At 36.9% G+C, this 72,089-nt stretch overlaps 2 protein-coding genes and 1 pseudogene across 5 annotated transcripts; 2 read left to right on the forward strand and 1 right to left on the reverse strand.

The window, feature by feature from the left end:
* Positions 1-11,711: 11,711 nt before the first annotated feature.
* LOC114419779 (SART-1 family protein DOT2-like) lies at positions 11,712-44,772 on the forward strand. Of its 4 annotated transcripts, XM_028385562.1 has the most exons (16): positions 11,712-11,939; positions 12,686-12,828; positions 12,971-13,048; positions 18,832-18,903; positions 25,537-26,307; positions 28,212-28,335; positions 28,428-28,479; positions 31,010-31,123; positions 31,214-31,310; positions 31,421-31,487; positions 31,580-31,639; positions 31,842-32,448; positions 32,812-33,188; positions 42,874-43,094; positions 44,195-44,279; positions 44,373-44,772. In XM_028385562.1, exons 5-16 carry the CDS (start codon positions 25,544-25,546, stop codon positions 44,445-44,447), a joined length of 2,643 nt encoding a protein of 880 aa, XP_028241363.1. In that variant the 5' UTR covers positions 11,712-11,939; positions 12,686-12,828; positions 12,971-13,048; positions 18,832-18,903; positions 25,537-25,543; the 3' UTR covers positions 44,448-44,772. The 4 variants fall into 4 exon arrangements, with proteins under 4 accessions (XP_028241363.1, XP_028241362.1, XP_028241361.1 ...); XM_028385561.1 differs by lacking the exon at positions 18,832-18,903; XM_028385560.1 differs by lacking the exons at positions 11,712-11,939; positions 12,686-12,828; positions 12,971-13,048 and adding an exon at positions 13,613-13,635 and having other exon boundaries at positions 44,373-44,465; positions 44,546-44,772.
* Positions 44,773-59,208: 14,436 nt separating this feature from the next.
* LOC114419780 (DNA-directed RNA polymerases II, IV and V subunit 3-like) lies at positions 59,209-62,221 on the forward strand. The gene is made up of 3 exons (XM_028385563.1): positions 59,209-59,753; positions 60,305-60,542; positions 61,770-62,221. The coding sequence occupies exons 1-3, from the start codon at positions 59,305-59,307 to the stop codon at positions 62,040-62,042; spliced, it is 960 nt and encodes a 319-aa protein (XP_028241364.1). The 5' UTR covers positions 59,209-59,304; the 3' UTR covers positions 62,043-62,221.
* A 1,032-nt stretch (positions 62,222-63,253) lies between these two features.
* LOC114420704 lies at positions 63,254-66,153 on the reverse strand (annotated as a pseudogene).
* Positions 66,154-72,089: the final 5,936 nt, after the last annotated feature.

The raw sequence follows: 72,089 nt of genomic DNA on the forward strand, positions 1-72,089 counted from the left end.
CTTTCTCGGGTTTCAAGTACACTTTCTTCCTCCCTCTGCACAAAGTTTCCAATGTCCTTGATGTACTGATCCGCCTTCATAGGAGCGAAATACCTTTGTAAGAAGGTACTTGTGAATAGGTTCCATGTAGTGATGTTGTTCTCAGGTAGTGACCAAAGCTAGTCACATGCCTTCCTATTGAGAGAGAAAGGAAAAGCATAGAGTATGATGTACTCTATTGGTACAGGATTTTGTCTCACCGTATTAGTCAACTTGATAAACTTCACTCTAACTAAAATTCTGTTCAATTACCTATTGCGTTTTAATCCTTTTTGTTTTGTTTGATAGTTTACGCTAACTTGATCTCAAAGGGCTGAAATTCCTGAGTACGACTCCGAGATGGAAAGAGCTTGTCGCAGGAACAATGCTGACATAAGGAAGAGAAAGATGGCTAAAGCAAATGCTGGAAATGGCAATAATGAAGGCAATGAAGGTAATAAGGTTGACCCTTAGGAGTGCATTTTGATGACTATCTTACCCCTGTGGTGGGAGTCATGTCTAGTATAGTGCTTCTAACTTGAGGGAGCAAAACTACGAGCTGAGGCATAGGCTGATCAACATGATTGAGAAAATGTAGTTCAATTGGTTGCTTTTTTTGTTCTCATTAGTAGGAAAGGTTGAAGATTGCCTCGGTGACTTGCGAGTTGGAGCATTACTACTTAGGATCAATGCTCACTAGCATTCTTGAAGAAATTCCTCCTTGTAGCAAAGTTTGAGTAACTTATAAGAGAAATTGGAAATTTTGGCTAGTTTGAACAAGAATATTTGTCTGAAGCTTGAGAGCAATTCAAAGGATTACATAGCCTACTCCATGGCTATCCCCCATAGAGGTTAGTCAACATCTTCTATGGAAGGTTATCACAACTCAACTGATTCTACCTGGATGTTGCAACAGGGGAAAACCTCATGCATAAATTGATTGATGCAGTAGTAAAGATCATTGAGGCTATGGCTTCTAATGTTTACAATGGTGTGGGAGACAGAAGGATTCTCAAGAGGCCCACTGAAGTTCATTTGGTAGAGGCTAATCCATCTAGTTCTTTTCTTGAACAAAAGATGTATGTGTTAACCAAGCAAATGGAGACTTTGATGAAGGCTTAGGTACAGATGATGGCACTCCTTCCTCCACCTCATGTTTGTGATGAGAGCGGGGAAACAAGACATGTGGTGGAAGACTGCCCATATACTCATGCCTTGGAAGAGGTGAAATATGTTGGTGGAAATGGTGCTAACTATGATCCGTACTCCAACACTTTCAACCAAGGTTGGAGAAATGACCCAAACTTCTCTTGGAAGGAGTAGAGGGACTACAAGCGAGGTCAGAATTAGAACAAGAATGTATTCAAGCCTCCTCGCATGCATAGTAAAAAATCAAAACACTTACAAAGGCCCTCAATATCAGAATCAAAGACCTAGGCAGGAGAAGAAGAGACCCACCTTGTAAGACATGATGATGGAGCACATGACTAATAGTGATGAGAGGTTCGAAACCTTGGAATCCATAATGTCAAACCTTGTCACTCTTATGTCCTAAAGAGCTCTGCCTTTTCAAACTGAGCCCAACCTTAAGGAGAAATTGAAGGTAGTGAGCACTAGGAGTGGGAAACCACATGCAAAGTACAAGAAGAAGGAGAAAGTAGCTTCTCCAAAGAAGGAAAATGAGGCTCACATTGAAGAAAGTCAAACAAAGCACATGGAAGCTCCTACTGAGAGGAGTTCAATGACAAGGAAAGAAAAGGAGGTACTGACACCTCCTTAGGTAAATGTTCATTTTCCACAAGGAGTGAAGAATGAACAATAGGATAAGCAATTTTCTAAATTTTTAGAAATGTTTAAAAAATTCCATATCAACATTCCCTTTCCTGAGGCTATTTCTCAAATTCCCAAATATGTAAAAAAAATTAAGGAAATTATTTCCAACAAAAATAAATTGATAGAATTTGAGACAATAGGCCTTACTAAGGAGTGTTCTGCTGTTATCTTGAGGAAGTTGCCAGGGTGACTTAGGGGAAACTATTAATTTAATGCCTTCCTATGTTTTTAAAATAATTGGCTTGAAGGAAACACAACCCACAAACATCACCTTGCAGCTTGTTGACAAGTTTATTGCCTATCCTAAAGGCGTAGTTGAGGATGTGCTAGTTAAGGTGAACACATTAATCTTTTCGGCTGATTTTGTGATGCTAGATATAGAGGAAGATAAGGATTTCTCAATTATATTGAGACTCCCATTCCTAAATACTTGTGACATGGCAATAGAGGATATGTGAGGCAGGCTCACCCTTAGGATGGGGGATAAGCAAGTTGTTTTTAATTTATCTAATACTATGAAAAAGCCTATCTCTTTTGTCGCATGTAATTTTATTTAGGCAAGAGATCCCACTTATGCTTTGGTAGAAGTCTCATTCACAAGTGTGGGGATAGAGGATTCCCTGGAAAGAGTTCTAATTGCTGAGGACTTGGACTGGGATTTAAGCAGTGATGAGGATGAAATATTGATGTTGCTCCAAGCTTAGAGTAATGCCAAACTGATGAGAAATAAGATGTTTAAAGAGTTGGAAAGCTCTTGTGTTGGAGTTGAATCCTTTTCCTTCCAACTTAAAATATGTTTTTCTTAACCCCCTGATGTGTCATTATTTTCTCCTATTTCTTAACCTTTTTTGTCACCATTTTAATTACTGATTACCCTTAATTGTCAAATTAATTATGTAGTTTTATCATTTGGGCCTACAGGACTAATTTTGTGTTTTTAATTTAATTTCAGGAGAATTATAAGCAATTGGGCTTGAATCTGGAATTGGGCTTGGACTTGAAGAGAGCTGACAATTTTATTTTATCAAATCTTATCTTATCCAGATTTTATCTCATGTAGACATTATTTCATCCAATCTTATCTTATCTTATCTAGATTTTATTTCATCTAGATTTTATTTTATCAAATCTTATCTTGTCCAGATTTTATTTTATTTATGGTCTAGGACTTAAAACAGATTTGTAAGCTTTGGGGCTGAGAACCTATATAACAGCACCAAAGTTTTAGTTTTGGGAGTTTTTCGTTTTGGAGAGGAGAATAATTTTAGGTTTTGCAATTCCAGTTTTTATTGTTCATGCGTACTATTCACGTAGCAATAAATTTCGTTTTCTGCTTCAATCTGCAATTTGGTTTTCTACTTCAATATGCAATTTCGTTTTCTACTGATTAATGGAAGACTAAGTCTCCAGCGTTGTTTTCTCTTGAGGATCAAGCACAGCTCTCTTTGAGGCTTTATTATTACTATTGAATTCTGATCAGTTTTTCCTCTTCACCAATTACTCTGTATTTGTTGTTATTAATCCATGCATGCTTAGTGCTTGATTAATTGTCTCTGCGCTTAATTTATGTTCATGCTTAATGATAAGTTTCGTTCATGATTAATTGGTGTATTTGTTGCTTAATCACATAATGATAGCCTTATGTTAAATTTCGCTTAGTAATTTAATTTAGGGTTGGATTAAGTGGTTGAATTGATAAAGGATAAATTCTCGTAGCCTAGGATAAGAGACTTACTTGTGAATCAATGGGAAACAACAAGTTTTAATTCTGTTTTTTTCTAATTAAAATTTGCTCTCTGTTTAAATTACAAAAACAAACAACCCCCCCCCAATTCGTTATTGTTTTATTACTATCTGTTATGAAAGTTTGGTTGACCATTGCTCATTGGGAGACAACCTAGGATCACTTCCTAGATACTGTATTTTTAATGTTTATTTGATTTGGGTACGGCCTCGATCACCCCCCTCCCTCTTTCTTTGTCAAGTATTATTGCTACAAGTTTGCAGGAAACAAAAGAAGAGAATTTTTTGAGGGCCTTATGAGACAAAAAGGAGGCTTTTGGGTGGACCATCGATGACATCAAAGGTATTGACCCTATAGTGTGCACTCATAGGATTCACATGAAGGAGGGCCAGGAACCCATGTGGTTGCCTCATAGGAGGCTAAACTCCAACATGATGGAGGTTATGAAGGGAAATATGCTTAAGTTATTGGATGCAAACATCATCTACCCTTTCTCTGACAATGAATGGGTAAGTCCAGTCCAATGTGTCCCTAAGAAGAGGGGCACCATAGTCATGGAAAATGAGCAAAAATAGCTCATAGTAGTAAGAAAGACTACTGGGTGGCAGATAGGTATTGATTATAGGAAATTGAATGAAGCCAACAAGAAGGACCATTTTCCTCTCCCCTTCCTTGATAAAATTTTTGAGAAACTTTTTGGTCATGCTTTTTATTGTTGCCTTAATGGGTATTCTGGTTATCTGCAAGTGCCTTTGGCTAAGAAGGATCAACATAAAACCACTTTGACATGCCCTTATGGGACATTTGTATATAGGCGAATGCCTTTTGGTTTATGTAATGCTCCTACAACTTTTCAAAGGTTTATGATGACAATTTTCTCTAACTTGATTGAAAACAGTATTAAAATCTTTATGGATGGCTTTTCTGTTTTTTATCAATCTTTTGATGCCCGTTTGAAAAATTTAAATGTCATTTTGAAAAGGTGCAAAGAGACAAGATTAGTGTTAAATTGGGAAAAGTGTCAGTTCATGGTGGATGAGTGCATTGTTCTTGGACATAAAGTGTCATCTACTAGCATTGAGGTTGACCCTGCCAATGTGGAGGTGATTGCAAAATTGCCTCTGCTCAACTGTGTTAATGTGGTGAGGAGTTTCCTAGGCCATGTTGGCTTCTATAAGAGGTTTGTGAGGGACTTTTCAAAAATTGCTAAACCAATGAACAACCTTATAGCCTAAGAGGCCATTTTTTTTTATTTTTCTATTGAGAGTTTGAGTGAATTTAATTAGCTGAAGGAGCACTTGATTAGTGCTCTTGTGGCTGTTGCCCCTGATTGGTCATTGTTGTTTGAGTTAATGTTTGATGCTAGTGGCACAATTATGCTAGTGGCACAACTATGCTAAACCAATGAACAACCTTATAGTCTAAGAGCACTTAATTAGCTGAAGGGAGAAGGTGTTTCATACCATCTGCTATGCTAATAGAATGCTAGATGAGGCCCAAAAAAATCACACCACTATTGAAAAAGAACTTTTAGCAGTTGTTTTTTCTTTTGATAAATTTAGGCATTATCTTGTTTTGTCTAAAGTCATTGTTTGTACTGATCACTTGGCTATTAAGTTTATGCTCAGTAGATAGGATGCCAAGCCTAGGCTCATCAAGGTGGATACTATTGCTTTAGGAGTTTGACTTAGAGATAAAGGAAAGGAAGGGGCCAAAAATATTTGCGGCAAACCACTTGTCTTGCCTTGACCCCTTTGTTAAGCAAGCTACTGATGAAGGAACAATACATGAGACATTCCTCGATGAGCACTTGCTAGTTATGGCTACTCTACCAAAAGCACCTTGGTATGCTAATATTGTAAATTATTTATCATGCAAGGTGTTCCCTCCAGAGTTTGAGTTCTAGGAAAGGAAAAGACTGGTGGCAGAGGCTAAACAACATTTTTGGTATGACCTTTACCTTTACAAGGTTTGTGGGGATGATACAATAAGACATTGTGGGCCTTATGAGGAGGTAAGTTCCATTTTCCAACATTGTCATTGTTTGGAGGCTGGGGGCCATCATGGTCCGACAAGGATAGCTTACAAGGTCCTCCAATGTGACTTCTTTTGGCCCACCCATTCAGCAGAATGCATATGATTATGTGAGGTCTTGTGATAGCTTTCAACGCACTAGTGCTTTGGTTAGGCAACTTGAAATGCCTTAAAATAATATGCTTGTGGTAGAATTAGTTGATGTGTGGGGAATTGACTTCATAGGTCCTTTCCCTAAATCTTTTGGTTGTGAATATATTCTGGTTGTTGTAGACTATATGTCTAAGTGGGTTAAGGTAGTAGCATTACCCACTAATGATGCTCGTAGTGTAACAAAATTCCTAAAAAAGAATATTTTTACATGCTTTTTGATAGCCTTTTGGCTAAATATAATGTTACTCATAAGGTTGCTACTCCATACCACCCTCAAACAAGTGGTTAAGTTGAGGTGTCTAACACGGAACTAAATAGGATTGGTCAATGAAATTTGATGACACACTTTGGGCTTATAGAATAGCCTTCAAGACTCCCATCGAGATGTTTCCTTTTAAGCTAGTATATGGAAAAATTGTCATTTGTCTATTGAACTTTAGCACATAGCCACATAGGCTTTGAAGTTTCTAAATTTTGATCCTAAGCTTGCAGGTAGTTTTAGGTTGTAGCAGTTGAATAAGCTAGATGAGTACAGACATAGTGTCTATGAGAATGCCAAGCTCTAGAAAGAGAAAACCATGAAGTGGCATGAGCAACGCATAAAGAGGCATAAGTTCCATGAAGGCAAAAAAGTATTAATTTACAACTCACACTTCCATCTTTTTCTAGGAAAATTACGCTCAAGGTGGTATGATCCCTTCATAGTGGTGAAAGTATTCTCATATGGAGTACTTTAGTTAAAAACAATAATGGGGACACCTTTTTGATCAATGACCACAAAGTTAAGCATTATATGGAGGCATTGCTTCAAAGGCAATATATTATGCATTTCCAGGGGTGAATTTTCCTGTTGTAACTCATCAGGCTCAGGATGTTAAACAAGCACTTCCAAGAGGCATGCTGTGAGAAATATCCTTTTTCATCCATATTTTATTTTCAATTCTAGGAGTTATTTAGTCTTTTTCAATTTCATGTTTTCTTGTTTTCATTTTCTTATTTCTTGCATGGGGACCAAGCTTCAGTTAAGTGTGGGGAGAGGGGTTTATCTAAACCATTGTACTATCAACTTGTTTTGAGTGATATATGTTGTGTGGTTCTCTGGCATTTATTTTGGCTTCTTTTTTTCTTTTAGCATATTCATGAATAAATGAGATTGCTCATCCAAAAGAGAGAGAGAGAAAGACTTAGTAACTATAACTAGGAGAGTTTGCCAATAAGAGTTGATAGTTAGAAGTGTGGTTTGGATTGAAAACTTCTTTGTTGAGGCTAAACTCTTAAATTGTGAGGATGACCAAAATGGGGTAGAAACATAGAAAACCCCAAGGAATAAATGTGTGTGATGATCTCTTAGTTTGTGTTGTTCTAGAACTTGTGTTGAAATGCATCTGCATATTGCTTAATTGCTTGCATGTGATAGTTTGGGGATTTTTTTGGCTTTCTATTTCATGAATTTTAGAGTTTGTGACTTACATTTCCACTAGTTAGATTGAAAAATCTTTATTTGCTCCCCTTCATGAATTGTTATGTGGTGATAACCTGTATAGGTAAGAAAGGAGGCAATTTGTGATATAAGGTCTTCCCTCCAAAAATTAAATCCCTTGTGCCAATAAAGAAGAACTTTGACTTTACTTCTAAAAAAAGGAAGAGAAAGTGCCTAATAAAGTGAATTTGGCACTGAAGCAATAAAATGAGAGAAAAGGAGAAGAGGAAGAGCAATGAAAAGTGATATAAAGTGTAAAGAAAAAAGGGGATGAAACATGAGAGATTAAGGAAAAATCAATGTGCCTAAGAGGTTACATCATTTTGTTTGCATGAGCCTTTAGTATATCCATTTTTTTCTTGTGACCCACTTGAAATTTGAGCCTTGGCCCCATTACATCCCATAATTTCCCATATTTTTGCATGTTTGTTGATTTTGCGGTGTGGTTAGATTGAAGTACAAGCCTATGGAACATACTTTATAATGTACTTAAGTGTCTATTCTCTTTACTTGTAAGCACTGAGGGATGTGAGTATAAGTACCCATGTTTTGAGAGAGGAGTTGATTTCTAAATACTTAAGTCTAATTGTGCATCTAGGTGAACATTATCCTTGGTGAGGATGCTTGCTTTGTATCTCTTTGAAGAAAAATATCAATTTTCATTCTTGAATAAGATGAGTGATCTCATGGGCTTCTGTTTTCCTCTTTGAACTTCTTTTTTATTTTAATTTTGGAGCCAGAATAATTGCTTAAGGACAAACAATGCTCAAGCACCAATCAAACATAGGATCTCAATTAAACTTAGAATTAGGGGAAAACGAGTACATGTGAATTCATAATCCAAACTTGTCTTCAATCATACATCTCTTTCTTGAAACTCTTGTTTAACTTAATTTACATTTTTGTTACAATTTTTGAAACACTTTCAACACAAGATAAAACTCCCAAAATTATTTGGTTTATGTAATTTGAATTATTTAGGAACACAATTAGTCTCTAGGGTACGATATTTGGACTTTCAAGTCCATGGTACTACTGTGTAGGATAAACTTGCCCTTGCGCAAAATTATTTTACGCATCAAGTGTAGGGAAGAGCTAGAATAAAATGAATACACATTTTCATCTTATGGTGTGCCTAAATTTAAAATAATAATAAGAGTTAACATGTGTATTATACACTTATCAAATCATTTAGAATCATAATTTTTTTGTAGTTACTAATGAAAGTTTGGATGTAAAATGAAATCCAATTGAATGTAACAACTTAAGTTACTAATGTAACTTTAATTTTGCACATAACTAGCTAGTAAATGTAACTTTTGTGATTCCCTTGATACAACTAGAATTATTCCCTCAAATTACATGGCAAAGGTTTATTTTGATGAGATTTATTTTGATAGCAGTTATCCTCAAAATAACATTCAATTAACCACAAATGTATGATATAACACATAATTGAAGAATCTTCTAAAATAAAGGATGCTTGTTATTTGTTCCTAAAATGTATTTAGACCTTACGCAATAAACAAAAAGAAAATTCATCCAAGAGTAATGCTTCTTTAATGACTAGTTATAAGTCAACAAATATGGATAACAAGTTTAAGGTTGAATTTGTTAATACAATCTTAACTAAAGAAAAAAAACACATTCCAACTACTACAGTTGACATAGTCTCCCTGTTTTTCTTCCAATACTAACTACTTATATCAAGGTTGGACCATTTTGGTTGCGCAAAGCTTAGCAACTTCACTTTCGAGATTCTTAATTCTAATAACAATATCATCATCCTAAGAAAGTAGGTCTTCATCTCCAACAATAATACACAAAACTATAAAATACCAACAATGGGGGGGGGGGGGGTAAAGGGGCAACAACAGTGAGATAAACCTTACTTTGGATAAATTATCATTATCTGTATGCTTTTCTCCTTAACACCAGTGAAAGTCACAAAATCGCAGTTGAGGTCACACCCACAACATCAATTGAAACACTTTTTATAAGTAAATTCATATTTGGGGTTTAATTTTCAAACTAGTGAAAGGATTAGCGATCCAAACTAGAGAATGAAAATGTGAGCTCTCATTTTCTTGTAGGTCATATCGAACATAAGGATTTAGGGTTCACAATTCACAATTAGGGATTTAGGGATTCACAATCTAGGGTTCAAATTCAAGGGGATGAAGGACACAAACCCAGTGAAAGTTTAGAAGGTTTTAGAAATCGAAGATTGGAAGGTTTTCATGTAAAATTAAGCTATATAACATGCAACCACAAATGCATCAATATATGTTTTTTTGTGGTTGTTCACCTCTTTGTATTTGCAACAAAGCAATAATCATTAAACAAATACCTTAGCCAGACCAGGGGGAATTGTAACGATATCTTCAAGTAACTCCACCTTGTCTAAGGGTAATGAACTATATAACTCATCAATGTCACTAAATTCTTCAAAGTCCTCCTGTAAAATAAAATGAAAAATAGGACATCAGAAAATTAATACCAATTCATAAATTTTGCATGGTATCTAACTCTAAGAATATCTTTGGAAGGACTATACAAAGAGTGGATGCATAAATTTCCTCATAGAACTATTTTTGTTAGTAAAGTTACATTAAACTTTACCTTTCACTACATTCAAGAATAAAGTAAGATAATTTTGCCAGATTATTGGGTTGAGTCGCCACTTTCTCAATCTTTTGAACAACCAAAAGATCATTTCCACTCACTCTTCGCATAAAGGGAAGATAGGTAAAAGCACAACACTTCTACACTTTAGGGGAATGACAAAAAGAGGATGCTAGTAACACTTGAAAGATAAGAATGCATGCAAAAATTTTATGAGACATCATAAAATTCTTTTTAAATAATAACTTAACAGAACAAAGGAAAAACACTGTACCTTATAGCATCACACAATTGTGATATGAAAAGTTATTTACACATCAATGGTTTTATGTCAACTTCAATTAGAGTCTTGAAATTAATCTCTACTAGAAGTGCACCAGCTAAAAATGCTCTAACTAGCTACTTAGAAACAATATTTATTAAGAAAGTGATAGAAAAGTTCACATTTGGACCCAAAAAGAATAGATGGGAGTGAGATTGTGAAACAAAACAAAGGAAGAGTTATTCAAGAAGCTACCATCAAAATCAAGTAATTCCATGACATGCTAGGAGTGAACAATCAAGATCATGCATGTATCTATGTATGTATGTGCTTCAATTGAAAACTATGACAAAGTACCAATTAGATTGCTCCAAGCAATTCAAAAGCGAGTTTCTTTCCCTTATGAGATCATGCAACCTAGACGTCAAGTTTTGACTCATTACCAAAAAAATATCACATTCTTGTTGGAATCGCCCTATACATGCCTAAAAAACAGGAAAAAAAGTAAGTTTAAAACAATTTATAAATGTAATAAATCTTCTAATAATTATCAATTAGAAACAAGAGGTGGGCAGCAACTAGGTGATTATTACCATCCAACATATTTGCATGGAAGTAACAAAGAATCTTAATTTCAATCATTGCTTGAATAATCTTAGCGATTGAATGTGTGGTAGCATGTGTGAAGGGGACAAAAGAAACATTGGTTCAAGCATAACATTGTTTTCTTGAGAACATTCATAATAAGACACTAGCCCCTCACTTCTGAGGTTGATGCACACCTAATATTGGTTTTGGGTTTCAATGTTCAAATGGGGGGAAATGTAGTCTATCAGATGCTATTACAACTACTCTCAAACAGTAAGCAAAACCTTTATTAAACGGTACAAAAATGTCAATTGAGAAGAATAATAGCAACCAATAACACACTAAACAAGAAGAAGAAAAAGGAAAGAAAGACAAAGTAGAAATAAATCCAAACAAAAACGAAGAAGAAGCCAAAACTTGTAGATGAAGTTCTTCAATGGTTCAAAATATTAAAAGTGAAACTTGTGGAAGTGGAAGCATGAAGTGGATGGAGGAAGAGGGAGAGTAAAAGAAAGAGAAGGAAGAAGAAATACACAATCTATAAAACATTTGTAACCTAATTCTCTCCAAATTTACTTTTATATTTCAAATTATTCTTTTATTTTAATTTCTTTTTTTATTAAATATTAAATGATAAAATATCTATACTAATAATAAAGAAAATACTTTCATTTGGTGTATACATTTCATTAGACCATTTTATCCTTTGTGAGTTTTTAAATTTTATTACTTCTCTCCTAATTATTACTCATGTTGTTAGTTTTTTTTATTTTTCTTTTTCATTTTTAGTTAAAATAGATAAAATAAAAGACACAGTCTCTCTCCACTAATTATATTAAAGGTCGCAAGCAAGTTGCACAAGGGTGTGGTAATATTGGGTGGGCTATGTATTAATGTATTAATGCTCTTTTAATTATTAAAAAAATATTACTCTTTAAAATATGCCACATGCCTAGTATGGGGACTGTTACTTATGAGCGGTCTGTCTATAACTACTCATTTCTCAATTGCGGATTCACGAACTGCGAGTCTGCGACGCAATATCTCTCAACGACAACCAGTAGCGACGCTCACTCTCTCAATCTCACAGTGAGCGAACCCTAATTGCGGATTCACGAAGACCCTTTTTCTGATTTCGTAATGTTCGTGTGATGTATTCAAGCCTCCAACAGATATTGACCCTTTTTTATGAATTCACGATGGTAATGTTCGAAGACCCTTTTTCTGATTGTGTTTTTATATTGTTCGAAGACCCTTTTGAGTTATGATTTGCATTGCTCGCGTTTGGTTCGTTTGCGTCGAAGAATGTGATTATAAGGAGAACTTGAACTTCAGTTTCAATTGGTTTAGTGCCTAATGCTAAGTTCTCTGTGTTTATGTGTTCTAAATTGATTTGCATTGATCTCTGCGATTCTCCTTTCTAATTCTGCATAGCTGTGTTGTGTTGTGAACTTGTGATGTTGGTGATTTCAAAAATGGGGTTGTGCAAATTGGGTTTATGGGTATTGTGTTGTATGACTGTATGTCATTACTGTTACTTTGACTCATCTAAAGACAGGATATTGTATAGTCCCTGTCCCTTTGTATTAGCTGCTTGAAGCTTGAGCACATTAATTGTACGTAAAATTTTTCATGCGTTGAACATATTCATTTGAGGATTGAACACACTTTCATTGGCTTCAGGATTGTTTGCTGTCTCTGACTTAATTATTTACTTTTTTTGTTGAAGTATAATTAGTTTAATTTATCATTGGGTTTCTATATTCATTTGGCTAATGAGTATGTCTGAGTTAAGATGATTTGTTATTGGATTGACCCCTTTTTCTTATTTGAGTTCCTCCCCACTCCTAGTGTGTGAAATGTTCAATGTCTTTCTAGCCAAATTTCAAACCTCAGTGTAGTTTGAAATTGACATCAAACGTCTTTTTTCCTTGGCTCTTTATTTCAGGAACTCTAGACATAATTGGGTCTGTATCTGAACTATATTCAGGTTTAACCTCGAAAATTTCCTCTCTGCTTCCGATCAAAATAGACGAAACAAGGGTATTTAACCCTCCAAGTAGCAAACCCTCACCGTTGCTTGAATTTCAGGTATGCCATTCACTATTTCTTATCCATAAATATAATATTACTTTATTCTCATGTTGGTACTGAAATAAATAAATCCCATTTCACTATTAATTGATTCTTTATGTTTATATATGAATCTCAAAGTGTTGCTGTGATTATTCAGCAATAGTGCATGCTTTCTGCGGAAGTGTTGGCTTTGATTGGACTTAGGAACTCCAAGGCCTAGTTGCTGCATTTTCAGGCAAGACTTTAACATTTTTAATAAAATTATGCATGCCAGTTATGTTTGTTTCAAGACCTGAAGTCAATAGTAGAGGTTTCAAGTCCAGAAAGCTTGTAGATTGTCAATGCTACAATTGTACAGTGTATGTTGTAATATGGTAGTCTAGAAAATTTCTTTGTTTTCTTCAAGAATTGCCTTTCAAATCCCTGGTTGATTTTCTATTCAGATTGTTTATTTTCTTGTTTGGGTAAGTATGGTACAATGAAAGACAACTTATCTAATAGAGATTCTTGTTGCAATATGTTTATTTGTGTATGTTTAAATTTGGCTTGAAGAATGGTTCGACTTATCTATTCTCAATTCTATATATCACCTAAAAGAATTTTTGCAGCAATGTGAGTGAGGATAATGTTTAATATGGCTGCTAGGTATTTGTTGCTAGAATTGAGAGATACGGGTTTCCATTCCTCACAACAGAATTCACTTGTTTACATTTGTATATTCTGATTTCAAAAGTTGGTCCTCTGAAGTGCCTCAGAAGGTGTCTCCACTTGTCATGCGCCAACTCAAGCCTACTACTCTGGACATTATCAGTATATGTCAATGTATAACTGAGAAAACAATTTTGTATTTTGTCTATAAGGGCTATTAGCCTTTGCTAACAGCACCCATTCTGTACTGAATATCTATTGTAAGGGCTGTTAGCTTTTGCTAACAGCACCCATTTCGTGGTAGTTAGTAATTCAGGGAGTACAAGGGCTTCTCTAGAGTTAGTTAGCTTTTTGTTAGAGTTAGTTATAGTTAGTTCTGTTGTATAGAGGTTTATAAATACCTGGATTGTAACTATCTCTAACTTGGTTTTTAGAATCAATAAAAATCAACTTTGTTCTTCGGGTGTTGCTAGGTGCACCCAACATTATTGCTAGAACACCCAACACTTAAGATGAAATGACGAAAATACCCTTGATCTGTAAGCCTTTTATGGATCAACTTGATCCGTTTTCTTCTCTGTTCTCTCTCTATTTTCCCTTCAGTTTATCAAAATGGTATCTAGAGCCATTTTTTCATAATTCTGTGCTTCTTCAAGGTCCTGTTATGAGCTTTCATGACTTCCGCTCTGTCAAATCTCATTTCTCAATCGTTTCCTAACTCTGTTGGAGAGAAGCTTGATGATTCAAATTATCTCCATTGGCGACAACACATCGAACCAATGATCAAATCGCACAAGCTGCAGCGATTTGTCGTTAATTCCGTCGTTTCGCCTCGTTATCTCACTGAGGATGATCGTATTGCTGATCACGTCCATCCAGAGTATGAAACTTGAGAAGTTCAAGACCAAACGCTTCTTGTTTGGCTGCAATCTACGCTTTCGAAGTCTGTGTTGTCAAGAGTTCTAGGTTCCAACCATTCCTATCAGGTTTGGGACAAAATCCATGAATATTTCAGTCTCCACACTAAATCCTGTGTGTGTCAACTCTGCACTGCGTTGTGTGCAGTCACTCTTGATAGAAAATCAATTGATGAATATTTTTCGCAAGATCAAAGGATACGTAGATGAACTAGCTGGTGTAGGTGTTCCTGTTCGGCATGAGGAGTATGTTGATGCGCTCCTTGAAGGATTACGGTCTGATTATGCACCGATAATTTTTGTCATTGAGAGTAAGAAACGCACTCCATTAATTGCAGAAATCGAAGCTCTTCTCTATGGTCATGAAACTAGGCTCACACGATACAATTGAGATACTCAATTTGTCAGTTCTGCGTCGTTGAACTACCCAAGGTTATGCGCAGCCAAACACTTACAAAAACAGTGATTCTGGTGGCTCTCGAGGCTCGTATGGTTGTGGCAGTGGTTGCGACACCTTTTTTGATTGAAATTCTGGACTTGGTGGCGGTGGTTCCAGCAAAGGCCGTGGAGGTGGCCGGTTTGCCAATTTTCAGTGCCAAATCTGTCTTAAGTATGGGCACACTGCCAATGTCTGTCATTTCAGAACTGATATTGGTTTTCAGCCACATGAGTCTCTAACATTTTTTGATCCCACCACGCTGCAAACCTATCCCCTATTCCACTGGTTTCAACTAGATCCTCCAATACTTGGGTTAATCCCAATGCTAAGTCCACTGTTTCTGGTCCCAGTCAGCCCAGTGCCATGCTCTCAAACTTCTCCTCTCATGGTAATGGTGCATCTGGCTCTACTTGGATATCAGATTCTGGAGCCAGTTTTCATGTTACTGGTGATTCTCAAAATATTAAACAATTTACTCATTTTGATGGACCTGAGAAGATTTTCATAGGTAATGGTGAAGGTTTAAGTATCTCCAACACTGGTTCCTTAGTTTTTGTTTCTCCTAATGATACTATCATAACCTTTAAGCTTCATAAGTTGTTACATGTTCCTTCAATTTCGAAAAATTTGTTAAGTGAGTCAATTTGCTAAAGACAACTCTGTTTTCTTTGAGTTTCACCCTCATTTGTGTCTTGTGAAATCTCAGGAGACCAATAAAATTCTCCTACAAGGAGTGGTTGGTGCTGATGGCCTCTATTCTTTTCACAACCTCAAGCTTCAAGGCAATCCTTCTATGCTGATGTCCACTTCTGCATCTGTTCCAAATGTTGAGTTTCCTACTTCAGCTACTACTATCAATAATACTTCTAATATTGTTTCAAATTCTGATGTTACCTCTTCTAGTAGTGTTAATCTTTGGCATGCTAGGTTAGGACATCCTAATGATCATGTAATAAAAATTGTTCTCAAATAGTGTAATATTTCTCAATTGAATAAAAACATCAGAGTTTTGTTCCTCTTGTTGTATGGTAAAGCTCATAGGTTACCCTCTCACAGCTCAACTTCTGTTTATTCACCTTTAGAACTCATTTTCATTGACCTGTGGGGACCCTCTCATGTTACCTCTTATGCTGGCTATACATATTATGTTTCCTTCATTGATGCTTTCTCTAGGTATACATAGATATTACCTATAAAGTCCAAGGCTGAAACCATTTTTGTTTTCAAAACTTTAAGTCCATGATTGAGTTACAACTTAACACCAAAATCAAGAGTATTCAGTCGGATTGAGGAGGTGAATACAAACCTTTCTCCAGACGTCTAGCCTCCTTTGGTATTTCTCATAGACTTATTTGATCCCATACTCATCACCAAAATGGTGTGGTTGAGAGAAAACATAGACACATAGTTGATTTGGGTTTAACCTTGCTGCATCATGCTTCTTTACCCTTGCAATTTTGGGATTATGCCTTTACTACAACTGTTTATCTTATTAACAGGCTTCCCACTGCTTGTCTCAAGTTTTCTTTTCCTTTTGTTACTTTGTTTAATAAAAAGCCTGATTATCATTTTCTTCGAACTTTTGGGTGTGCTTGTTTTCCTTTACTAAGGCCATATCATACACACAAGCTCAATTTTCGATCTCAAGAGTGTTTGTTTCTGGGTTATTCCTTGTCTCACAAGGGTTACAAGTGCTTGTCATCCTCTGGTTGAATTTACATATCTAAGGATGTTTTATTTAATGAGTTGAGATTTCCCTATACTGATCTTTTTCCTTCTTCCTCTAATTCCACAAAAAATCTTGATTCTTATTTTAGCCTAAGTCCTAACCTTTCTCCACCTTTGTTGTCCCTATTCCTCAGACATCTCAAGCATCACTTGTTAATTCAAGCTTTGTTCCTCTTATTCCTCTAGGGTTTTCACCCTTACCTGCTCATTCCTCCATCACTACTGTTTCTGTACCTTGTCCCTCCACCTCTTCTGCATCCATCCCCATTCAGCCACAACATTCTGAGTCTACTAACCTTACTTCATCTGCTTCACAGTCTGTGTCTATACCCAACTCTATCCTAGTCAATACCCACCCTATGCAAACAAGGTCTAAATCTGGTATTCACAATCCTAGACTTTGCCCTTCACCTTTTCTCACTCATTCTGAGACTAAAACTGTGAAACGAGCTCTAGCAAACAAAGATTGGCTCACTGTTATGCAACAGGAGTATGATGCCTTGCTGAAAAATCATACTTGGGACTTGGTATCTTTACCTCCTAATAGACAGGCCATTGGCTGTAAATGGGTTTACAGGGTGAAGGAAAATTCTGATGGATCAATTAATAGGTTCAAAGCAAAATTGGTAGCTAAGGGATTTCATCAAGTTCATGGTTTTGATTTCCATGAAACTTTCTCTCTTGTGATCAAGTCTGTCACTATTCGAATTATTCTTACTCTTGCTCTATCCTATGGATGGAAACTGTTCCAATTTGAAGTGAATAATGCCTTTTTAAATGATACTCTTGAAGAAACTATTTTTATGATACAATCTCCTGGTTTTGAAGTTGCAGACAAATCACTAGTCTGTCGGCTAAATAAAGCCATCTATGGGTTAAAACAAACTCCAAGGCAATGGTTTGACAGACTCAAGTCTACTTTGTTACAGTTTGGGTTTGTTGGCAGCAAAAATGATTCTTCCTTATTTATCTATCGGCATCAAGTGGATGTTGTTTATCTGTTGGTATATGTGGATGATATAATTCTCACAGGTAGCTCAGCCACTTTGATTCAGCAGCTCACAAACAGATTGAATACTGCTTTTTCTCTCAAATAGCTTGGTCATCTGGATTATTTCTTGGGTCTGAAAATCAAATATTTGTCCAACAGTGCTATCTTAATCATGATTTGCTTCACAAAACTCACATGGCTGAAGCTCGTTCAATCTCTTCTCCCATGGTTTCTACTACAAGTTGTCTAAACATGGTGTTGATATTTTTCATGATCCTTCTCTCTATAGGTCTGTAGTTGGTGCATTATAATATGCTACTCTCACTAGATCTGAAATTAGTTTTGCTGTCAATAAGGTTTGTCAATTTATGGCTGCTCCTTTGGTTTCTCACTGGACAGTGGTGAAAAGGATTCTAAGATATCTTAAAGGTATGTTGTTTCATGGTCTGCTCCTGCAGTCTGCTTCTACTAAAAATCCCTTGGCCACCTCAAGAACTGTCATTTTTCTTGGTCCAAACTTAGTCTCTTGGTGGTCTCACAAACAAAAGGTTACTGCTAGGTCTAGTATTGAAGCTGAATATCGTAGCATTGCTCAAACTTCCACTGAATTCACTTGGATTTATACTTTGCTGATAGAGTTACAAGTTTCTTTCACTACTCCAATAATATTTTGTGATAATCAGAGTGCTGTTTCTATTGCTCACAATCCAGTTTTTCACAGTTTAACAAAACACATGGAGATTGATGTGTTTTTTGTGAGGGAAAAGATTTTGGCCAAGTAGCTCTCAATTGTTCATATTCTAGCTCTGGATCAGTGGGCTGATATTCTAATTAAACCCCTGTCTGCATCAAGATTTGAGGCTTTGAGAGACAAACTCAATGTGAAGAATATTTCCAGTGAAAACTCTCCCCCTTGAGTTTAAGGGGGGGTATCAGTATATGTCAATATATAACTGTAAAAACAGTTTTGTATTTTGTCTATAAGGGCTGTTAGCCTTTGCTAACAGCTCCCATTCTGTACTGAATATCTACTTTAAGGACTGTTAGCTTTTGCTAACAGCACCCATTTCGTGGTAGTTAGTAATTCAGGGAGTACAAGGGCTTCTCTAGAGTTAGTTAGCTAGCTGTTAGAGTTAGTTAGCATAGTTAGTTCTGTTGTATAGAGGTTTATAAATACCTAGATTGTAACTATCTCTAACTTGATTTTTCAGATCAATAAAAATCAGCTTTGTTTTTCTCTCTATTTTCCTCTCAGTTTATCAAAAGACATTGACTTTGCATCTTCTTCAAGTTAGGCTACTAAATCATCAAAGGAAAGAAGCCCTAAAGTTACTGACCACAGATCACCTAGAAGCCCAGTTGTTGAGGTTACAATTCTCTTACAAATACTATATTTACTGTAGATATTTAACTGGAAATGTTGGAACTGTAGTATATGTTGGATAATCTTCACAAATAGCAGTAGCATAAGAAAAGCAGAGCAATCAGGATACAAATGTCTTCTTCTATAATTTTGAGTTTAAAAAAATTATATGCATTTCAAGCAATGTGTCAACAATCCTAATTTTTGAGTTTTTCTCTTTGCTATTCCTCTCCAATATTTTTAGGGCATTCTCAAAACTTTATTTTTCCACATTTTCAATTTCAATTCACCGTATTTTTTTTTTGATTATTCAAATTCGCAAATTCAGTTCTTCAATCATCCGAGGTTGTGTTCTCTTTTAGGGTTTTGTGTCTGCCCTTAAGGTTTTTTTTATCAGTAAAAATAATAGTATATATTAATATGATAAAACAGGACCAGTGGTACTGATATATATACATGTCAATACTCTCCCAAGCAGAAGTATGGTTCCCTAATACACTACCTAGCAGGCATTAAGGGACCATAAATCTGACTACGGAGATTTCGTAAATTCACCCAACACCTAATCCTAATTTCCCCTGATTACAAATCCCTCCCTGATATTATTGGACCAATGGTGAAAAGGTATATCGAAACCTTTTCTAGGTTTCTCAACCAAGTCCAGCAGAAAAAAATAGCATCCTCCATCAACTTGTTAACAATTAACATTTAGGCTGTCATTTGAGAAGATCATCCTATTCCTGTGGTGCCATGCACACCAAGTTAGGGAAATCCACCAGGTGAGCCAATGCTGAATTCTAATACCAGAAAAGCTGCTACAAAATGATTGCTGAAGAAAGTGCCGTCTTTGGTTACTCGGCAAAGGCCTGACCATGTTAATCCAAGACAATGATTCCCACCAAATCGGTTGAATTTTAGGACAGCGGAAAAATAAATGAGTTGCCTCCTCTTCCTTATCCCTGCAGAATGGGCACATTTTGTCATTTATGCCAACATTTCTCCTGCACAAGTTGGACTCAATGTGCAATCTGTCTCTTATCAGTCTCCATGCAAAAAAGGCAGCTTTGCTTGGGATTTTTAACTTCCATGTCTTTAAATACCCCATCCAGATTCTCATCTCTTGAGCCATTGTCCAGCAGGTTGTATGCACTACAGACAGTATGTATCCCACTTGGATCATTCAGCCACACCCACTTGTCTTGTTGGTGGGCATTTATGGTGACTCCTTGGATTTCTTCCAAAAAATTTGCACCCATACCTATCTCAGTTTCGAATAGTAATCTTTTCCACTGTAGAGACCATTCCTATGCTCCCTCTACACTGCTCCCCATTTGTTGAATGTATGTGTTGTGCTGGTTTGAATTTTGGTAGAGCCTAGGATATTTTATCATTAACGGAATTCCATCATCTTTCCACCCATCTTCCCAGAATCTGACTTTTGAACCACATCCTACATTCCATCTTATACCGGATTTAAACCAGTTATCCTCCCCCGACCCATGGCACATATCACGAAGGTCCTTCCACCACACAGATTCAGTGGAATTCCTCCTTTCTACATCCAGACTCCTCCATCCCCCGTACTTTGAGTCCAACACTCTAGCCCACAATTCTTTTTGATAATTAAACAAGTTCCATCTCCATTTTCCTAGAAGAGCATAGTTAAATTTGTTCAAATCCCTAATTCCCAAATCTCTTTTCTCCTTTGATAGGAATACTGATTCCCAGCTTATCCAAGTGATTTTCTTTTGCTCTACTCCTCCACCCCAGAGGAAACACCACTGCAACTTCACCAGCTTGTTGACTACCTTCTTTGCGATCCTGAAAAATGAAAGAAAATAAATAGGAATTGAATTCAGGGCAGACTTTATGAAAGTCACCCTTCCCCCAAATGAAAGATGCTTTTGCTCTCACTTCGCCAATTTTCTCTCACTTTTTGATAATGGGATCCCACGTCATACAACTTCTTGGATTTTCCCCTACATAAAGCACTTGATGGGGGCATATATTGGTTGTTTTTGTGATTGAAGGTGTATACCCAAGTATGAGAAAGGTACAGGTAGCAAGCTGCAGTTTAGATATGATGCGGCGTTTCTCATCCATTGCAATGACATCCCCATTACCCCAAAATGACTTTTTGCAAAGTTTATTTTTATCCCTAAAACCGGCTCAAAACTGCTTAGCATCACTTTAATGGCTCTTACGTTTTCCATAATGCTTTCCCGAAGAAAATCATATCGTCTGCGTATTGAAGGATGTTGATCTTCACCAAATTTCTTTCAACCATGAATCCCTTAAACTGGGTGTTATGCAACGCTTCTCTCATCAGACCCGATAGGCCCTCTGCCACAATATTAAACAAAAGTGGGGCTAATGGGTCCCCTTGTCTAAGTCCCTTTTGGGGGATGAGTTCAGCTGATGGGATCCCATTGATCAATATCGAGATAAAGGCTGAGTTAAGGCAGCCTACAATCCAAGGAACCCCCTTAGAACAGAATCCCATTCTCCTGAGCATATACACCAAAAAGTCCCAATTCACTGAATCATAGGCCTTCTCATAGTTGACTTTGAACACCAAACAACTCTTGTTACCTTTTTTTGCTTCCTCTACCACTTCATTTGCAATAAGCACACTATGAAGCATGTGCCTGCCTTCAATAAATGCTGATTGTCGCTCATCAATAACACTCGGTAGTACCTTCTTCAATCTCCTTGCTAACAACTTGGCCTCAATCTTGTAGATACTGCCTATTAGTGAAATAGGCTATATTGGTTGGGGTTTTGGGGATCCTGCACTTTGGGGATCAATGCAATGAATGAGGCATTGCTTCCCTTCGGAAATCGTCCATTTACATAAAATTCATCCAAGAAGTGGAACAAATTAGGTTTAATTACATCCCAGAACTCCTTAATAAATTTGAAGTTTAAACAATCCGGTCCAGGGCACTTGTCGTTCCCACATTCCCACACTGTGTCCCTTATTTCTTTCTCATGAAACCTCTCTACCAAATATTCGTTTTGCTGCTGGTCAATTGTCTGAAATCTGACCTCATCCAGCCTTGGTCTGACTCACTCCATCTCCTGAAATCTCTTCATATAGAACTGAGGACCTTTTCTTTTACCCTGTTAGGATCTTCTACCCTAAAGTGGGGGCTGCAGTCCCCTTCTTTGCCATTTGGTCCTTGACTTCTGTCGAAGCAAGGATTCATGAGAGTTGGCTGCCACCCATAATTCTTCCTGCAGTTGCTGCTTTCGTCTAATTTCTTGAGCACTCAATTGTCTTTCGTCTCCTTTTTCCAGCAAGTTCAGCTCCCTCTCAGTCCTTGTCATCTTCCTCTGAATGTCACCAAATTTCTCTTTGTTCCAGATTTTCAATCTTTGTTTGATGCCCTTTATTTTTTCTTGTAGCACATAACCACCCCAGCCCCTATGGAATTTGTTGACCACCATTTGCTGACCATTTTTGTAAACGACTTATCATGGAACCAGCAGTCCATTACTCGACAAGGTTTTGGTCCCCAATCCACAGATGAGGATGACAACAAGATAGGGCAATGGTCTGAGAAGTTCCTTTCCAAGATGAACTGAGTGCTGCCTTGCCATTTATCAAACCAATCTGCAGAGACTTGAATTCTGTCAAGCCTACTCTTAGCTGTCCCATTTGGTCTATACCAAGTATATTTTCTCCCCGTACAAGGCACATCATCAACTTCTAAATCAGCAATCCAATCATTAAACTCCTTGATATTCCTCTCATCTTGTTGTCTTTGATGGTGCCCACTCTTTCAAATGCTGTTCTTCAGCTGTTAAAGTCACCTAGAATACACCATAAGCCTCCCAAATTGGCATTTCTCAGAGTTCTGATTTGATCCCACAGATTTCTCTTCATAGCCACATCACTTGGTGAGTATATATTCACAATACAGACCCTAACACCATTTGCAATCCATGTCCCTTCTAGGTAGATAAAGCTACAACCCCTGCACTTCTTTTCTATTCTGAAAGCTTGTTCTCTCCATATACATACGAGTCCTCCTGCTTTATTAATTGCTGGTTGCACTTCCCAGCTAATTTCAGAATCTCCCCACAATGTTTGGCACAAAACCTTATCTACTTGTTCCTTTTTAGTTTCTTGTAGGCACAACATTTCGATTCCTTCTTTTCTTATTAATTTTCTTATTGCTGCCCACTTGACCCCCTTCCCCAATCTTCTAATATTATATGATAATATCTGTTGAATATCTTTTGGGTTTCTGAATTAGATTTGTATGCATCATTACTAAATATTTTTTCCTTGTTTTAGAAGTCAGTAGACATAGGCTAGACTAGGCTGTCACATAGACTAGGCTAGGCTATCCTTTCCCCCTTTCTCTCTCTTATGCTTTGTACTCTATAAATTGTAAGCTGAAACATGAATACCATATGCCCTGTGAGTGAAATTTCCTCACACATTTAAATTCAAGTATATCTTCATGATCCCCTTCCCTAATTCCCAACCTTTTTGCCTCCTCCTTGTCTCTTCCATTTCTATCAGCTTTGAAATCACTGAACCTTCCTGGAAGTGGCATATTACACCCATACTCTTGGCTGAGTCCCAACACATTATTGCTTGTCTGGTATGCTCCAATGTTGTTGAGCTTTTATTTTTTGTTGAAACCCCCGAGTCCAACCTTTCACTACTCTGCTCTTCCCAGTCAATTAGTTCTTTCAATCCACTGCCCTTTCATATAATTGGTGAAGTCTCAAATTGGCCTGACTCATCAATGGGCTGGCTTATTTCCACGCTATTTATTCCGTCCTCCTTTCCATGTTCAGGCCTAGCAGCATTTGAGTTGTCCTTTTGCTTTCTACACCATGTATGTCTGGAATATACCTTCCAGGTAAGGGAAGGCCCATTTGTTTTAGGCCCAATATCATTATTTTGCTTTATGTGAGACTCCACATTGGTGTCATTAGCAAAGCCCATTGCTGACATGTCACTCTCCTCTACATGTGGTGCAACACGTGATCCCCTCCCCTTTAATTCAAAATTTGTTGACGTGGATGGGCCCACTTCAAGTCCCTTTCTTCCACTCTTGATATTGTTGTTCCTTTCCTCTTACCTTATTCCAGTTGCGTTTCCCATTTCCACCATACCCGTACCTGCCACCATCTCCTGGCTACCACCTATTCTGTCTTTCGATAACCTGTAGTCTACTGTGACGATGTTTGGCTTTGAGACATAGCTGTCCTGGCTGCGTTTTTTTGACCGTTAGTAGTTGAGTGAGTGGCTGTTGGCAGGATCTGTAGGTTATTGTCCTTCGGTCCACACATATTTCTTGGTCCATCGATCTTCTGCCGCTCACTATCCCTTCCTGTCTGGTTTCCACCATCGTCGTTAGGTTGTCAGTTTTCTAGATGGATCTCCGCCTCCAACGAGGCATATTCAAACCATGTCGGTGATGCCATGTCACTCTCGATAGATCTTACCTTGTTGGAGGACCCAAGTGAACACCTTGTTAGGCATTTGTGCCTACATGGGTTGTAGCATGTCTCCTTGACCAAGTGAATCGTGAAGACTTCCCTATTAATCGATACCGCCACCTTGTGCTGAATGGATGGTTTTGGTGGAGTTTTTATGAGCACCCTTGCCCTATCAAGCCTCAATAATTCCTCCACATCGTCATCCACCTCCACCACTTCCCCTACCGCCACCGCAATCTTCGAAATATTATCGACATCCCATGCGTGCAATGGGATTCCCCAGCACATGATCCATGCCAACCTATATCCAGTACGCCATCCCAGGCTCCACTTCTCCAATGAATGGAACAAGGACCATCCATTTTCAACGTCCTCGCTACACTATCCTTCTACTCTGGAATCATTAAGGCCCAACAATAGGACCATATTATCCCCAAGGTACTTTGGTTTAAATTCCTGTCCTCCCTCCCACATGATCTCATCTTCTATTCTGCCTAACATCGATAGTTTTTCAGTCTCCCTACCCACACGTCGTTGAGCCACTTCGCCTTTTCCATGGGGATGTTCAGCTGCGATGATGATTGGGATGTTGTTGCTATATGATGCGCATAGCCTTGCACGCCCCTCCTCCCCACCCTTCTGTTACCTAATGCCACTACACTCGCGTACGTCATTGGTTTTGTTCGCTGTTGTGGGTATTGGTTCCACGACCCTGCTTCCCTTGCCTTGTATGCCATCTCCTTCCTCCTATGATCCTTGTCATCGCCTCCAGTACTGGCTTTGTTCGTCCCAACATTATGCTGCACCTCTAAGTTAGGTTTCCCATCATTACGTTGCACCTCTAAATTAGGTGTCTACCCTTAAGGTGTTTGATAAATGTTTTCATTGCTTTGATTTGTATTCAAATCTCAGCTTCAGAATTTTCGAATTTAGGTTTGTAATAAAGGAGTTGTTTCTTTAGTTCAATTTATTTATTTTTTCACTGTGAGGATGATATAGGTTTCTGGTTTTATTGTTAATTAGTAGCTAATTAGTTATTTGATCAGGGTGCGATGGTTTTGGTATGTTAGTTAGTGTTTATTTGATTAGGGTTAATTAGTTATTTGATCATGGTATGGTGTTTGTTTGTTAATTAGTTTATTTCTGATTTAGTTTAATGGTTTTGGTTTGTTAGTGTTCTGATGGATGTGGAGTGGTCTGATTCACGGTACGATGGTAGAAATGATAAGGAGGATTCCCCGGTGAGGGAGCAATATGACGATGATGGGGCGGAGAAATCTAGCAAGCATAGAGGCAAGAACAGGAAGAAGGAACACCGTCGGGAACAGCCAAAGGATGCTTCGAAAGAAGGAAGGGAATGGAAGAAGGAAGACAGGGATGAGCGTGAAAAGGACCATGGTAAAGATAAGGCAAGGGAGAAGGATTATGATAGGGAGAAATATAGGGAGAAGGAGCGTGAGAGGGATAGGGATAAGAAGGACCGGAGTAAGGATAAAGAGCGTGAGAAGGAGAGAGAGGTGGAGAAAGACAGTGATAGAGTGCGAGAGAAAGAGAGGGGTAAAGAGAAGAGCAGGGATAGGGATAGGGAAAGGGAAAGGGAGAAAGAAAGGGATAAAGCAAAGGAAAGAGAGAGGGAGAAGTATAGAGATAGAGAGAAGGAGAGAGAAAGCTATAGAGACGGGGACAAGGATAAGGGGAAAGATAAAATTAGAGAGAAGGAGAGGGAGACGGATCGAGATAAAGAAAGGACAAGAGATAGAGTGAACAGAAAGACTCATGAGGAAGATTATGAACTGGATAATGTTGATGATAAAGTAGACTACCATGACAAGAGAGATGAGGAGATTGGCAAGCAGGCAAAGGATTCAAAGCTTGACAATGATAATCAAGATGGCCAAACATCAGCACATCTGTCATCAACAGAACTTGAAGAACGCATCTTGAAGTAAGTAATTTATCCTTACTTATACTTTTGTAATATTATTAACTACTGGACTCTCCAATGTCAATTTGAAGCCGTTCATTTATTACTTATGCTTCAGTCTTCGTAGGTTGTTGGGGACCTGCTTATAATGTTGAGGGCTCTTTCTTAAAATTCGGTCAAAACTACTTCATTATTTCTTATAAGATAAGATGAATGATTGGATGATCCCAATCTTTTTAACCTTGATTCTAATTGTGAATGATTTTATATATCTTTTATTTTTTAAATCTAGAGGGAGTAGTATGTGACTACTAGGTATCAGTATCACATAATTTCTGAATGCTTGAAAGTTGAGAATCTTTTGTGGAATTATTTCTTTGTTGTTAGTATTACTGTTATGATTCGGGCTAGTCACATTGTAATATATGTTACTTCACATATTGTATGCATTGGCCAAACATTATATTGATATGTTGCTTGCTTATTAGCCATCTAACCTTTATATTGACCAGGATACAGAATCTCTGTGCTCTTGATTGTAGTATTAACCTTTGATTCATTACAGCATCATTTTTTTTTGTTAGATATATATATATATATATATATATTTTTTTTTTTTTTTTTAATTTTGTAGTAACTGAATTGTATGTACTTTTTCTGTTAGCATCTTGTAAATTTAAGATATGATGTAGGATGTTGAAAGGCTGAGTTAATGGGGGTTAAAGATTTCCTTGGGTGGATTATTGGTAGAAAGTAATTGAAGGTTCACTGAGTGTATTTGTGGTGAGGAGATTTCGGACACCATGGGATGGTTCTAAGGTTCAAGTTAAACATTAATTGGGTGCTGTAAACATTTCCTGCAAGAATGGGTTAGAAGAATATAGGATAGAAGATAATAAGAATAAAAAGAAACCCCAATTTCACCCTATAGGACACCTTAGATAGGCATCACACCTAGGCAATTGTACCACAAAACCAAGAAGCAATCGTTGCCACGATTAATAATTCTCATAATCATTTTCTATATCAAGGATTGAAACTGTTTAAATTGGCCTGCCCTTACTGATCCTACCAGGAATATTTTCTAATCCTATAAGGATGCGTATTCTACAACTAATCAGAAGGAAAATATGACATGAAAGACCCATTAACACCTATAGAATAAGGACCTATGCCTAATACAACCCAAGACCAGGAAATATGGGAATTTCGAAAATTAAAAATAATTAAGAGTAGCAATGCCAATAAATGTGAATCAGCCAGATCTATGAAATATGACAATCAGCCTCATAAGTAACCATATGTAAACCAGTATGTTTGGAAGTTTTATAGCAGAGGGGGAAGGAAAGTGGAGGGCATGGAGAGAGAATTACTTCCCATTGTTTGGATGTTTATCAGTTTATGCAAGGAAAGCATCTGGTTCTATTATTTAGGTAGCGTTTGGATATTTTTAAAAATGAAGTGCCATTATGTTATATTTTATTTTTGGACCTTTTTTTTTTCTTCTTCCATAAGATTCTCTCTCTAGCTTCTGAGAAAAACAATGTTTTCACTTTTCAGTTTTTATTTTAGAAAACATCTGATTATTTTAAATAAATTTAAACATTATATTTGTAAAGCACAAACAAATGGATCTTAAATAAAAATACACCCTTCCCCTTAGGTGGAAGGAGGAGGAACACATCTTTCTCCCTTTGCCTCCTTACAAATCTTCTAGACAAGGATTTTAGTTACATTCCCCCCTCCCCCTCCCATCCAAACATAGCATAATGCTCTTTAATTTTAGGCATTTTTTATGCTAGCATTTCTGCTATCAACTTATTGACTTATTTTGATGATCGTGTTCTTAATATTATATTTCTAGGTTTAAAACTTAAAAGTATGAGACTTAATGTTGTGACAATATTCTTTTTATTTTGGATAAGGATGAAAGAATCAAGGACAAAGAAACAGCCTGAAGCTGATTCTGAAATCTCAACATGGGTTAATAAAAGCCGCAAGATAGAAAAGAAAAGAGCATTTCAGCTCTCAAAGATTTTTGAGGAGCAGGTTTTTTCCACCTTTACTCGAACCTACAATATGTTTTGTAAGATATCTCCCAATTTAAATATGTAATTAATACATGATCAAAATTTTCACAGGACAACATTGCAGTAGAGGGAAGTGACAATGAGGATACAGCCCAACACACTGGTAAACTTCTTTGTTTCTTTTTTCTCCCTTCCACCTATTGGCCAAAGAAATTTACTTTTGAATACCCAATTTATTTTTAGAGGTTTTCGGGATAACTCTTAGGAACAGTTGGAAACTTTTGGGGTTACTAAATGTTATTAACCTTACTCCTGTGTCATGCATAATAATATGAAAGATTATACAATAGATGTATATGCGCATTAAGTAAAACATTATAGGTTCATTATATTATCCTAGGAGAATTAATTTAAACCTCATGACATATTTTAATTAAAGATGGTTTTCTTGTGAAAATAAAATGAGAAGAATAAATAAATAAGTTTTACTACTTCTCACTAAGAACAATTACTTTTATCGTCATTATGCTAATTATATTCCCAATCAAATTAAGCCATTTAATCAATAGGTAGCTCCTTGTAATTTCATTAGAATTTTAATTAGGTCCCTATTGTTTAAAAACTTTTATTGAAGTCCTTGTAGTTTAAAGTTTTATAATTAACTCCGTAAAAGCTAACACTATTAAACTTCCATTAACTATTGTTTACAATTTACATTGTATTTTTAATGTGGCAACCTCTTGCCTTTTTCCTCCATCCCATCTTTGCCTTGTCCCTCTTGTTTTTTCACATGAGCTTATTATCCAAAGTCATTTGTTTCCAAATACCTAAATACCTTGGGAAAGGGAATGCTTCCTTCAAATCTGGGACTAATGAAGTACCCAAAATTGCTGGGAATGGCAAAGAGCAAATGCTTTCAGAAATGTGAATTCTTCCCTTCATTTCATTGTAATTTCTTTTTTCTTTCAAAATCAACATCTTGATCTTTATATGCCACATTTCTAACCAGGGAAGAACTACAGGGTAAAAAAATAAGGAAAGTCTTTACTAGTTTTGCATAAAAGTTATTGTTGGAGTTGGACTGATTGATTGATCAACAGTTCAACAATATTATAAATCCTCTTTCTTATCTTTTGATTGTTCTTTGCTCTTTTTCCCTCTCTCGCTCTCTCTTGTGAGGCATCTCTTTTTGTTTTTTTGTTTTTTGTTAAACTTTGGGAAACAGCATTATTGCATAAATAAAGCTATTTTTGTGTATAGTGAGACTTGTCAGCATGTTTGGTGGAACTCATTCAATTGACTGGATGATCTGTTGGCATATCCAAGCTGTTAAAGTTAAGAACTACATTGTTGAAGGGTTTGAGATACACATTACGTTAGAGAAGTGTTGAGTTACTTTACTCAGCCACACATTGTATATATTTTTATATGACACCGAAAGAGTACAATAAGAAAGAAGAAAAGACAGGTTCAGACTAGGGAACCTGCTCCTACTTAGGCTTTTCAGAATACACTTAAAAACAGCCTTTTCTAAACCTGTCAAGACTACTCTTACAAAGATACAACTAGCTTATATTCTAATGCTCCCCCTCAAGCTGGAGCATATAAATTAAATGCTCCAAGCTTGGAACATATGAGCCAAAGAATCAGAAAGTAAAAAAACAACTCCAAGCTAGAGAACTCCAGTGTGGGTTGAAGATTCTTCTTCTAAATTAGATGCTTTGGTGAAGCTTGATTGCTTGATTGAAACCCATGATTGAAACTCATGCTGAGCCATGGTGAACTTCCTCTGATACTTCCTCAGACCGAAACAAGGAGGGATCCTCAAATTCAGATAACAACACAATGGGACTGGCCTTCAAGAAGACTAGTACTGATTAGGAGACACAACCAACAGACTGCCCCTCAAGCTAAAAGCCTACTATGCTTTTAGCTTGTTACAATAAAAAAATATGGGTTTGTGTGTGAGCGTGGCTTGTCGTTTGACGATGCCGTGACGACCAACGTATAGATTGGCAAACGGCGAGTCTGATGGTGTAGTCACCGGTCTGTAAGGTCACTGGAAGACGGCAGCAGACAGCAGTGGTCGCCAGAAAATGCACTGGAAAAACTAAAAACGTCGTCGGAAAAGGAGAAGTGGCGCCACAAGCAGGGAGAAATGTGAAAGAAGTTTCCAGAAAAGGAGATAGGGTTATCAGAAGAAGGGTAGCGAGCAAAAGGGGCTCACTGGGAGCAATGGTCCCACGGTGAGGGACAGGTTTTCGTTATTCCCTCAACCTAGCTCTAATACCATGTAAAATGAGATAAAACTTAGGGATATTTGTGTGTAAACCGTATGTCTAAAAGACCCTACGGAGCTTGTTTATATGGACAGGTAGTATTAATTACACATAATTAGAGGATATTCAGTTTCCTCTAAATCAGATATCATATCCTATCAAATCATTATACATTAAATTCCTGATTCTCAACAAATACAAGTATAAATACATCCATTATATTTTATATAGTGTGGACATCCTGCTATACACCTGATTGACATTGCTATCCAATGCCACCTGAAAAACTGATGTTAAAAACCTAAACTTTATCCAGCTGTTTAGGGCATTTAAGTTATTTCTTGGGGGTTATGAATCTTTGATTGTATGATAATCTGGTTGGTAAAATATACTTGTATATTGAATATCTGACAGATAACTTGGCGGGGGTGAAAGTTCTTCATGGCCTCGATAAAGTTATGGAAGGCGGAACAGTAGTTCTAACTATTAAAGATCAGCCCATACTTGCTGATGGTGATGTTAATGAAGGTACAACTGCTTGCTGAACTTGTTATATTATTCAAGTTTGAAGTCTGTGAGTGACACATCTTTGTAACAGCTTTTGTTCTCACATGGCAGATGTTGACATGCTTGAGAACATTGAAATTGGAGAACAGAAACGACGAGATGAGGCTTATAAAGCTGCAAAAAAGAAAACTGGCGTATATGATGATAAGTAAGATGCATTACTGTTTTCAATGTGTTATAGAAATAATGGAAAACATTAACTAACATGAACTAATGGAATAGAAAGAAATCATATGAAGCCTGTGCTCTCAATTTCAGGTTCACTGATGACCCCTCCACTGAGAAGAAAATGCTTCAACAGTATGATGATCCAGCTGCAGAAGAGGTTTGCTGATTTTTCTTGTTACATTTTGAAAAACAGATGATGAGTAAGGTAGGTTTTGTGAATGCTTGCACTCATTAGATTCATTTTTTCAGGGTTTAACTTTGGATGAAAAGGGACGATTCTCAGGTGAAGCTGAGAAGAAACTTGAAGAGGTTAGTTATGCTTTTCTTTTACTTTATGAGATAATGTTCCTAGAAAGTAATGAGTTTCCAATTTTTCATGTTTGAGTTTTCTGTGATCAGAATATTGTGTCATATTGTTTGTGACTGCCATTAAGTTGGTCACATGAATGGCATATGTCTGTGTTTTGCTTTTTTTTTTCTCCTGAGGTATCTTTTTTCTACCTATTATCAGCTGCGAAGAAGGTTAACAGGTGTTTCCACGAATACCTTTGAAGATCTAACTTCATCTGGAAAGGTATCATCAGATTACTATACTCATGAAGAAATGCTAAAGTTTAAGAAGCCCAAGAAGAAAAAATCTTTGCGGAAGAAAGATAAGCTGGACATCAATGCCCTTGAAGCTGAAGCTGTCTCTTCAGGATTGGGTGTTGGTGACCTTGGTTCTCGGAAAGATGTAAGGAGGCAAGCCATCAAAGATGAGCAAGAAAGATTGGAGGCTGAGACGAGAAGTAATGCTTACCAGTCTGCTTATGCTAAAGCAGACGAAGCCTCCAAATTGCTGCGTCTGGAACAAACTCTCAATGTTAAAGAGGAAGATGAAACTCCAGTTTTTGTAGATGATGATGAGGATCTTTGTAAGTCCTTAGAGAAAGCGAGAAGATTAGCCCTTAAAAAGGAGGGAGAAGGGGCATCTGGTCCTCAAGCTATTGCGTTGCTTGCCACCTCAAATCATAATAATGAGACTGATGATCAAAACCCTACAGCTGGAGAGTCACGAGAAAACAAGGTGGTCTTCACAGAGATGGAAGAATTTGTCTGGGGTCTCCACATTGATGAAGGTAATTTTTATATATGTGGTTGTCTAAATAATGAATTTCATACTAGAGTATTATAAGTATGACTGTCCGTATTAAATGTAAAAGTGGATCAGTTTTCTTTTTATTTCCATTTGGATTGTTGGGATTCCGTTGTTTCTTTTGGCAATCTTCTATTTAATCTTTACTTCCATTGTGCTCTTGTTATTGGCATCTATGTCAATGATGCAATAATAATTTGAATGTTTGTGATTTAATCATTCTTTTTATGTTGAATATAGTAGGTGTTCTGACAAAGAAATGCTTTGTTAGCTTGTTGTTAGTCCATAAAGTATATAATGGTGAAGCTGGTAGATATAACTTAGGTATGTTGCTCTTACATTTTAGAAGCACGTAAACCAGAAAGTGAAGATGTTTTCATGCATGATGATGAAGAGACTAATGTTCCTGATGAAGAAAACAGTAACGAGGCTGGTGGATGGACTGAAGTTCAAGAAACTAATGAAGATGAACAACACAATACAGAAGACAAAGAGGAAATAGTTCCTGATGAAACTATCCATGAAGTTGCAGTAGGGAAAGGATTGTCAGGTGCTTTGAAACTGCTTAAAGAGCGAGGAACACTTAAAGAAAGCATCGAATGGGGTGGCAGAAGCATGGACAAGAAGAAAAGTAAATTGGTTGGCATTGTAGATGATGAAGAGAAGGAAGCACAGAAGACAAGGGAGATTCGCATAGAAAGGACAGATGAATTTGGGAGAATTGTAAGTTTTCCACATTCTTCACCTCGTATTTTTGTTTTTTTATGGCACTAAGATCATATTATGTTGTTTTTTTTAATCACTGCATTGACATTTTTGCCTTGAACAATAATTTTTAGAGACACTTTATGATCACTTAATAATCTTATACACATTGAATTTCATTAATTCAACTGCTTGTTTGAGAGTTCACTATAATTAAGTCAAGTATACACAATTTCAATTTATAAATTATTTGATAATTCATTAAGCCACTATAATTTAATGATAATACACGTTTCAAATTATAAGTGTTAGTTATAAGACTACATGTGAATGTTCAATTTATCCAAAATTTGACATGCATGATCATCAAGATAATATCACATAATTCATCAGTTGGGTTTTTCAAATTTGTATTCTAGAATTAGTTAAGTGGAGCAAGTTTGCCAAACTTTCTCCCGTGTAAGTAGATTCTTCCCCATAAAACTATGGTTCGCCAATTTTATTTACCTGTCATCATTTCCCCTAATCTCCTATTTAATTTTTTACTTTTGTATTGTTTTTCATTTTTTTTGTTTGGATTGATTTAGTTGTATTAGAATGATAGAAGAGAGAGGAAAATTGAGATTGAGAAACTGTTATTATTCAACCCAACTAACAACAGATTACAAAGGTGATTATATAGTAGGATAACAACCCACTATCATAACTGTCAACTAACTAGAGTTAGTTGATACAGCTGTCCCAAAGCTGTCAGCACTAACAGACTAAACAACTAACTATAACTAACTAACTACTAACTAGAGAAGTTAGAATAACAGCCAAACAAAAAAATACACATCGTGTAATGAATACTCTTATTGTAATTGTTAGGCTCTGAATGCGCTGATGGTAATTTTGTATATTATGTGAATTACTGAGACTGAGTTTAACCTTTTAGGTCCACTGATAACAAATCAATCTTTTGATTCTGAGTAAGAAATTCAAATTGTTAAGGGTGTATAAATATGTTGTGTGTGTGTGTGTGTGTGTTCAGGACTGCGAGTTTACTCATGATCCTGCAATTTTTTGGGGTCCAACGAGCTTAATCTCATGGAGGGTCGCTTGCAAAGCGGATCACAGCCGATCGTGAATTTTTTCTTCAACTCGCAGGATTGTCGATCCTGAATGAGTTTCAATGAGATGCGCTTTCCGGTTCGAGTTTGGCCTGGCCCAGTTTGAAAACATGTAAAGCCCTCTGTTAGGCTTCCCAAAATGAAAACCAAAATCGTGCTCACTTCCTTTTCCGTCTCCTTCTGACGTTGGCACATCTTGCCATGCTCTTCTTTCTGTTTGAAAAAATCTGTTTCTCTATTCTCTGTTCTTGGTTGATTTTTTGCTTCTTGTTGCTTGCAGCTTCTTTTCTTGCTTGCCTACTGCAGCTGTGCATTGTGTGCTCTATTAGATGTTCACCATTCAGTGTTTTGTTGGCTGAGAGGAGTGCTTCGGGTGGTTGTGTGTTCTTGCTTGCCTGAGGGGTGTCAGGTGTTAGTTGTTTGGGTGTTCTCTGTTCTGTGTTTGGGTGCAGAGTAATGTGTGCTCAATTAGAAGACATGACCATAGGTAGTTTTGAGGAATGATCATCCAGAAGTTTAACCAGAGAGAGATGAGAGAGAAACAGAGAGTCTGGGTGGGTGAGAGAAATAGAGAGTGGGTGAGCGTAGGATCCCGACGGAACCCCAACGGAAATGGGTATGGGCAGCAGTGAGAAATGAGGAAAACAAATTGGTGGGATGCATCTGATGTTCACTCGTTCTATTTCACAAGATTTCCTGAAGATATGAATGAAACTGATTTGTGGTACGAGTTTAAAAGATAGGGGGACGTTCGAGAGGTATTCATCGCAAGAAACCGTAATAAGAGGGGCAAGAGATATGGATTTGTTAGATTTAAGGGGGTGAAGGATGTTACATGGTTGGAGAGAAAGCTGGATAACATGGTAGTAGGAGGATTAAAGATGCATGTCAATGTACCAAAGCATGAAAGAGAGAGGACGGCACATGGAGAAGCTAGTAGAGGAGGACGACAGGAAAAGGGGAAACAACTCTAACAGATGAAAGAGGCAGTCTCGTATGCGAAGGTCCTGATGACGGACAGCAAGAACCTGACACGAGGGAGAAATCCCACAAACCCGAGTTCAACTGGATCTGTATCTCATCCGTCGGTGCAGCTGAACATATCTGTGGAAGAAAAGACATGGCTAAATAATACATGGGTGGGAAGACTGAAGAACCTCGCACTGTTTGATAGGATGGAAGATGATCTCATGTGGCATGGGTGAGATGGCATTACGCCAAAATATATCGGAGATGACATGGTATTGCTAATGAGCCTTACAAAGACCAGAGCTGCACAAATGGCGAAGGAAGCAAATGAACAAGGCTCGTCCTTATTCTACTCATTGGAAAAGTGGACTCCTCAACTGAGAACTGGATACCGTCTGGTCTGGCTTTTATGCTGGGGTATACCATTGCATGCCTGGGACTTGGAGCACATTAAACAGATATGCGACGGCGGTAGGAGAAGTGGTGGAGGTGGACGACGACATGGACGAACTCCACAGGCTGGATAAGGGGCGGATAACTGTTAAGACACCACGACAACCATTAATACAACACAAGGTCTCAGCATGGATTAATGGGGTAGAATACACCGTGCATATGGTTGAAGAAAAATGTTACAACCAGGATAAATGCAAATGTTGGGGGAGAAGATTCATAGGGTCTTCGGAGGAAATAAGCTCCGATGACAGCGACAGCGAAATAGGGACGCAAACGATGAACGAAGATGTAATGTCAGAAACAAAACTGTCGGAGGAGGATTCTCTGTCGAGTGCCGCGGGCGGTGGGCAGGGTCAAGGAGTCACGGTGGCACAACGGACTGATGGACAATACGAGTCCAACAAACCACAGATCAATAACCAGAGGTTACTGACACGAGCACATGAGTGGGTCATACTAGACACTTGCAGTGATCAAAGAGAAGCTGACCGAAGCAACCTTAGGCCTGATAAAAGTGAAAAAATACAGGCACAAGAGACTGTTGATGAGTCTAATCGCACCCCAAGTAGCCGTAAAGGAAATGAGGTCAAAATCAATGAAGATAAGACAGAGAAGGGATTAATAAAGGAGACAGAAATGGTAGCAGCAATAATTGCGGAAAGGGAACATGCACTGGAATGGGAAAATTGTAAGGAGGGTAGTGGGAGTGAGGTGGACCTAGTGACACCAGCAAATTTTGAATTAGTGGCCACAGATCCATGCGTTGGTTTACAAAATGTCGAGGGTGGTGGACCCTCAATGGGCCTCTCAAAAGATACTCTTCATGACAAAACAGGAGTTGCAAAAAACAATGTCAATTGTGATCAAAAAGGCCCAAGGCACATGGAGAAGGTATACTCAAGAAGCAGAGGGTGTAGAAAGAAACTCGGTCATGGGCACATTGTTGGACTCTTTAAAAAAATAAACAACAACACCCATAATGAAGTCAACAGCGTAATTGAGAACCATGATAATCTCTCACCAGAAATGAGAGGTAGTGGGTTGAAAGAAGTGGCAGAATGGAAAGCACTGGACAAAGAGCAGTCTCCAACACAAGCTCCACTGCAAAAAAATAGCCATGAAACATGTGTTAAAGTAAGGGAAGCCATATCACAATGGAACATGGTGCAGAATCTGGGAGTTACATGTGCGACAAGAGATGCAACAGTGTCACAAAGTTAATGAATATTGAGGAGAGGGATAAGGAGGAGGCCGACAAGTTGGAAAATAGGGGGTCTGGATAATGAAGATCATTACGTATAACATAAGGGGGCTAGGGAGGGGGGTAAAATGGGATGCAATCAGAAGAATGGTAAAAAAGAAGAGAGCAAACATGTTGTGTATACAAGAGACTAAGAAGGAACATTTAGATAATTATATTTGTCATGCTCTGTGGGGAGATATAGACGTCAAGTGGGAAATGCAATCAGCCATCAATAGAGCAGGAGGACTACTATGTTTGTGGAACGAAAGCTCTTTCAGATTGGATAGGAAGTTATGTGGGCAAGGCTTCGTCTATCTAGAGGGGATATGGGTCCCTGATGGGCAGAAGATGTCTATAGTCAACACATACACGCCATGTGACATGATTCAAAAGAGAAATTTGTGGAATCAAATCAGATAACTGAGAGATTTAAACCAGGAGCGTTGTGGTGCATACTTGAAGATTTTAACAGCATTCGAACAGCAGAGGAGAGAGTACGGCTGAGTCAAAGGAGGGTAAATGATACCAATATGGATGATTTCAACGAATGGATAGAGGACCTTCAGGTTGAAGATGTGCCCTGTGTGGGGAGAAAATTCACTTGATACAAGCCAAATGGAACAACAAAGAGCAGATTGGACAAATTTCTTGTCTCTGCTAATTGGTTTTGGAAATGGCAAGGCACGGCACAATTTATTTTGGAAAGAAACTTCTCGGACCATTGCCTAGTCGTGCTGAAATCTGAAATTGCTGATTGGGGACCCCAACCTTTCCAGATCCTAAATTGTTGGTTCCATGATAAATATTTTTGAAGGGCAGTTCAAGAATCTTGATTGAATAATCAATTAAGGGGATGGGGGGTTTTGTACTCAAAGAAAAAATAAAAGGAATCAAGGCCACCCTAAGCATGGAATAAGGATCATTTTGGAGATTCCCTGCAAAAGCTAGTAACCATTGAGAAGGAGTTAAATAAGCTAGAAGCTGAAGGTGATGTAAGACAGCTATCTGCCCAAGAATTACTATGTAGGAAAAAGCTTTAGGAGGAGTTGTGGTCAGCTGCCCAATCTCACGAGTCCTTATTGAGGCAGAAAGCAAGGTCAAGATGGATCGAAGAGGGAGATGGTAATTCCAAGTTTTTTCATAGAGCTGTAAACGAGAGGAATGTTTGTAAATGGTGTCCGGGTTGACGAACCTGGAAGGGTGAAGGAGGAGACACACTTGTTCTTCAAGAACAGATTTCAGGAGGAAGAGTGGGTGAGGCCCAAACTAGATGGTGCCAGCTTTAAAGTCATTGGACAACAACACAATGACAGATTGTTAGGGCCATTCACCGAAAAAGAAATTAAGGATGCGGTGTGGGAGTGATAAGACCCACGGTCTAGACGGCCTTAATTTCAAATTCATTAAGGAATTTTGGGAAGTTATCAAGGTTGAAGTGCTTCGCTTCATGGATGAGTTTTATGTTCATGGAACTTTCCCGAAGAGGTGTAATGCATCTTTCATAGCCCTCATCCCCAAGGTAAACGACCCGTAGAACTTAAATGAATACAGACCTATTTCTCTTATAGGTAGCATATACAAAATTGTGGCCAAGGTGTTAGCAAGGAGGTTGAAGGGGTTGCTGCCAATATTAATAGATGAGACACAATAAACATTTATAGAAGGTCGACACTTGCTACACAACACTCTCATTGCAAATGAAGTGATCCACGATGCAAAGATAAGGAACAAGTCGTGTCTGGTTTTCAAAGTAGATTACGAAAAGGCTTATGATTTAGTATCTTGGGAATTCTTGTTGTAAATGTTTAAGATGATGGGGTTTTGTGCAAAATGGATATCATGGATTAAAGGCTGTCTAAAATCCGCTTCTATATCCATACTGATTAATGGTAGTCCTACGTCTGAGTTCACCCCCCAAAGAGCTCTAAGACAAGGGGACCCTTTAGCTCCATTCTTATTTAACATTGTTGTGGAGGGACTAAATGGATTGGTGAGAGAAGCAATGGACAAAAACTTGTTTCAAGGCTTCCTTGTGGCCAGAAATGAGGTCAAAGTTAGCATATTGCAGTATGTAGATGATACACTTTTTCTTGGGAAAGCATCCATGGAAAATGTGAAAGCGATAAGGTGATTTTGAGAAGTTTTGAACTAGTCTCAGGCCTCAAAATTAACTTCTCAAAGAGTAGTTTTGGGACAATTGGGATGTCGGAGAGTTGGAAGGTGGTTGCTGCTAGTTACTTAAATTGTAGGCTATTGGTCATACCTTTTCTATACTTGGGTATCTCGATTGGGGCAAACCCAAGGTGTTCCAAGTTGTGGGATTCTATCGTCAAGAAATGTGAGAGAAAATTGGCAAAATGGAAACAAAAACTACTATCATTTGGAGGAAGGGTAACACTCATAAAGTTTGTCATAAATTCTATTCCTATATTTTTTTTTCAGGGCTCTAAACAGCATTCTGGACAAACTGGTGTGGATACAGAGGCGTTTTCTGTGGGGTGGAGGTATGAAGCATAAGAAGATAGCGTGGGTGAAGTGGGAGTCGGTGTGTCTACCAAAGGAGAAAGGAGGAATTGGAATTAGGGACCTTAGGAAGTTTAATTATGATCTTCTCGGAAAGTGGAAGTGGAACCTCTTCCATAACCAAGGAGAATTGTGGGCTAAAATACTGATTTCAAAATATGGTGACTAGTGTAATTTGGAGGGGGAAAGAAGGGGCAGTAGAGTATCAGCATGGTGGAAGGATATAAACGGCATAGCTTCTACTGGCGTAGATGGCAGTTGTTTAGTTAAAGGGATAAAATGGAAAGTGGGGTGTGAAGCAAAGGTTAAATTCTGGGAGGATGGATGGAAGGAGGATGGAGTATCACTTAAGAAATACCCTACACTTTTTTCCATATCAAAGCAGCAAAATCATGTCATTCAGCAAATGGGCAGTTTCATAGATGAAGGATGGGAATGGGACTTCAAATGGAGACACGAACTCTTTGATGGTGAGATGGATATGGCTGTGAGGTTCTTAGAAGATTTAGAAGGCACCAGCATTCACCCGGATCGAGAAGATAAGTGGATTTGGAAGGAAGATACATCGGGTGTATACACAGCCGAGAATGGGTACAGGTTGCTCATGTCAGATCAAACGAATGAAAATCAGGATGGTGCTTTTACAGAGCTGTGGAAGGTCAAGGTTCCTAGTAAAGTTGCTTTCTTCGCGTGGAGACTAATCAGGGACAGATTACTAACTAAAATCAACCTGCACAGGAGAAATATGGATATACATGATCCCACATGCCCATTCTGCAAAAATAAAGAAGAGGATGTAGCACATCTCTTCTTTAGTTGCAGAAAAATCATGCCGCTTTGGTGGGAATCATCATCATGGACAAACATCTCAGCACCACTTCCACAAAACCCGAAAATGCACTTCCTCCAGCATGTGGTTGGGAAAGAAAATGGTAAAAGCTTTCAAAAATGGAAATGCTGGTGGATTTCCTTGACTTGGAGTATTTGGCAGCATCGGAATATGATTGTTTTTGAAGAGGAAAATTTTAATGATAGTAAGCTGTTGGAGGATGCTATATTTCTCTGCTGGACTTGGCTAAAAAATCTGGATAAAGGATTTGACATGCCATTTCATCACTGGTCCAGCAACATGAAGGAGGCCTTTATGTGATTAGGGTGGGATAATTATATAAGTGGGGGTAACTGTGAGATAAGTATAATTTCAGAACTATGGTTTCTTAATTCATGTTGTAAACTATGTATTAGGACACCATAGTCCTACTCAAACTGGCCACTGTGTAACCCCTTCAGTGTAACCCCTTCAGTACAACTTGTACTGTTTAATATATAATACAATACTATTTTTGCTGATTAAAAAAAACAACGTGCTCAATTTTGAGTTGTGTTATGTGTTGGATCTTAATCTTTATGATTTGTTATGAGTTATGCATTATTTTTATTGTCTACATTATTTTTTAAGTATGTGTATGTGTATGTTGAGAATCAGAATATTATTAGAATAGGATTAGTTTCATATTCTTTCTTTATTATCATATCAGAATTATAGGAACAATATCTCCTATAATTAATTGCAATTAATCTATATAAAGAGGCATTGTTGTGTAATTCAATCACACGGCTTTCACCCAAATTTTCCTTAGTTTTATCATATTCTTACATGATATCTAGAGCTAGGCTGAGGGAATAAGGAAAAATCGTTCCTCACCGGGGACCCACTGTCTCCACTGAGCCCTTTTGGTCGCTGCCTTTCTTTTATCATTCTTTTTCCAGTTTCCGGTGGACCATTCCACTCGTTGCCCTTCTTCTGGCAAACTGTGTATGTTTTCTGGCTAGTGTTCTTATCCGGTGAACCATACTCTGCTGTGCAGAAGCTGTCACTGCTAGCACCACCTGATTCGTGTCCTCGTCGCCCAGTCAAGCCCACCTTTCTCCGGCGCCATTGGAGCTGCCACACGTTGGCACCTTCTCCGGCCATCTCTTTTAATCGTTTTCACGTTTTGTCAGATCTACTCCTCTCCGGTGCAATCTAGGTGCACCCACTACCACCATGGTGCTCGTCTTCCTCCGACAAGTCTGACCATGTAGTCAGTCACCATCGCCGCCGCTGGAGATTTCACTGTTTGACTGTTTTTGGTTCTTTTCACCTGCCGATTCCATTTCTGATGTTCTTTTCTTCTCTACCCCCCTGGTGGGTCTCCACAATTGGTTCTAAAGCTTCCAAATCTTGGTATTAAGAAAGTCGGAACTTGCTTTGAACCTTCTGAGGCTGATGTGTTTTTCAGCTCTCTCTTTTTCTAGCAATATTCTCTGATTTCACCAAGATCCCTGAGTTGTTGTCTTCAAAATATTTTTTTGAAACTTCCAAATGTTAGTTTTAAGAAAGTCGGAACTTTCTTTTCTTAGACCGATGGATATTCCAGCTCTCTCTTTCTAGCAATATTCTCCGCCTTCACCAACATCCCTGGTTTTAAGAAATGTCTCACCATGTTTTATGTTTTTGATTGGGAATAAAATTTTCTTGTAACAAGCTGAGAGCTTAGTAAGCTTCCTTGAGGGGGAGTGTTGAGAATCAGAATATTATTAGAATAGGGTTAGTTTCATATTCTTTCTTTATTATCATATCAGAATTATAGGAACAATATCTCCTATAATTGATTGTATTAATTGTAATTAATATATATAAAGAGGCACCACTGTAATTCAATAACACGTTTTTCACCCAAATTTCCCTCAGTTTCTCCTATTTTTACAGTGTATAAATATAATTTTACATATGCATATAAGTTCTACGATCTGAGTTACAATCCTCAAGTTACTATCTTTTACCCTCCCTTTTGATCCTCTTACGGTATGGTGTGTTTTCTTTTAAATGCCAGAAGAAAAGATGATCTGTAATGTATTGTGCTTTGGAATAGAAAAGTACCACACCATTGTGTCTGAAGATTTGTTTTGCATGCTTGTGACTTGTGATATGTATATATAGAGAGGGGAGAGGGATCAACTTACACCAATAGTAACTTTTTTAGGGTTACTCCTCATCCTTGCCATTCATTTTCTTGGAATCTAACAGATAAAATTAGTGACTTATTAATTTGAAGAAAATGAATGGTGAAGATGAAAAGAGTTATTCTTGGAGTAAGTTGATCCCTCCATATATGCAATATTTTAATCAGTTTTAATATTTTTTTTTTGGTCAACAAAGATAAATATATTCATATATATGAAAAGAGTACCAGAGGTACTTTAATACAGCTGTTTGGTTTCTGAGATTTGGTTCCTTAACAGATTAAATCAAATCTGGATAGGAACCGAATCCAGGCACCTATTACACTATTAGTATGTAGCTTAAACCACAGTGCATCACTTATCCTTGTTTGAATTATTCTTTTGTTGCTTCCAGTTGACTCCCAAGGAAGCCTTTCGGATGATTTCTCATAAGTTCCATGGTAAAGGACCTGGAAAAATGAAGCAAGAAAAGCGTATGAAGCAATATCACGAAGAATTGAAGATGAAGCAAATGAAGAGCTCAGATACACCATCACTGTCTGTTGAGAGAATGAGGGAAGCTCAAGCTCGTTTGCAGACACCATATCTTGTTCTTAGTGGTCATGTTAAACCAGGGTATGATTTTAACTTTACAGACTAATAATTCCTGAAGTTTTAATTTAAAAACTGTTTACATGTAATAAAATGAGAAACTAGGAGCATGCATCATTTCATTATTTGCTGATTGAATTTATTGTTGCAATGAGGGACACACTTTTTAAACCAAGACTGTTTCTTTTCCCTCTTCTTAAAGCATTGTACTTTCTTTTGATTCATGTCTACATTTTGGAGTAAAGATTCTTGATTCTAATATTGAAGCATCCGACACCAGTTGGTGCAGGTGCATGTTGTTATCTGTATCTTGGACTGTTATCTATAATAGCTACATATTTGGCATAACTTGGTTCTTTAATAATTTTAACTAATTCTTTTTATCTTACATCAGTGTCATGATGGGACATCCAGTCCATTTCTTGTCATTTCATTTACATCTTATTATTCCCCTGCCTGCCTTCATCTCTATTTGGGTATTCTTAGATAAAATCAGTTTTCATCAAAGGCTATAAAAGTGATATTTTGTGTTTGAATTCCAATATACAGTAAAATTTCCACTTAAAACAATTCCCTTCCTACTTTTGTCAAAAAACAAGTCTAATTCTTCTCCTAACGGCAGCATTCAGAACCTATTTTAAAAAAAATTAAATTGATTATGGCAAAAAGTGATTTTGGCATGCTAAGAAGTAAGTAACTATGGTTAATGCTAATAATGTTAAAACTGCTTAGGTTTGGCCACCATAGGACTGTCATATGATGCTGATTGTGGCCAAGGTGGGTGACCTTTTGCACTGTATTCACCATCTTAAGTATAGCAGCTGCTTTGTGATCCTTCATAGCATTTGGGGTTGGCCATTTTGCATTCCTATCCAGATTATAACTACTGTGGAAGTAGGAACATTGTATTGTGTTAGGAGTTGCATAACAAAACCTTTTTTTCTCCTTATGATATTATGCCAGTAAAAATTATAGGTTTTGTACTAAATTGTGCAAGTCTTTGAAAATATCAAAAGAATTGAATAAATATAGCAAGCATGGCTCTGTGTAGTTTCTTCTATCTTCTCTTCTTTCCTTTTGTTTAGTTGATATACCAATGTATGTGACTGTTTTTTTATTGGCAGACAAACTAGTGACCCAAAAAGTGGTTTTGCAACTGTTGAGAAGGATCTTCCTGGGGGCTTGACACCTATGCTTGGTGATCGAAAGGTAATTTAGGACGTGTTTAAGCTTTAGAAAAAGTGCTTTCGTGGAATAGCTTTGCATTTTTCTGTTAAAATCTTTTTTTTTTAATTGATTCAGGTAGAGCATTTTCTGGGAATTAAGAGGAAAGCTGAACCATCAAGCTCGGATACCCCAAAAAAGCCTAAATCATAATTCCTTGGTCTACTAATTGTAAGCATTTTAAGCTAATATCCCTGCAAGCTTAGAAGTTTTAGCCCAATAGTGTTCATCTATTCTGTTGCCGACTGCAGATAATTTGCAGCAGAATGCGGGAAAATTGGATTTCCTGGGAAGATGTATTTCAGTGGTTATATTTTTTCCGACCATTCAATGCGGTCCAGAATGCGGGATTCCTTTTGTACAATAAGAGTTGTTTTTCAATATATTACATAAAATTTTGAATCTTCATTAACTTGCTAATCCTAGAACTTATTTAGCATGTTCTTCAATATGCATGAGTTTATCGGGTATTTCTGTATTTCATGTTGCAATTTTTTTTATAGTGCTTTGACTTAGTGCAATTTATTTTGATTTAAAGAGATAAACGAGTTGGTAAGTAAACTGTAAAAGTAGAGATGCAGGATCGTGTTCAGGAGAAATAATCCCTGCATCATGACTAGTGTACCATGTGAGATTATAAACAGAATGACAAACGGTAAAACATGGTGACTGGTGAGACATTATTTGTAGGAGAATCAACATTTGCGTAGTTATAATAATTGTATTGTTGATGTTTTACTTTGTCAATAATATTGACATTCATTTCTAATTGGCCAAGCTTCTTGGGTAGCAACTTTTTATGGTTAAAATATCTATCGCTTGCATGATATTCTTGATTAATTTTATGTTCACGAAGACAAAAATGGATTGTGCTCTTAGAATGAGTTTATGGATTAATCAATCTCAAAAAAACTGGCTTCTAGGATTGGCTTAGTTTTATAAGGATTATATTAACTTTATTTCTAGTTGAGATCTTAATATACTACCTACTATCTTATGTATAAGATTATTTTTACTCAATTGTTTGTCTTTTTTTTATAAGATTCTTTTCTAAAAGTCTCATGCATTAATTATTTTTATCTTATAATATCCTTAATTAATTAATCTTAGTATTCTCTCTCCAAATGAAAAATAATTTTAGCATAATATAAATATTTGATAAATTTAAATGATTAACTAAATTATTTTTTTAGAGGGTGTGAATTAGTTTAAAGGGTTTTATATATAGGAAAGAAGGTAGTACTTTTCATGTTCGGGACTAGATATCTTGAACGTGGGAAATGCGAGTGGCCTAATAATAACACCTTAAGCCTAAGAAAGACATTTAGGAATCATTTGGTTGGGAAGAAATTTTCTCGTACGTGGGAATGATTAAAATATTTTTGGTTAATGATAGTATGTTTCATATGAATTAAAGATTTTTATGTTTGGTTATATTAAAACTTTTTTGGGTATATAAATTTTTTTATAGATATACCTTTCATTAATATAACTTCACTAAATATTTTTACTCAAATTTTATTTTATTTTATTTTTTGGGTATATTCTCTCCTTATCAACATTCACATTTTTTTATTTTATTTTTTGACTTCATATTCATAGAATCACATTATGCAAGCTAATGATTGAATGCTCTCATCAAAATTGGTATATCATTATAAAAAGTTAGTTTTTTTTTTTGGCTTTGTATTCGCAATATGCAATCATGTTTTTCGTCAAATTTTGCTATTTTGACATAATATGGGCATTGTTTTTATTTTTTTAAAAAAAAGCGTCAATGTGCGGTGTTTTAATATTTTGATTCACTTTTTTGAATTAAGAAAATGTTCTGATTTATTTTGACAAGAAAGACAAAGGAACATAAACAAGAGATGAAAAATGGTAGAAAAATAAATAAACACAAACCAGGGGTTTTGACAAGAAAGACCTCGTAGTTGAGTGTGTGCAACATTCAACAATGGAGAATGGATTTTTGGATAAAGATGAACCCTAATTAAGGATAATTTATATGTGGAAAAGGGATTATATAGTGTTTTTATGTTATTAAAACATTCCCCCTATGGGAAAGTTAGATTCCCGATCCCTCTTCCTTGATGGAAATGTTTTTGTGGAAAAGTGAGATAAAAATGATTCATGGAAAACATAGTTTCCTAAAAATATTTTTAAAAAAATTCATACCAAACATAGGAATAAGTTTTCCAACCTATGATTCTTGGGAAATTAAAAATTCCCTCCATCAAAAATGTGTATGAATTAAAATAAAATTAGCATACGCAATTGTTAGAAATGTTATTTAATAGAAAAAAAATTATGAATTATTGTACGTGCAGAAAAATAATTAGTTGAAAGTTAAATTAAATTATTCAGCATAAGTTAGATTAGATTGGACAATCGGGTTAGTATTAGATCCGTGGGACAAATGATACAAAATTGGGTGATGTAGGTGCATTCAGCACTTAAAGGTAAAAGACAAAAATACCCTTGGCCTTTTTTAAAAAAGTTTTGTGCACCCAACCATTTTTCACGCTGCGACTCCGATTCTTCTTCTTCAACAACCCCTTCTTCTTCTTGAGCCCCAGCGCCCCTGTCTTCTTCTTCAGCCCCGTTCGTTATGCACGCCCCGTGGTGTCTTCTTCTTCTTAAGCCGTGTTCGTTGTGCTTTGGAGCTTCTTCTCCTTCGGGTTTTGTTGGCATTGTCAAGGTAAGCCCTTTTCTCCCTCCCTGTGGTGTCGTTTGCGTTTCTAGTTCCATTTTTGCTAGTGTAGTGTAGTGTGTATGGATTTATTTGATCCGCATAGGGATTTAGTTGATCCGCAATAGAGATAGGTTAGGATTTAGATGATCCACATAGGTTACAGATGAAATAAGTTGCATATGGATCAAGTTGATCCGTATGCTTCTTGCGGATCAACTTGATTCGTATTACCCTATTTTAATTTTAAAAAAATGTCAAATAGGTTTAAATTTATGAAAAATGTTTTTTTATTAGGGTCTAGGGTTAGTTTTGAGGGTTTTAGGCTGAAGTAGAATACGAATGAATGATGAAATAAATTTCAAATTATGCTGTAATTGTTTAATGATGTTGATATTACTTTGAAATTTGATTATGCTACATTGTTTGGTTTGTATTGTACTGTTTGATTTGTTTGAACATGAACATGTTGATATTGGTTTGAAATTTGTTTAGTTTGTATTACTTTTGACTTCAGTGGAAAACCTTAATCCAAGAATAGAAATGGAATCTTGTTTAACAGATAAGTCAAACTTGCTAAGCTCAAATCAGTAAAGGCACTAGAACAAAAAATTCATTTGAAAGAAAAGTGACCATAAAACTTGAAGTGAATCTTGTTTAACAGATAAGTCAAGCTTGCTTAGCAACACTCATAACTAACTTGATTTACTTAAGCTCATATGTTGCCTGTTTGGGCTTTGTTTATGGCCTAGCCAAACTTAGTTAGAACTTAGAAGGGTAACTTGCCCATATAATATATAAAAATCTCTTACATATGTGGTTTGGGAAAAAGTGCAAAATTTCAAACCTAGCCCTAGATAAAATACTTAATGAAAACTTCATAATAAGTGTAAACCTGTTCTTTTTCAGTCCAATTAGGAAGCCAGCTTCAGCTAGGGCTGCCAAGAAGCTTCCTGTCCCAGCATCTTTTCCAGTCACGACATACGAGGATTAAGCCAAATGACTTCCTATCCCAACATCTTTTCCATTTCTACTCTTGGTTCCTAGAAGTATGAAATCTGAGTTAAGCCAAATGACTTTAATTAAGAGCATGCCTAAAGCCAAACCATGGGTTAAGTGAAAACCTTAAGGGCATAAGTTGATTTTCGAGGATAGGAGGAACTCAATCTTCTTACCTTTTCAATTACTTATCCTATAAGTAGTTATGGAGAATTTCATGAGAATACCGAACCACATATTTTAAGTATTTAGGCTATTAATTAAACATGCATTTCACAATGTGTTGTCAACTCAGACAACGATTTATCATACATGCGTACTTTATTTTAGTTGCACCAATTAATTTTTTTTCTTAACGCAACAATTAGGTAATAATTTTTTCTTAACGCAACTTTAAATATTTCTTAACTACTTACAACATTTTAACTACAATTTTAGTATTCTTAAAACTCATTAAATTTTTTCCTTCAAAAAAAAAAGAAAAAAACTCGTTAAATTTCTCTAAAAAAAGCTGATTAAATTCAATATTTTTAATAAGAGTAAATAGGCAGTTTGGTCCCTAACTTTAGGCCCCTTTTGCAAATTAGTCCTTATCTTTTTTAAATGTAAAAAATAGTCTCTATCTTTACATCCATTATGCAAATAAGTCCTTACCGTTAAAATCCAATTTTCCTGTTAGTCATATGTCTATGTGGCAAGTCTTTGTCCATGTAAGCAAACCCAATTAAAAATTAATGTGTTCAAACTTAATTCAACAAATATACAAAGACAGATAACTCTAATGTGAGATTAAAATTCATAACGATCAGCCATTAAAAGGTACATGTTCAGTCATCATTTATGTCAACATAGTCTCTTTTGAAAATCATGAAGCTTTTGTAATTCTGCATTCTACTAATATATGGAGTTGCCCACTACTTTGCCTAAGGATGACAATTGCTAGACCATAACAATGCTACAGGCGGTAAAGGACAACGGTCTTTTAAATAAACCTATTGTACATGCAAAAACAATATTAACTCAACCGTCCACAACTAATTGCATAAATATAAAAGAAACACTTTATATCTAGAATGTACCTAAACAAAATGATTGTCATAGACGTGACCGATACAAATAATGCGATGCACTGAACAATCTGTTGGTGGTTGACTTCTAAGAGGAAAGAACGTCATGTTTTGTTGTTGAGACAACGATACAAGGATTGTGTTATACCTTGATGCAATGACATATCCCATGTCAGTTATATCCATCCACTTATCCATATTCACCTGAATGAAACAAATATAGACGTCAAAGTTAATTTTAAAGTTAACTCTTAAAAATAAAAACATAAATTACATACCTTGGTTAACCCATCAACAAGTAGTGACATCCTTAATTCCTCAAATATGTCTGTGCCACCGAAGAGCTTGATATAGTCATATGAGAATTTGACAAGTTCTTTAAGCAGATGGTTGCGGACCAACGACCAAGAGTCTTCACCCATACCTAATAAACCGGCAATCGGTCGATATCCACAGTTCCCATCAACTTTGACATCCACAATGTTGTCAATGAAGTCGTGGATAAATGACTGAAATTGATCCAACATTGGCATCATCCTTCTTGGATTGGGCTAGTCAGAAGATGATGCACTACGTCTCACTAACGCATTGCTATTTTGCACAGAATGAAAAGCATATACATACTCCCAGTAAGATGGATCACGCTTTGTTGACCTTGGGTTTCTGTTCATCGGTTTCTTCGGTGCACCTTTTGTGTTAACCTTTGCTGGAGGAGGACACATAGAATTTTGAGCAGGGTATACAATTTCCCGAAGTTTACTTTTTAGAGTAAACTTACCACAAACATCAAGTTCTTCAAATCTTTTATATATGGTTTCCATCTCTTCCTTGATGGTCACTTCGGGCTCAGATAACCCTTGGTCTGAAAAACTAAGTCTCCTCCAGAACATATGGATTGAATCTAGTGGGATGAAACTAACAACATATTTAGATAGCTCACATGCACATGACACAACCACAAGTGGAAGGATTCTTGCCAGGATAATGTACACGCTCAAATTTAGCAGCAATCTGATTTAAAGCATGCGTTGAAACCATTCCAAGAAGCCTCTTGTATAAGATTTTTTTAAAGACATGTCCAACCACATGTGTACTTGTTTCAAAGAATGCTTTAATTTTCGTGTACTGTAGCATCATCATGTTGTTCATGGCATCCTAGACATTGCATAAGTCTCCAATGTTGGACCAGCGGCTTCAATAACTTAAGAGGGGGTGAATTAATTTCCCACTAACAAACTTTTAACCCTCCTTCTAAGTGATAGGCTCAGAATGCAGAAGAAGAAGCAGTAATCAATTTAATAATGTTCTTTAAACATGCAAGACAAAATTCATTGCAATAAAATAAAAGAGATAAGGGAAGAGAGAAATGCAAACTCGATTTATACTGGTTCGGCCACTTCCCATGCCTACGTCCAGTCCTTAAGTAACCCACTTGAGATTTTCCACTCTCTTTGTAAAAATCCTTTTACAAAGTCTGAACCACACAGGGACAACCCTTTCCTTGTGTTCAGGAATCCTTACAACTTAAGAGACCCTCGGTCCCTTAATCAATCTCTTCGAATAAGAAGCGAAAGAAGAAGAATTCTCTCTTTAAGAGAAGGATATTACAATTGAAGTTCCTGGATGAACTCTTAATGGATTTGCAAGTGTTTTCCCAAGAGTTGTTAAGAGAGAATTTGGCAATGAAGTTCTCTTGGAATATCTCTCTCTTGCTTTTTGAATTAAGACACACATATATATAGGTCCTTCGTGCCTTTTCAAAATGGTTTGCAAAAATGTGTCTTTTCAAAAAAAAATTCTGAATTTTTTCACTGGTAATCGATTATTGGTTGTTGCAACCTACCCTTTGGCGGGAGGGCGACGCAGGCCTCACGGGTGCGTCTTCCCAGAAAGGAAAATGCGCGGAGTCGCCACCAACGTTTATTTGAGGAAAACGTTGGAAAAACCGGAAAGATGTGGTCTACAAACTTTAATCGTGAAAGGTTCGGGAGTTATTTTTACGCACTGGGAAGGTATTAGCACCCCACGCGTCCATCACAAGGGACGACAGCCTTTAATCAAGTGTGCAAATATGACTTCAAAATGTTTTATTTTCCCTTTTTTATGTCTTTTTGAGTTTTTATGCTTTTTATGTTTTTAATTTTGGTGTGGTCGACAAGGGTGTTTCCCTCGCTCCTATGTATCCTCAATTGCGATGAGGAAATCAAATCTATGTAGTTCTTTCAGAACTAAACGCTGGCTAAGTTGTTTTGATCTTTTTCCGCAAGATCATTTTTTACCGAACAAAGGTCATTTAAGGCGTTGGACCATTAAACGATCTTTTTTATTTTGAAAGGAGAGAAACGTTAAGGCGTTGGACCATTAACGATCTATTGTTTTTGAAAGGAGAGAAACGTTAAGGCGTTGGATCATTAACGATCTCTTGTTTTTGAAAGGAGAGAAACGTTAAGGCGTTGGACCATTAACAATCTCTTGGGGTGGTCGACAAAAGCGGGGCTTTTGCTCCTACGTATCCTTAATTGCGATGAGGAACTCGGACCTACGTAGTTCTTGCAAAAGCAGTAAAGACATGTTGATTTTATGCTTTTGAACGGTCCATCTTAACCGATATAAGCAAAGAGGACCGTTTAAGGCGTTGGACCTTAAAACGGTTTTGAGTGACTTTTGCGGACGAAGCTTGATTTAAGAGTCGATTTTAGCCTTAGTTTCACTTTGGTTATTAGTTAATTCATTCAAGGAAACTTCCAAAAAAAACGTCCGATTGATTTTTTTGATTATTTTATTCAAAGATATTTTGATTATTTTATTATTATTTTTCAAGATATTTTGATTATTTTATTATTATTTTGCTTTTTTTTTTTAACCGTGATTACAGCGTGAATGATCAGTTAGATTTCGTTTTAACAGTGATTAAATGAGATTACAACACAAATGATCGGTTGAAATTCATTTTATCATTTATTAGGTGAGAAAACGGCTTAAATAAACGGTAAAAAGCTCGTTAAAGCAAAAGAAAAGAAAATTGAAAGTAAGCGAAATTAAAGTGAAAGTACACAAAACAAGTAGGGACCACTAAGGGTGGATAGAATGAATTGAAAGATTTGATTTCGGGAACTTACCGGTTGAAGACTGAAGAACGACGAAGAACGGTGAAGAAAGATGAAAAATTTCCACAGAATCGCTTACGGAAGTGTTACAGAAGCACTTCGACTCGATTTTTCTTCACGAAAACGTGTTTTTTGCCCAAAATAGTCGAAATGCATAGCTTAGGGGTCATGAATATTTTTGAAACAGCCCCCTCCCCTATTTATAGGGAAAAAGAGAGGTGCTTGCCGCCCAGAGACTTAATGAAGAAGATTTCTAAGCGCACCCCAATTACTAAGTTCACCCCCCTTTTCGTATTTTACGGAAAAGTTACGAAAGCCTTACGAAAGTGTTTCGGATTTGATTTTCATCTTTTTTTTCTATTTCCTTTCACCAATTTTAAGTGTAATATGCTTATCCAAGGTTTTCGGAAATTTTACGGAAGCCACGGAAGCCCCGGAAACCATTTTTCAAAAACGTGGAGGAGCTTGTCGCCTAGTTGCTTCCTCGTTAAGCAACCCAACTTCCATAATGTTCCGGAAGAACCTAGACTCGAATTGCTATTTACACACATATCTTGATAAGTTCACCCCCCCCCCCATTTTTGTGTTTTTGGCTGTTTTCTTTCCGAAACGTTACGAAACTCTACAGATTACGTAACGACACCCATTTTCTTTCCGGAATGTTGCGAAACTTTACGGATTATGCAACAATGCCCTTTTTGACTTCCGGAATGTTTCGGAACTTGACGGATTGCGCAACAATGCTACTTTTTGACTTTTGGAATATCGCGGAACTTTACGGATTACCTAACAATGGGTGTTAAGTACATCGAGGCGGTCAAGCGAAGGTTGCATGCCACCAAACAATGGTCCCCGAACGAAATTAGGGTATGACACAGGTTTCTGGTAATCGATTACACAGTTATATTTTGAAGGGTCATGACTTTTGAATTTGAATTTCCAGAGTTCCGTTGCTGGTAATCGATTACAAACATCTAGTAATCGATTATAGGTTCAAAATTCAAATTCAAAACCCTTTTTAACAACAATTTTTCAAACTTGTCTATTAGTAATCGATTACACTACCTGGTAATCGATTACCAGATCCTTGCATGTCTTGGAAATACTTTGTTTTGAAGCAAGGCTTGATCTTAAAGTGATCTTGAAGCAAGGCTTTGTTTGTTGAAGCAATCTTGTATTAATCTTGAAGCAATACTTATCCTTTGTAGCAACCTTGTTTGATTCTTCTTTGACATCATCAAAATTCATGTATTCATACATTCACATCCAAGGCTATTCTGTAACACTCTTTTTAAAGCCTAGAGAGCATATTCAACCCTACATATCAAATACACAAATAACAATAAACATATACAACAATAAAATTCCATCAATTCATCAACGTTAATAGAAATAATTGAACATTTTCATACATGATTGTTTTTGTGTTTCCTAAGTGCATCACCTTATTCGTCCAGGCAGTAACAAATTTATCATTGTGTGGGATTATTCATGTTTCATTGACATAGTCAACAAACATTGGCCAAGGTGAACAAACCATTTCAAACTTCTTCAGGCATTCATCGAACTACTGCTCCGAAGGACAATCAACCAGAGTTCCCCAAGCATCCATGACATACTCCCAAGCATTTTTTTTGACCAATTAATGATTTACATTTGACCTTGACATTCTTGTTTATGTGAAAGTTGTACAACAAATTTGTACACTCAGGAAATACAGTTTTCACTACATTCATTAATGTTAGGTCTCTGTTAGTCACAATAACTCCAGGGAGGGCATCACGTCTTAAAAATATACCTCGGAACTTCTAAAGCCCATACCACAATATTAAGATGTTCACCCTCCAGATATGCAAAACTAGCAGAGAATGTCATCCATGTTGGTGTCACCCCAACAAAATCAGGCAGTGGGAGTCTGTACCTGTTTGTTTTGTAGGTACTATCTATGAAAAATACCAAATTACATGCATTGACTAACTTCATTGCATCAGGGTGACACCAAAAGATATCACGTACCATGTCTTCATCCTTTAATTTATGTCAATGAATATATTGATCCCGTTCAAGAAGCTTCATTAGATGTTGCATTTCTGTATCACTTCTTCTAATGAAAGAACGGTATGCACTTCTTGCATTGTATATTTGTTTGATGGTTGTACAACTATTGGCATTGTGTTTCTTCAAAGTTAGCAGAATGTTTCTTGGTTTCACCATTGACTTGGTCATATCAGCAATAAGTGTCTTTTCAGCTTTAGTCAATCGCCCAGGGTATGAATGTCCAACTCATGACTTGGCCAATTCATGATTATGAATCCCACACATCAACTTCACCATCCTACCTTGCCCTCCAACCACTAGTTTGCCATGAAGCTTGAAGGGACACCCAAATTTTCTAGTCCCTGTATCTCTTCTAACAAATTCTTTCTTCCTACACCTATACTCACCACTCATTTCACAGCCAATTAACACAAACGAAGTCCTTCCTCTACTACCAGTGTTTGTGTTAGACCTTATAATGACCGCCACAAATATGTTTTCATGAGCAACGGATCGAGCCCACTGCATAATAATGAACATTATTACCTGAGAAATATTGAACGCATCCGAACAATTAACATGTGGTTCATTCACACCACATTCTTGTTCATTTTGATCATCCATATCAACATCTTCAAACATTATACTATCATACATCCATTGATTTTCGTCCATCTTAACAATAAATCATAAATTTCAACACAGACATACAACACCTAACCGAACTATACATATCATACAAAACTCTACATAATCTTTTACTGTCAGTCACAATAACTCATGATTAGTAAAATGCAAAAACCCTATATCATTCTACATACGATTTTAATCAATTATACATATAAACAATTAAATTATTTTTTAAAATGACAATACAAACAAAGTAATAATTAAAAAAAATTATAAAATTAAATAAATGTTACAAATTCAAAATCCATATAAGCCATACGGATCAAGTTGATCTGTATGTTTAATATCAACATACGGATCAACTTGATCCGTATCAGCCTTATTTTTTGCAGCAAGGCTTGGTCTTAACGCCATTTTTTTGGATGGGAAGCCATTTTTTTGGACCTCAACGCTTATGAAGTTAGGAGAGGAATTTAGGAGGTGGCATTGGAAGGGGTGTTTCCAAAAAAGAGCTAAGCCTTCACTCTTGCCATTAACATCAACAGCAAGACAAGAGTTGAAGCTGATGAGGTTTTTGATTTCTTCAATGCGGCGGGAGTTCACTAAGGTTTCACATAGGAAGATCATATCTAAACAGAGAGTGCATATTAGGTCACAAAGGATAGGAATTGCATTCCGGTTGCCCAAGCCCTAACAATTCCAACTAAGGATACTCATTTTCCCTGGCAGGCCTCTTTATCACGGTCTGCCAATAAACAAAGTTGAAATTGTTGGTAAGTGCATATGTGTTTTGGGTTTTTAATGGTATATAGCTAAGGTTGGTGGATAATGCTTGGTTAAGATTAAGGTTTAGGTGTATTTTGGGTGTTTGAACGTGGTTTATGTTTGAATTGGTGTTGGGTGTGTTGGCTAGTGTCTTATTGGTTAGGATATTTGTGGGCTTAGGGTTGGGTTGTATAGAGATATGTTTAGGGTTATAGTTAACATTTTTGGGTGTAAGGTTGGTTGGTGTAGAGATAGTGTCATTATGTGTCATACGTCGTTTCTTCTCTTCAACAATGATTTTAGGCACATTTTAAACCTTCATAATCATTGAGTCTTGATGAGGGTCACTTATTGTTTATGATTGTCTCACTGATTAGGGTGCAATTAGATTAGGATTTTGAAAAATGACAACCATCAATTTTGTTTATTTTTCTTGTTCCTCTAAATAAGCAATTATTATGTTGCTCCCTGCGACGTTAAGGCATTATCCCCCATCATCGTTAACATTTGCATTTTGATTTATTGCATTGAACGCATCGCCGAGATTACCTTGTTGGAGTTATTGAGAGGCACTTGTCGTCATGGTGTTTCTATGTTCAGCACATAACCTAGGTCCTCACTTGTGTACACTTTCATCATCAATGATAATCAATAGCTTTTTGCAACCATCATTTGTGTGGCCATGAGTCAACATAGATAATAGAAAAGGCCTAGTCTTTCATATATGAGGTTGACTTCTAATTATTCTCCTTTGGGATTTTTTATTTGAGTTGATTTCTTCAGGTATTTTTGCACTTCAAGCATCACACGAATCCTCATGAATGACCTCCAATAGCTAGAGTTGTTCTTATCATCATACTCTAGGAATTTTACAAGATGATTTCCAATATTTTGACCAACTGCATTGGACATGAAACCAATAGGTAGTTTGTGTATCTATATCCAGAAGGGAACATTGAACAATGGGATGCTTCCTGGGTTTTCTCCTCCCTTAATTACTCTCGAAATAAGAAAATGCTTGTCAAAGCTCCATGGCCCTCCCCTGAGAACTTTCTAAAGGTCAACCTATTAAAAGAATTGAAAATGGAAAGTATCTTGGTTGATCTCATTGATTGCTACTCTTTGAAGAAGCCTCCAAATGAGAGACATTTTCTCTTTCTTGATATAGGCCCTCATAAGTCTATCTGTCAAGAATCTCCTAATCAAGCATAGGCTTGGGTCAAAATCAACATGGGTAATAGCTTCCATAGGTATTTCGACTTCAGGTGTATCATCATCTAGGTGGGGATCATCAAGAGTTGGCTCCTTTGTAGCCATGGAACCAAACAAGAAACAAATAGTGGGTGGTAGAACAAAAACAAACGTAAAATGAAATAATCAATTAGTGTTTGAATAAAGAAATGGTCAAATTGATAATTAATCCTAAATTTAAATTATTTACTTATTTTTTTATTTTAATTAAATTAACCATACATACTTTTATATTTAAATATTTTTAGGATAAATACCCATTTTGGTCTTTAAAAGATAAAAAAAATACAAATTTAGTCCCTAATGTTGTAGTTAACTTTGTGAGACCATTTTGTTATTAAATTGTAATGTTCAAGGAACAATTTAACAATAAGTAGTATTTTCCAAGGATCAATTTGACATAAGTTGCAAAATTTAGGGACCAATTTGTCATTAAATTATCTGCATGACCAATTTGTCGCACTTTTTATATTTTGGATCTATTAAATTGCCATTCAAGGACCAATTTGACATAAGTTGCAAAATTGAGGGACCAATCTATCATTGCCTTACATATTTTTATTTACATTTGAAAAGAAAATCATTTAAATTAGGGTAAATATCCAAATTAGCCTTGAAAGTGTAATTGGCTAACATGAGTCCCTGAAAGATGAAAAATTATTTTTTGTCCCTGAATGTGTAAAAATGCCAACATTTTAGTCCTCACATAACTTTTGTTTGTCAAGTGTAATATCTCTACTAACATGACATGTGAGGATTGAAATATCATTTGAAAAGATTGTCAAATGGGATGCTGACTCGACAGACCCAATTTGTCATGAAAATTTTGATGGATTATTTTGTCATTTTTGAGCATTGTGTTCCTTTTCCCATCCTCCTTGTTCGTCATCCTTTTCACACCCCACCACCAAGCACGTCGTCAACCTCTTTGATGAACATCTTCGACAAGGCAAACTCACGAATAGTAGCTCTTCCTCGGGATCCCTATCTCTGATCTCGACGCCCACCTTGTTGTGGATCTTGCCATCGACGACACCGATGAGGTTGACCCCTTCCACATGGTGGCCTCCATCTTGGCATCGTGGCCGCCACCACTAACCCCTTTTACGCTGTCCTTGAAATCTTCAAGCAACTCGTCACATCTAAGGCCAAAATCATTTTCACACTCTCCACCCTCGTCCACAAGCTCAGCCATTAACAGTGCTTGAAGGTGGTCACTGTCGTAACTTGTTTGGGAATCACGTGAGTTTCTCTAAAGCCAAAGAGGTAGCAAGGTCCCCAAACATGAGTTTTGTACTTGATTTTTTTTATCTATTAATTTTTTTCTCAGATTTGTTCTTCAATTTTATTTCTTGAACATGTTCTTCCATTTTGAGGGGGTTTTCTTCATTCCTAATTAGATGCATTACAATGCTAATAATGCTTTTGGCTGCATTTTCATCTGACATTTGGTGTTGTTTGTTGCACACTAGTTGGAAGAGCGACATATTTGTGGTTTTTGTTTTCTTGTTCTCACCAAGACACGATTTGTAACTTCATATATGTGCAAATATTGCTTTGTTTTTTTTTTAAAAAATTATATTTATTTTCATGGCTGCAATGATCTTGACAATGGTTGATTTAAGGTTGATTAAAATCCTTATTATTGACTTTTTTTTTACAATTATTTGAAATGGGTGTGAATAATAGATTAAGTTCATGCAGTTCTGTGTTGATGCAATGAGTTCAATGATCAAACACTAATAATCCTTCAGCCTTCACTTTCAGGAAAAAAAGACACAATATGAAAAAAAGTATAAACAACATCTCTTTATGAAAATTAAAGAAGCTACGAATTTTGCATACCATTTTGCAATTTTAAAAAATCGTGGTACTTGATTAATATAGTAATGGTGTAAATTGATATTGCTGATGATAAAAGTTAAATTTCTAATTTTCCATCAATGACTCGTATAAATTTTTAGCTTCCGGCGGATGACCAATAACTTGTGATGGAGTGGGTTGAAAGAGTGGGGGACAAATTTGTCAAGAAATGAAAGTGATAGAAACAAGGTTGCCATTTTAGTTTTATGATTAATTTATTTTATTATTATTTAATTTGATCTTAACCATTCAAATATTTTAATAATAAATCTAAAGGTAAATAATATTTTGATAATAAATTGATCCAATCAATTCATCAATCCCATGTGATATTATTTTTCCATGACATTTGAGTCTCCATCACATTAGACTGACATAACAAAAGAAACTAATGATAAGATTATTATGTCATTATTTTTACATATTTAAAAATTAAATATTTTTTTCGTCTTTCAAAAAGTACCAAATTAACGAAATTGAGTATTTATCATTTAAATTAAGAGCCCGAACGCTTGGGGTTTGGAAAAGGGTTTTACATTTTATTCGTTCTCCGGTGAGAAACAGAAACACACAGAAGACAGAGTGAGACGCTTCTCACGATGGAGGGAGGAGTATCCTACGCGCGCATGCCTCGGGTCAAAATCCGCGAGCTGAAGGACGACTACGCCAAGTTCGAGCTCCGCGACACCGACGCGAGCATCGCCAACGCGCTGCGGCGCGTGATGATCGCGGAGGTGCCGACGGTCGCCATCGACCTCGTGGAGATCGAGGTCAACTCCTCGGTGCTCAATGACGAGTTTATCGCTCACAGGCTGGGCCTCATCCCCCTCACTAGCGAGCGCGCCATGTCCATGCGCTTCTCACGTGACTGCGACGCGTGCGACGGTGACGGACAGTGCGAGTTTTGCTCCGTCGAGTTTCATCTTAGGGTTAAGTGCATGACTGATCAGACCCTCGATGTTACGAGCAAGGACCTCTACAGTTCTGACCCTACTGTCAGTCCCGTTGATTTCTCTGACCCCTCTGCCACTGACTCCGACAACAACAGGTGCGTTTCTTCAACTTTTTTTAAAAGGAAAACCTAGTTTTTTTTAATGGGTTTTTATCGATTTCAACTGGGCATTTGGTTTTTTCAAATGGGTCGCCATCGATTTCAATCGGGTATTTGGTTATTTCAAATGGGTCGTCATCGATTTCAACTGGGTATTTGTTTTTTTGAAACGGCTCTTCTTTGTTTTCAACTGAGTATTTGGTTTTCTCGAATGGGTATTCTTTGTCTTCAACTCGGTATTTGCTTTTTTGAAATGGGTTTTTTTTTTTATCGATTTCAATCGGGTATTAGGTTTTTTGAAATGGGTCGTCATCGATTTCAATTGCGTATTTGGTTATTTCAAATGGGTCTTCATGATTTCAACTGGGTTTTTTGCCTTCTCGAATGGGTATTCTTAGTTTTCAACTGGGTATTTGGCTTTTTGAAATGGGTCTTCTTCGTTTTGAATTGGGTATTTGTTTTTTTTTCTTCTAATGGGTGTTCTTTGTTTTCAATTGGGTATTTGGTTTTTTCTTATGGGTGTTCTTGGTTTTCAACTGTGTACTCAGGGGGATTATCATTGTGAAGTTGCGGCGCGGACAAGAGCTGAAGCTGAGAGCGATAGCTAGGAAGGGGATTGGGAAGGATCATGCTAAATGGTCACCTGCTGCAACTGTCACTTTCATGTATGAACCGGAGATTCATATAAATGAGGATTTGATGGAAACCTTGACTCTGGAAGAGAAAAGAGAATGGGTTGACAGTAGTCCAACCCGTGTCTTTGAAATTGATCCAGTGACACAACAGGTTCGGTTTTTCTCATTTGTTCTCGTGATTTGGTTATGCACTTTTCGCTAGTGTTATCTGATCCATATTCTGTGCAGAATTAATAATTACCTAGCATGTCTTCTGGTAGTTTGTTTACTGGACATTACTCTTTGGAATTTATCTTAAAAATTTGCATGCCAGTTACTTCCTTTTCAATTTTGTGCTAATTCCCTAATCCTGCACATTGTATGCTGTCCCTTTAACCTTTTGGATTGAAGTGGAGTAGAAAGTGCAATTAGAGGTACTTCTGCTTGTTTTATTTCTGTGTTCAATGATGGGCACTGATAATTTGATGTTTTGAAAGCATAATTCTTGTGAACAACGTAAGCAATCCTTGATATTGGTATTTTAGTTGTTTATAGAAACGGAAGTCTCATAGGCTTTGCAGAATCACAGAGAGAATGAACATGCAGTAAAACTAAGAGACAACTATTCTTCATATTTTGGTTGTGGCCACCTGGAAAATAATATATATCTCCTTCCAGAAAATAAGCATTAGAGTGACAATGTTTTGTAAAGTTTCTGGTTTATCTTGGTGTAAGGATGTTATTCAAATATACATGACGTTAGCACTCATATATCCCTTAAACTTTATGCCTTTTATCATTAATCTTTTGGAATCAGAGGGAATTTGTTTTAGGTAGCCTTCATCACTCCTAATGTCAAGGTAATGTAGCCTCCCTCACTTGCAATCTCAAGGTAGTTTAAAAGCAAAATTCTTCTGTCAACCCTGAAAATCAGTGGGAAAGTGAACAACTTCATACAGAATCATTCTGAAGGTGTTTACAACCTCTTGTACTTGATTGTGGAAAAGACTTTGCATAACTCAAGCACAGTTATTAATAGTGTGCTATTGAAGCATAGAATTGATTTGTGCTGTGTTTTACCTTTGTGGCTGTTGTAGCTGCAATCAGTCTCAAAAACCATTCTGATCAATCTGGCTGATTCTGTCAACCACTTAGTGGCATACATATTTTTGTCTATTTTGAATTGTTGATATGTGGTAGTGGTACTTGATAGTTAAAATAATACCCTTTTATAGGCTCTATTATGTATTGTCCCATATGCGATACACATTTGATTTGTTATTACGAGTTCTTTGATATTATGTATTGTTGAACAAAAATTTTAAATTTTGCTACCCTTCAAAATCATGTGTTGTCTTGAGGTAATTTATCATACTATGTTTTTTTTGGCTTTTATTAGGTGATGGTGGTTGATGCTGAGGCATACACATATGATGATGAGGTGCTTAAGAAAGCAGAAGCTATGGGCAAGCCTGGGCTTGTAGAAATCATTGCGAGGCAGGATAGCTTCATATTCACTGTGGAGTCTACTGGAGCAGTTAAAGCTTCTCAATTGGTTCTAAATGCCATAGAAATTCTCAAGCAGAAGCTGGATGCTGTGAGGCTATCTGAAGATACAGTGGAGGCTGATGATCAGTTTGGCGAGCTTGGTGCACATATGCGAGGAGGTTGATTAATTTGTTAGAAGGATATCAGACTTGTTTCCCACAACTTGTTTCCCGGAACTTGTTTCTTACTTGTCTTTAACTGAATACCTGCAGAACGTATTAACTTGTTGAGCCAAGGATGCTAATTAGTAATTACTGTGATTACCATTTGAAGATAGATAGTTATCTTTCACATTTTATTTTACTTAGCTTGCCAGAAACAGTGGTTACCATATGGTATTTTTTTAATCACACAAACTGGAGCTCTATCCTCTTGTCATCTGGCTTGGGGAGAGGGATAGGATTAAACGGATTAAGCAGTCTCCCAAAGAGTTAGGATCACTTAGGCTGCGAAGCTTTTAGAATATTTTACCGAGTATTTATCATGTTTGTTTTCTTTATTGTTTATAATGGTCAAAAGGGATAACTTATTGGTTTGTGAACAAATAAAAAGAAAAGTAATGTATGTGATCCTTCTCATACAAGGATAGGCCAAATTGCAGTTTTTAAAGTCTTAATTGAATTGCAACCGCAATTATGTTCATATAAAAAATATAAATTTTGGTTTTAGTCTCTAGGTTTTGGTACTCATTTACTTTTAAAAAGGTGGTTCTTATTAATATTTAGTGATAATATAATATATATCTAAACATATTACATCAACTAGCGACATTTTGAAGATTTTTTAAAAAGAATTCAGTAAGTATTTGAAGATTTTTAAAAAAGTTTAATAAGTATATACTAATAGTATAGAAGTTTTTATACTGTCAAATAATTAAAAATTATATTTAATATAACTTTTAATATAGTTGTAATCAAAGTCAACATGGTTTGTTATTGGATGAAGTTAATACAAATCTTTCTCTCTTTTTAATTGATATTAAACTCTACTTATAATTTCAAGAACGAAAAGTTACTCAATTCGATTTCCCGTATTATTTGGAAACATGGAAAACTGTACCCTCTAGCTTCACAGAAAACACGAGAAATCACGTCACTAACGTGTAACCAAACACGAGCGACCTTTGCTTAACAGAAAAAACGATTGAAAGATGTGTTTATAAATGTATGCCTTTGTTGTTTTGTTATCTAAAAGATAGGGTTGTATAAAATAAATTTACGAGCAAATATCATTACTGAATAGCGATAGCTTAATAAGATCCAGGCCAACAGACTTCAAGCTGCGAGATGTCAAGATTATACGAGCAATAAATAGAATGAACACCTGGTTCTTGCTAAAACAGCAGCAAGGACTTAATATGACATTGATTTAAACTATCCAGGCGATTACAAAAGGACGCTTTAGTGCGATATACATTTGCTAAAATTTATGCAAATCTTCAACGATTTGTGCTTATAGAGACAACTGATCACTACCAGAAGGTGAATAACTTATCAGCTTGTGTTGGATATTATATCAAACAACTCACTACTTGTACGCTAATGGACCAGATCTAGACACTGCAAACCTAGGAAGTGGACTGGGGCCAGTGCTTCCTGAAGTTGAGCCTTCAACAGATTTTACCCTACTACGGCTGGCACTGTAATCCAAAGGCCCAGAACAGCGAACGTTCCTTTGCTTGTTGTCCATGCTCCTCAAGCTGCCAATATCAGCTTCATAGAGGTGCTCCTGGCTATGTGACGATGATCCTTCGAAGTACCCTGATTCGTGCCCATAATACTGTGGTGAGTCTCCACCACGAGGATGCCTTAAGACAGGAGAAGCATGTGCGAGCAACACGGCAGGTGAATGACGGGGTGATCAGTGATGTGTTTAGTATTGCCAATGGAGTGGATTGAGTATCCGCGTAGTATTGGCTGTATACTGAACGGAGAATGGCATATGGAACGTGGGTTTACAGCGAGCTTCTCCGAAGGTAAGGTGAAATCTCTCAAAGTTGGTCTAAGAAGATAAGCTGTGCTACGAGATGAGATCTGTACATAAATCAAAATACAAAATATCTAAGATAGCAAAATGAAAGAATAATGTTTCCGATAAAACAGTACTGACACCAAACCGCAGGTGAAATTCTGCTTTAATATATTGCAACATTTCCTACCTAATTAATATGTGTAGTTTTCAAACACGTTAAATATAATATATTGTCATTTGTGTTTCAACAAAATCATATATATATATATATATATATATATATATATACACCTGTGTGTTTCGCTCCAAGAATCCTGTATGATATCTGCAGAGAGTTTCACAAATAACTGCAGTGTGGACTTAATACTTGCTTCGGCTGACATATGACTTGATAATTCAGGATCCATTCTGTCACTAGCATGTCCATTTGTTAAAGACTGTCGATGCTGATGTTCCCGTTCCAATCTAACAAACTCACTTCCGGCAATAACTGCAGAAATGCACCTGCACGGTATTATGTGGTTAGAGTGTGAAAATATGGAAATCAGTATATGCCAATGGAAATAAGTAGTTTGGCTTCTCAAATACTACTTTGGGTCAAATATATAAGAAACATAGGACAAATCATCCAGGCCAAGGAAAGTGGTGTTCACATTTAATATTACCATAAATTTCAATTTCATTTCAAAAATACCCTTAAGTTTAAATGTTGTAAGAGATGGTTACATTTAATGTTAGTACTTATAATCCAATGAATGAGTGTCTAGTAAATAAAGTTAACAATAAATTATTAATCCTAAATAAGTTTGAAAACTAGTCATTATTTCTTATAATTAGGACCAAAGAAAAAGTCAATTTATTACTTATATGTAAGACCGGAAGTAATATTAGTTTACACAATGGAACCAAAATACTACACAGATACCAAATCCAACCCTACAGAATTACTGCATGGAAGTTAAGCCACTGGCATTGGACCAAGTTATAAGCATGCAAACATATTGTGAAGTATTAAACTCCATAGTGTTTACAGATACCAAGTAATTTCAGCCAAAATATAACCATACTGACCTTGCCAAGCAATGGATATTGTTACTAAAACCCTCTGTGTCAACGTTAAATGCCGTGGTGGACCAAATATTAGATGTCATGAATGTGGCAAATATGTATGGTAACAAGCCCCATGATCCATCACTTGCACCACCAACTTCCTCCAAAATTGATCTTACCCAAACTGAATCATGATTATTAACACCTACAGTATTTGCCACTGTTCTCATTCTCCTGATTTCTTCCTTTTCTGGTACTCCATCGGATAGATGCTTAACAACCCCATCTAGCAACGAATGTATCAAGGGAGCACCTTCTTCGAGTATAGCACCAGAAGCCTCAGCTAGTAGCTGATCAAAAGCCAGTGCAAGGCCAGCCTGAACACAAAAACCAATCCCAGTTTCCAGATCAACTATTTGCTTCACAGAAGCTTCTCTTTCAATTCTATCACCAGCATGCAGTCTGGTAGCAACTGCTTCTATCACATCTCGGTTTGAGCGTAGTGAAGTGTCAATGCAATTTAAAAGAGCATCTGTGTGTTCTTTTAGCATTCGGTCTAACCTGTCCACACCATAGCCACCAAAAATACGTACAAAAGCCTGTAATTCCCTGAGATCAGTGACTGATTCTGCAAAATATCCACCAACTGGCCTTGTACTCCTGAAGCATTTATGAATTGGAACAAACAAAATCCCAGCACCTGAAACATCCTTGATTATGTTTTCAATGTACCAATTGCATACAGATTCAGTAACCAATCCTGTATGTTGATCTGTTGGCTTCTCAAACAAGTGCAGAGAAGAAACTGGTCCTGGAAAGGCTTCTGAAAGCAAAACTTCCCGAATTCCCTGAGTAATGTCCATGCTGATGTGCTGCTCTGCAAGATGCACAATGCTAATATGTCTCTTAATCAGTGATTCCAGAACAGTTGGCCGTTGAAGATCATTATCAGTTTTCAGAACACCAAGCAATCTTCTTCTGAAGTTGCCAAGAATGCATTCTCTCATGTACTGCACAAATAGCTTTATGTGTTAAAACAATGACAGAATGAATGATATTTGGTTCAGAAACAGTACAATTTGGTATAGTGGGAGTGGATGCATATAAGTCACAAGACTTGAGTTTCGTGCACTGATTCATTACTTGAACAGCGACTAATGTTGGAACTGGATCCTCAAAATTGAGTAGTGCACTTCAAGTGTAAAGTGCAGCATTGATAACCATTGACGAGATAATCAATAACTTAATAATTTTATAAAATATAAACATCGGGAAGAGATCATGAATATGTGCCAATCTACTTCTTGAATTTTTCAATAGGTGAATATTATACGCACTTTGACCCTCTAAATCAGGCATTTAAGAGGGGAACAACTCAAACCATGAACCCAATTGACCTGACCCAAATAAGAACTCGGTTTGGTTTGGATCACTTGATCAATTCAGTTTAATGTTAGCCAATCCAATACTGTTTAGTTCAGTCTTCGGGTTCCCAGGTTTCAAACCTGAAAAACCCAAACCGTTCTTACAGCCCCAAATCACTGGAAAGTTTAAGCTAAACTTCGACTATTTAGTCCCTGCAAGTGGAAGATGTCAGATATTAGAGTAAATGAGTAGAATTACTCCCTATTCTGTTGTAACTATAGTTAGCTATGTTAGTTGAGTTAGTTGACCTCAACTAACGTTAGGTTAGTTGACAGTTACTAATGTTAGTTGTAACAACTGTTTAGCTCTAGTATAAATACTAGAGATAACTATAGTTAATATCAAAAACAACATTTCTGAATTCTGAGATTTTTCTCTCTTTTCATTTCTTAAATCCTTTTATGGTATCATAAAGCTCTTGTTTCACTCCTGAGTTTCAATGGCTTCCACAAACAATTTTTAACCTCATCCTCCCCCTCCACCACCGAGTTCTTCAGCTCCGGTAACAGAGTCTTCGATTCCTTCTATTCCGGTGCTGATTCCGACGGTGTCAGCGATTCCTCAGCTACTCCGACGACAACAACAGTTCCTCCGTTCACTCCAACAGCGGATCCACTGATCACATCGACAGCGATGCCTCCATTCATTCCGACAGAAGTCCCTCCTTTCATTTCAATGGCAGTTCCTTTGTTCACTTCGATGGTGACTCCAGTGGTTGCAACACCGCTTCAGTTGTTCCCTACTCCGACAGCGATTCCGACAGCTGCGTCTTCGAAACTCACAAACTCAAACTACTTGCTGTGGTGTCAGCAAGTTGAACCTGTGTTGAAAGGTCATTGCCTTCATCACTTTCTGGTCAATCCTACAATACCTCCACGATTCAGAATCCTACAGACTATAGTTGATTCTCTTGGTTCCATTGGAGTCCCAATTTCATCTGATGAGCAACTTGATGTTGAGATTTAAGTATTCTCTAAAACTGGTTCCTTAACCTTTATTTCTCCTAATGACACTGGTATAACCTTTAAACTTCAGAAATAGTTACATGTTCCTTCTATTTCATAAAACATGTTAAGTGTGAGTCAGTACGCCAAAGATAACTCTGTTTTTTGAATTTCATCCTCATATCTATCTTGTCAAATCTCAGGAGACACATAAGGTCCTTCTTCAAGGAGTTGTGGGTGCTGATGGCCTTTATTCATTTCAAAACCTTCAACTTCAAGGCAATCCTTCCCTGCTGATGTCTACTTTTGTCCCTGTTACGAATACTGACTTCTCTTATTCAACTCCTAATGTCAATAATAGTCTAACATAGGCTCAAAATCTGTTGTTTCTTCTTCCAATTTGGCTAAATCTTTGGCATGCTATGTTAGGGCATCCAAATGATCATGTTATGAAAATTGTTCTTAATCATTGTAACATTTCCAATTTGAATAAAAGCTTCACAAAATTTTGTTCCTCTTGTTGTATGGGTAAAGCTCATAGATTACCTTCTCACAATTCTACGTTTGTATATTCACCTTTAGAACTTATTTTCACTGACTTGTGTGGACCTTCACATGTTCCCTCATATGCTGGTTATACATATTATGTTTCCTTCATAGATGCTTTCCAAAATTTCAAGTCCAGGGTTGAGTTACAGCTTAATACTAAGATCAAGAGTATTCAGTCAGACTGGGGAGGTGAATACAAACCTTTCTCTAATCTCCTAGCTTCCTTTGGTATCTCTCATAGGACTAATTTGTCCTCACACTCATCATCAAAATGATGTGGTTGAGAGAAAACAAAGACACATAATTGATTTGGGTTTAACTTTATTGCATCTTGCTTCGTTGCCACTAGAGCTTTTGGATTATGCCTTTACAACAGTTGCTTACCTAATTAACAGGCTACCTACTACTACTCTTAAATTTGTTGTTCCTTTTGTTACCTTGTTTAATAAAGAGCTTGATTATCACTTTCTTAAAACCTATGGGTGTGCTTGTTTTCCTTTGCTAAGACCATATCATACACACAAGCTCACTTTTAGGTCTCAAGAGTGCTTGTTTCTGGGTTAATCTTCTTCTCACAAAGGCTACAAGTGCTTGTCATCTTTTAGAAGAGTTTACATTTCTAAGGATGCTTTATTTAATGAGTTAAGGTTTCCTTACCTTGATCTTTTCCCCTCTTCCTCTAGTTCCACAAAAAGTCTGGATTCTTACTTTAGTCTCAGTCCTAACCTCTCTCTACCTTGTGTTGCAACTATTCCCCAGGTAACTCAAGCATCACCTGCTAATTCAGGTTCTGTTCCACTTATTCCCCCTGGGTTTTCACCTTTGCCTACTCATTCTCCCATCACTACTCTCTCCACCATATACTTCTTCTACATCCATTTGTGCCAAACCTCAAAATTCCAAGTCCACTACCCTTCCTACATCCACTTCAGAGGTTGTTACTGCACCCACCTCTCTCCCAATTAACACTCACCCATGCAAACAAGGTCTAAATTTGGTATTCACAATCCTAAACTCCACCCTTCACTATTTCTCACTCATTCTGATCCTAAGACTGTCAAACAAGCTCTAGCAAATCATGATTGGCTCTCTGCTATGCAGCAAGAGTATGATGCCTTGATGAAGAATAATACTTGATACTTGGTACCATTACCTCCTAATAGGCAGGCCATTAGCTGTAAATGGGTGTACAGGGTAAAGGAAAATGCTAATGGTTCTATTAACAGATTTAAAGCAAGATTGGTAGCCAAGGGGTTCCATCAAGTTCATGGTTTTGATTTTCATGAAACATTTTCTCCTGTAATCAAACCTGTCACCATTCGAATTATTCTTACTCTTGCTTTGTCCTATGGGCGAAAATTGTTTCAACTTGATGTGAATAATGCCTTTTTAAATGGGACTCTTGAAGAAAATGTTTTTATGAAACAACCTCCTAGCTTTGAAGTTACAGACAAGTCACTGATATGCAAACTCAATAAAGCCATCTATGGTTTAAAGCAGGCTCGCAAGCAGTGGTTTGACAAACTTAAGTCCACTCTACTACAACTTGGTTTTGTTGGAAGCAAGAGTGACAGGCACTCTCAGTACAAACTTAAGTACACTGTTTATCTGTTAGTCTATGTGGATGATATAATTCTGACAGGCAGCTCAACCTCTCTGATTTAGCAGCTTATAGACAGACCTAATACTGTTTTTCCCTTAAGCAGTTTGGTCATTTAGACTATTTCTTAGGCCTAGAAATCAAGCATCTGTCCAACAATTCTATCTTGATGACTCAAAGCAAATACATTCGAGATTTACTTCATAAAACTAACATAGTTGAGGCTCACTCCATTTCTTCTCTAATGGTCTCTAACTGCAAACTATCTAGACATGGTACTGGTGGTTTTGATGATCCTACTCTATACAGATCTGTGGTGGGTGCATTGCAATATGCTACCCTTGTGACACCCTCTACCCTCACAAATAACGAATAAAAGAAAATAAAATCATGCAGATTTTTTTTTTCTAAAAACACATTGACTTCCATGTGTTCTATGGTGTCTCCTGAAATGCTAAACCCCGATCCCTCGTGATAGTCTAGCCTACTCCTGATCAAGCATCATTCCCATATTCCTCTTGTTGGACTAAACTCGACCAGAACCGCATTAAGACAAACATACAAACAACTAGGTTACCGTACCCCGATCCCTCGTGATAATACGATAAACTAGCCCTGTCCTATCAAGTTCTAAGAATCAAACCAGTTCCCATTGTTGAATGATCCTAACAAAGCATGCATCTACGTGATCGAGGCAAAAACACACTAAAATGACGTATTGATAACACAGAGAACACATAAAACATCATTAAATAGATATACAGGTATTTACATCAAGTACCTACAAGGAAGAACCAACAGAGGATTTAGCTTTCCATATCTGGGAAGCTTCCTTTACAACAAAGAGAAGAGAAAAATGAAGGATTGAATAAATACAAGTAGTGGGGATGTATCCTCCACCTCTAGAACCTCACAATCACTCACAAACTCATCTCATGCTCTCAGGATGGCTTTCTCTTCAAACTCAGTTCTCTGCCAGTCTTCGCAGAGCAAACGCTATCAAAACTCTCTGGAACTTGGATCTTTCTCTGTCTAGAAATCTTTAAACATGCAGAAGCTTTGAGAATTGCCCAAACTCCATCTCCATTTCTGATTTCAGGCTTAAATAGGTGGCCTTGTTGGTGCTTGCGCGCTTAGCGCAACTCCGGCTCGCTTAGCGCGCATAAGTGAATTTCGGCTTGGCGCTTGTCTTCTCGCTTAGCGAATACATGCAAGCAATACACTTAGTGGGATGAGCCCTCGGTAAGCATGTGTGTCCAGCTCATCCTTCTTCCAGATTCTTCCTCGCGCTCAGCCGCAAGAGTGGTGCACTCAGCGGATGGCTCGCTAAGCTGACAGATTGGCTTAGCGAGAAGTTGAAAATAAGCACTTCATAAACTTGCCTAATTAACCTAAAATTGAAAGGAAATGACTATTAAATACACAAAATGGGAGTACTAAGTACTCATTACCTATATTTAACAAAAAGTAATTACAACACTACAAAATAACCATAAACGGAAGGAGTTAGATACAATTTTCACTGATTTCTTACACAAAAGTTAGTCGTATTCATCGACTAACACCAGGCCATTTAGATATCCATTCATCGGAAACAAAGAATCTATCAAGTTTGCTCTTTGCAGCCCCATTTGGTTTGTACCATGTAAATTTTCTCCCCACACATGATACTTCTTCGACTTCTAAGTCTGCTATCCAATCATTGAACTCAGTGATATTGTTGTCATCCGCCTCCCTCTGAATGACACTCACTCTCTCAGATGGATGTCTGATGATGTTAAAATCTCCCAGGATACACCAAAGTCCACCAAGGTCAAGATATTTGAGCTGCTTGACATATTCCCATAAGACACACTTACTAGGGGCATCACATGGTGCATATACATTCACTATATAATATTTATTAAAATGAATCTATATTTTAAAGCACTCAAATGTTATATGGATAGTCTCACTTTATTTACATGACAAAAATATCATATATTTTTTGGCTGAATAGGAAGGGGAGATTAACACCCTAAAATATCATTAAAAATTTTGTATTTTATAATAATAATAATAGTAGTAGTAGTTATAATTAATTGTATTGTTAGGATTAAACAGAAACTTAATTGTTTATAGGCTTCATAATTATGTTGCATAGACTAAAAAATATATCACCCAATATCAGCAATGCTATATATGATGGTTAAAAAGAGAGTAATAACCACGCCATTGCATCCAGTGACATCCACAGTACGAGGTATATGTAGATTATTGGTGGGTCATGGAACCGTTGTACTAAAAATATTTTAATAAGAATACATAAATTAATCTATCTTAATTTTTTGGTTCCATATATAATGCTTCTGCCAAGCCATGCCATTGCTATCCCGGCACATACAATAAATTGTAAGGGATAGTGGGTGGAACCATCTTTATAGAACAATAATGATATGTAGCGTTAGGGTTGTCAATAAGGGTCGTCCCAGCCCATTTTGGCCCGGTCCACTTTTGGCCCACCATAAACGTGTTGGATCAAGTGACCTCGGAATAATTAAAAAGGGGGGTTGAATTAATTATTAATGCGTATTAACTAATTAAAAAATTATCCTTCCTTCTTAATATTACTAGATTCAATTAGGCTTTACTA

The sequence above is a fragment of the Glycine soja genome, chromosome 7 (assembly GCF_004193775.1).
Source record: "Glycine soja cultivar W05 chromosome 7, ASM419377v2, whole genome shotgun sequence".
In the NCBI taxonomy this organism is placed as follows: Eukaryota; Viridiplantae; Streptophyta; class Magnoliopsida; order Fabales; family Fabaceae; genus Glycine; species Glycine soja.

Bases quoted from the DNA above. Each gene is read 5' to 3' on its own strand.
- LOC114419780 (XM_028385563.1), top strand. From the start codon at position 59,305: ATGGAGGGAGGAGTATCCTACGCGCGCATGCCTCGGGTCAAAATCCGC. The intron at 59,754-60,304 runs GTGCGTTTCTTC...CTGTGTACTCAG, and splicing joins ACTGACTCCGACAACAACAG to GGGGATTATCATTGTGAAGT. The intron at 60,543-61,769 runs GTTCGGTTTTTC...GGCTTTTATTAG, and splicing joins TTGATCCAGTGACACAACAG to GTGATGGTGGTTGATGCTGA.
- LOC114419779 (XM_028385559.1), top strand. The intron at 31,488-31,579 runs GTTTGCTGATTT...TCATTTTTTCAG, and splicing joins ATGATCCAGCTGCAGAAGAG to GGTTTAACTTTGGATGAAAA. The intron at 43,095-44,194 runs GTATGATTTTAA...TTTTATTGGCAG, and splicing joins AGTGGTCATGTTAAACCAGG to ACAAACTAGTGACCCAAAAA.